The following is a 72,089-nucleotide window of genomic DNA, read 5'->3' as shown; positions in this document are numbered from 1 at the left end:
TGAAAATCAACTTATTTCAGGAGTGGAAGAATTCTTGGCTACTTCTTAATATAAAAATGTATGCCAGTTTGTCTTCTGAATATCTTCTACATTTAAAGAGGCAATCATACAAAATCTCCTGTTTTCCACACTGGATAAATTCTTTGTTTCAGCCAACCGTCAATGGCGGGCAACTAGCACACCACCATCTCCCCAGACAAAGAGCATCGGAATATTCCATTTTGTTGATTTGTATATCTGTTCATATGTTTCTTCATCAATTTCTACAGTTGTCACAGATTCGCTCATCCAGGCTGAGGCTGCGAAGATCCAGGGGCTGTACTATGGTGTTGGTGGTTTGTTGCTGGTCCACGTGGTCTGCCATGTTTCAAACCCGGTAAAGTATTTTAGAATGGGATGTAACTGCTTGGGAGAAGATATATTGGGTGGGCCAAAACGTTCATTCGGGTTTTTCCATAACATCTTACAAAAACCCGAACGAACTTTTTGGCCAATCCAATACATAGACAACACACACACACACACACACACACAAGACTGACACTTGTCTGATGATAAAGGACAGTCTCTTAACTGTTGAACATCTCTGGGTTCTGGCCTTGGTTTCTGCACGTTCTGAGCCTCCCTCCATTGATCTTCCCAAAAGTTCAGTCTGTATGGTTTCCCTGAGGCTCAGACCTTTGGACCCAACTGCCTCTTGACTATATTCACTGGTGTGTCCCACGGTCACTCAACTTTGGCTGGACCAACTAACTCATCATTTTGCTCCCAAACCAACACCTTCCACTCTATTTTCCATCTCAGTTTAAAGAGCACTCACGTCTGCCTAGACATTCTTTCCCCCTCACGCTCTAACCCAACTTCCTACCATTTCCAGAATCAATCTGTTCTTCCCTCCCATTGCCTTGGTTGGCTCTTGTCGTTACTTATCCGTTGCTGTGTAAGAAATGACCCCAGATGTTAGCAGTATAAAACAACAGATACTAATTACTCACCATTTGTGTCGCCAGGGATCCAGGCCCAGCTTAGCTGGCTCCGGGTCTCTCACAAGCTGCAGTCAAGATGGTGGCTGGGAGTATGGTTGGCTCAAGGCTCCAGTGGGGAAGGGTCTGCTTCCAAAGTCACTGCTACGGCCCTTGCTGGTATGCCTCAGAAGATCTGCTTCCCAGCTCACTCAAGTGGCCGCAAATGGGCCTCCGGTCCTAGCTGGCTTTTGACCAGAGACGTCAGTGATTTGCCATCTGGGCCCCTCCACAGGACAGTTCACAATATGGCAGCTGGCTTCAGAAGTCACAGTCTCTCTGTAACCTAATGTCGGAAGCAACATCCCGTCACCTTCGCTGTATCTGTTCTCAGGAATGAGACACTAGGGCCAGCCTGCACTCGAGGGGAGGGGATTACACAGGGCGTGAACATCAGGAGGTGTACATCACCATCCACCAGAGGGCCCTTGTCCTTTGGCTGTCACTTGTCCACTAGCATCCTAATTGGTCTCTAGGCCTCCAGAGTCTCCCCGCTCCAGATCATCCTCCATACTGAGACCTGAGTGATAGTCCTGCAGAAACCACGTGATTATGCAACGCCACTTCTAAAGAACCTCTGTTGGCAACAGCCATTCAAGGCCCTCCACAGCCTCATTGCCCACCACCACCCACATCCCGACAGCAGTACCAAACTTCCCATGGCTCCCAGGTTCCTGGAAACGAGCCAGGTTCTTTCTGAGCCTTTCACAATTTCAGGTGATTCAGAAGAGCGTGAGCTCTTCTCGCTGCCTGCTCTTGCTTTCTGCCTCTCATCCTTCACGGCCCAGCTTCAGAGGCACCTCTTCTGAGACACCAGTCCTGACTCCTCCTGCCTTCGTGTTCCCCAAGCTTTTTGGATGTAGTTTTATTCGAGGAACTTGCACAGTGGAGGCTTGTTGAGGCACATACGATGAGGTACTTGATGAAGGTTTGTCATTTTCTTCAATGCAGTCGAATAATGCTAGAGCTATAAGTAACCTTAAAAAAAAGAGAAAAGGCAAGAAAGGGCATAGATCACTGAAGTTCAAATGAGGAAGGACTTGCAGGGCCCGAGAAGGGAAAGGCGAGGGCATGTCCAAGGTCAAACAGAGCTGGAACAACTAACTCGCTTAGCCAAACCTGCTCACTCCAACTCAAGGGCTCTTTCTACTCCTACGAAGTACTTTCACTGCTTCAGCCTCCTTGCTAACACCTGAAATCTCTGATTCTCTGAAGATGTTTAATAATAACTGCAGGTAATGTTTCTCCATCCCTCTTTGGGTCCACATAAGTCCTAGGGCCATCTCCAGCTTGTGTGAACATGAACTTTCTCTATGGGAAGATAATTAGATTCACATTGTAATCTCGGGTAAAGAAATCGGAAGGAATCGCATGCACTTTTCGGTTTTTGTGGTAGGGCTGACTTGGTGGGAGTTTATGGGTTCCTAAGGACCACACCCGGGCCTCCCCCAGTGGTTGCACTCTTCTCCATTTTCTGTGCGTCCACCCAGCACTCTCCTTGCTGGGTATGTGGATTTCCATTTCCAGGCCTAGAAAAGCCAGGGTATGCACAAGGAGAAATACACATATGGGCCACAGAACGTTCTCCTTTCCTTCTTCCTTTCCTACTGAATAAAGCCTTAACATACCAGCAAGAGCGGTCCCAGAGATAACAGGGCCTTGCAGCATGTGCTGCTTGAGCAGCCACAGCAGCCAGGGCAACGCCAGTGACAGTCCAGTCCCCGAAATCAGCAAGAACGAGGCATCTGACAGGAGGTGCTGAGCAGGAATACACTGCAACAGCTCAAGAGGTGCTGATGGGGGGAGGGCCGGGGCAGAGCAGCTGGTTGTGTTTTAAAATCCTAAAGATATGGCTGGGTCCTTGCTAGAGACGGTGTACTTTCGGTGGGCAGAGACCTGAGGCTCAAACTACAAACCCAGCAAGTTAAGTCTTCCAGCGCTTGGGCATTCTAATCAGACAAACTTCAAAGCTCAGCTCCTCCCCAGGTCCACACATTAGCTGGCTTTCCTCTAACACGTTCTGCTAACCTCTCTGAGACTCAAGTGACTCGTTTATAAAATGGGGATAAAAGCAGTACTTACGTTATAGCATTAAGTTTAACTAGGATGATGCATGGAAAGGGCTAACCATTCAATACATGGAAAACTTGACCTTTATTATTACAGACCTAGGATCCAAAATGCCCACATTTCAAATGAACATTGGACTATGACCTCTAATATATCAACCCATGGAGCTTCCCGAGCCAGCTACTCTGCTGACTGGCTGTGTGGCCTTGGGCATGTTTCCTAACCTTTCTGAGCCTCCAATTTCCTTATCCGTAAAATGGGGATAATGATGGTACTGACTTTACAGAGTTGTCACAAGAGTCAATAAAAAACTTAGCACAGTGTCTGGTATATAGCGTGATGATAATGACGATGACGACGATTCTACACAGCCTTTCTACGGCTTCACAAAACCCAGGTTTAATTCTACTGCTACAGTGGAAAGAGCACAGGCTTTGCTACCAGGCAGATCTTAGTTTGAGATGTTTAGAGTGTAGATTCCAGAGCCCCAGGGCCTGGGTTTCAGTCCCAGCTCCATCACTTACTAGCTGTGTGACCTTGGGTAGGAACTTCAATTAGGAGTCAAAGATTCGTCGTAGAACCTTTGCTTACATTTCAATGGCACACACTAGCCATAGAACATTCTTAGGTAGGTCTGAGTGAAAATCGTAGCAGTGTATTTGTTTTCAGAAGTGGTTTCTGTAATTCTGTAAGCTTTTTCACAACCTCTGTGCATTACTTTGACCCCCCTATCCTTCAGTTTCCTCATCGGTAACATGCTCGTTATAACAACACATACCTCAGAGTTGTGCTGTGGTCATCCACCCCAAATTCGGTTCCAATGTCAAGACTGATGTTGCCAAACAAACACCAAGAGGGTGTGAAAAGGTTTATTAATTACATAACGGGGTTTTTCTGGGGAGAGCAGGGCAGGGTTCCCAAGATGGTCCAAAATGGCTTGGGAAAGCAAGGAAAGAAGACCCCCACCAGCGTTTTTATTGTGATTGGGGGGTGGGCAGAGGTGAAGTCTCCCACAGGTGGGCGGGGCCTTGTGTGGTTTGAATCTCCTGCCTGGGTGCTAAGGGGGGGGGGGGTGCCCAAGCTTTCTCATCAGCTTGCCCAGATGTGGGGAACAATGGCAACTGAGGGAGGCTGCAAAGCTGTCAGTAAAGTGAGGCGGTAGGACCCGATGTTCTCTAAGGCTCCCCATGGGTTTAACCATGTCTGAGAGCCGTGGTGGTTGGCCACTCATGAAATGGTACTGCTACCGAATGAAGAATCACTTGTTTTCTTTTTCAGCCCACTTTCTACCATGTTCCAGATGTTGTTACACCCCATGCTATCTGTGCCTTTAAGATAGATTTAAACCAGCAGAGTAAAGAAATAAACCAAAAACAGAAACTGAAAAGACTAACTCCAGCTTAAGTCCCAACAGATCAACTATTGTTTCCCAACTTTCCTGCAGTCGGAAACAAAGCTACGTATCACCCTTGTCTAAAAGAACCCAATTTAACCGTTTTTACAAAGCACTGTCTTTATTGTAAAGACATGTCCACTGAAAATATAATTCATTTGGAATGAAAAAGGATGGAAGAGATGGGAAAAGTCCTAGAGTAATAGAAAAATTTTAAAAGTCATCTCCAGAAATTAAAGATCATATGTCACCAGCATAAATGACTATTTCCATTCAAAGAATGTTTCCACTGGTGAGCAAGCTAGCACTACCATGTCTGGAGGGGGTGCCGGTTTGCAGGACAAGACACAGAACTACAGCAAGTCTTCGATGGACACTTCTCAGGGACAAATGAGGTTGAAAGATGATTACCCAGGGGATTGAAATTTGTTCACCCTAAGCAATCCCTGATGTCTAAACTCTCGGATGTCTCCCAACTCAGCCACGCAGAAGAACATTCTTGTCGACAGTGAGTTTCAATCTACTTTTGATCACTTTCTTCAAGCTTGTCAGCACATCAACTGCAGTTCATTTGGAGAGGATGGAAGGGCCTAGACTATGAAAGAGCACAGCTGACTAGGAGGTAAGCCACCCACAAGAGGGCATCGTCTGGGATTGCACTTGCTAAAGAAATGATGACCATGTCGACCTTAGTCAGGACCACTCTACCTTCTTTGGATCTGAGAATGTCACAGGATGTCTCTGTGTCCTTTGGAGTAGAAGATGTACACTGCACAAGTTTTCCACATTTTCTCCTGAATCTCTCATCTGGCATACACATCTATATATCAACGTATCTATGTATCTATAAAGCTGTATGTGAATGCCCTAAGCCGGATACTCTACTATTTCCACATGTTGAAGAGTGTCACGTGTCATGGGCCATGGATCTCAGGGTCACATCCATGTGACATTTGAATCTTCTCTTCAGCATCCCAGCCAAGTAGATGGCCAATTTGAGTACCTCCAGGGATGAACAGATCGCTACCACGTGGGGCAGCCTGTCCTCTCTTTGAAAAGCTCTTACTGTTCTGTACTGCACCTTCCATCCCCTCCTCCTAGTTGGGCCTTACAGAGGTCATTCCCCATGTGTTCTGGGGCAGGCCTGTGCACCAAGGTGGTTCACCTCCAGGCCAATCATTCTTCTCTCAACTTTTTCTCATTTGGATTGCTCTAGGTGTTCCTTAGCGCTCTTCTCAGAAAATTTTGCAATATGTATTTCTTCATCCAACAGCCCAGGGTAGCAGCTAGATCCCCCTGGGTGGGGTGTGACACGTGCAGAGCAATGCAGAACGCACTCACTTCCCCACTCAGGAGAGCAAGTTTCACCAGGCCGGAAGTCCATAGGCATGCACATTGCACTGTTGACTCACCTTCAATTTCATATTATTTAATTTAGCTACTCAGTCCAGCTTTCATTGTCAGGTCCTGATTCTGTCATCCAACATAGCATTCCCAGTTGTTATTCTGTGGAGGTAGCTTTGCCCAACCATATATATATATATATATATATATATATATATATATATATATATCTCAAATGTAGGGGATACGTATCATATACAGGGGATATATATTTATCATAACATGTATATGTTTATACATACATATATATACATACATACATATATTATACTGGGATTGCCACTTAGATTTAAAGAATTAAAGAAAGCTAATTCTGATCACTGGGTAAGTACCTATTTATATTTTGCTTTCCCCCATTTGGTCAATGGAGTGAAGGAGACAGTGATTTCTAGTCAGCCTCACCTTCCAATCCTGTGCACTTATATAAGCTACCCCTGAACTTACACCTATTCGATTCCTGGCATGTCATCAGGACGTCATTCTTCTCATGTCCATACCAAGCTCTCTACCTGCACTGAAGTAAAGTGGCCACCACGCTGGACTCAGGCCTCTTGCCCCAGGATGCGGGACTTCAGTTTGAACGCTCACCCAGAGCAATCGTGTCGCATCTACGGGGAAGTGACAATGGACGGTGAGGGTTGCGCACCACTGGGGCAGCCTCCTGAGAGAGGCGGGGGCTCCGTTTCCAAGAGGGTCTCTGCAGGCTCTCATGGAAGTTCTCTTCAGGAAGGATTCCAAAAGGAAGGAAAGAATCAAATTCTTTCATAGTTAGACCAAGACCCTAGAGAGCTACTAGAAAACAAGACAAGAATAAGAATGAGAATTCCACCAGCAGCGTTGCCTCTAAGCTGCAACCCCCATGGCCAGCTAGTTCAGAGCCACTGGCCTTTTTAATAACTCAGGGCCAGAATGAAATCACAACAGACATGGTTGCATGTCATAGATGATGATGATTTTAAAATCTGGCAAGTCCACGAAATCCTAGAATCTGATCTTCATAGGGGCTGTTAAATGCAACAATCTACAATATTTTTGGTCCCAAATGTTAACAACAGACTTCAGGCTTGAGTAAATAGGGAAACTACTTGCTAAAACCGTTGCTTCTCAGCACATCCTTTGAATCGACCAGTAGCCGCCAAATTCCAAGAGCCTCTACTCTTGTGATTCACTGACCATGTAATTGACCATGGAATTTATTCAGTCTTTTCTTTTACTTGTATCTAAACATATAGGAAAGAACATTTCTTCAGTTGTGCAGAGAGTAAATGTAACAGCTTGGGTTATATATCCTGAGCGATAAAGCATTTTTATTTCCCAAAGTAGATAAATAAAAAGACACACACACGCACACGCACACGCACACATGCACACACACAGTCATAGAATTCTATGGAAGGGCCAGAGATGTCATATTCTAGTTGAAACCCTTCCTCTTATATGGGAAATACAGTCCCAGCAAGGGGAAGGGATTTCATCAAGGTCACGCCAGGAGTTGGTGGTGGAGCGTGGATGAGGATTTAGGGCTTTTGACTGCCAGCTCAGAGTCCTTGCCTCCATACAGTGCTAAAAATTAATTAAAAAATAAATATATCACATACCCTTGTTGATGACTGAAGGGAACTCTGCTAGGGAATACCAATACTTCATCCAGAGTGAGAAGCACCACTTTCTTTTTCCTTGTTTTCTTTGGGAAAAACTAAACATTCTTCAGAATTTGTTTTGAGATATATTTATTCACTCATGAGAATGAACGTCTAGAGAAATTTTAAAATGTATTTTAAAATTCAAATATGTATGCATAGTGGTTGTTCAAGAAACACCACTATGTGTATAGAAATATAATAGCACATATAACTCTGGTCCTGAGTTCAAAGCTAAATGCTCACTATGCCTATAAGTACATTTGCATTTCACAGTGAGTTCTAATCTTTGCTTCAGAACTGTGGTCACCGTTTACATATCTTTATATTATGATTAATATAACGCATATAACAATATATAACAGGATAATGTTATCTAGTGGAAATCAAAAGAATTAAAACACTTGGCCCAGATTTTAGTCTTAGTAGAAGTGAGAACTGGTGTTAAATTCTCCAGTTTTGTCTTCAACTGCTTTCTCTGCATGCTTTTCCTCAATTAGGGATGTTTACTGACCCTAAAATGGCCCTGGACATCTACCCGTACGTTGGCAGAAACAAATACAAGTGACCAGGAACAGCCAGAGGTTCTTCTCATTAGGGAACTAAGGAAGCGTCTGGTTAAGAAAGCACTTTTCCCTCATGTTGCTTAGTTTCTTACCAGCAGCCACTGAGCACAGTTGAATTCTGACTCCATAACTGCCCATTTTTTAGTTGGACTTTTGTTGCTATTGTTATTACTATTATCGTTTTGCACTGTCTCTGCACTTGAATTGACAGGGGGTCATCCTCTTCTTCCTTTCTTGACTGTACACACCCTCCCCTAGGCAATGAGGAGCCACACCCTTCAGCGTTGGTCATCAAGGCACTGCTCCAGCCAATGGTAGCCCCGGGGGTGGCTGAGGCATCACAAAGCCCTGCTCCTGATACCTCCCTGGGAAGAAGAAATGGTGGGGACATCCTGGAGAGGCCAAGATGCTGTGGTTGGAGAAAGGGGTTTTCTTGAACATCTCATAAAGAGCCTTCCCCAACTGGCCTGCTGCCCCTCCTCTGCTCCCATGTGTTTCCTCCAAGTCCTTCTACAGTCACCTATCAGTGGCCATTCTGTTCACTCCCATCCTTCTCATTTCCTACGAGTTTGGATGTCTTACCTAAAATCCCTCCAAGGTAAATGTGGCCATATTTAAGTCTCTGTGGAGATGTAAGTCATCCCACTTGCCTCCAACAAGTTTCTCATATGTGCTTGGTTTTATATGGCCTTCAAGCTAAGCATGGTTTTTGCATTTTTAAATGGTTGAAAAAAAAGAAAAAGAAAACCATCTCATGACACATGACACTTAGATGAAATTCAGATTTTAGTGTCCATAAATAAAATTTTATTGGAACACATTTACGCTTCATGCAGGTATTATTTATGGCTGTTTTTGTGCTAAAAGAGCAGAGTTGAGTAGCTGGAACAGAGACTGTAAACCCTAAAATATTTACTATCTGGTCCTTTAAGAAAAAGTTTGCCAACTCCTTCTCTAATTCTGTTCTATTGAAATATTTGCCTGTTCTACTCGGTTTTAGCTTATTGTTCTTTTTTTTCTAGTTTCTTAAGGTAGAAGCTGAAGCCACTGATTTGAGACTTTTTTTTCCAATATAGGCATCTAGTGCTGTAAGTGTCCCCCAGGACTACTCCTTCAACAGCTTCCCACAAATTTTGATATGTTGTGTTTTCATTTGCATTCAATTCAAATTAATTCCTAATTTCACTTTTGAGGTTTTCTTAACCCATGACTCATTAAAAATATTATTTTGTGTTTAAATATTTAGGGAATTTCAGGAGATCTTTCCATCATTGATTTTTAATTTAATTCTCTGTGGTCAGAGACCAGACTTTGTATGACTTGAATCTTTCTAAATGTATTGAGACTTATTTTATGGTCCCAAATATGGTCTACTCTGGTTCATGTTTCATGTGTACCTGAAAAAATGTGTAGTCAATCGTTGTTGGGTGAAGCTCTATAAAGGTCAATAGGTCAAGCTCATTAATAGAAACATTCAAATGTAGTTTTTCTATTATTCTATCAAGATTGAAATCCTACCTATTCTTAAAGCTGAGCCAGAAAGATCACACATTTGAGGACTGTACAGCCTTAAGTTCAAATCATGGTGCTACCACTCATTGTTTGTGTGCCCTTACGTTAGTCACTTCACCTCTCTGGGCTTCAGTTTCTTCATCTGTACAATGGGCTTGATTACTGTGGGATTGTGTGAGAAAGTATCAGAGAGCTACCAATGTCTCTTGTGGAGTTTCAAGGGATAAGAATTGCTTCCCACAAATGTTCTTATTTGGAAACTTAGCAGGGTCCTGAAAGTCCTTGTCAGTTTTCAATTTGTTCTGCCCACCTTTATTTAAGATTGTTATTTATCTGGTGATGTAGTCACCAAAAATTTAACCAAAAGGGTTGTAGATTGGCTGTTAAATGTCTGTAGAGCAGTAGTTAAATATAATAAAAAATAATTTCAAATAAAGAATAGTTGGGGGCTTCCCTGGTGGCGCAGTGGTTGAGAGTCTGCCTGCCAATGCAGGGGACACGGGTTCGTGCCTCGGTCCGGGAAGATCCCACATGCCACGTAGCGGCTGGGCCCGTGAGCCGTGGCCGCTGAGCCTGCGCGTCCGGAGCCTGTGCTCCGCAACGGGAGAGGCCACAACAGTGAGAGGCCCACGTACCACAAAAAACCAAAAAAGAATAGTTGGCTGTTAATAGCTCTCCTCCATCTGTAGCCCCACCCAAAGAAAGATTCAGAAATAATGGGTTTAATAAAAAGCAATGCAGGCATCACAAAGAACTAGATGATTGTGCTGTTTTGCTATTGTTTACTTTTCAGTCTGGCTATTACAGAGATATACTGGCAGCAAGTTATCCATTGCAACTTAGGTCAGGGTGCATTTGAATGAAAAGAACCAACAAACAAGCAGAGACAGTTCAAGTGGGCTTTCAAAAACCAGACTAATAAGAAATTGCAGATAAAAGGTAGTCACTCTCTCTCTCTGCTGAAAAATAGCGTCTCAAACAGATTATCATTTTCTGGCATCCAGGGAAGTTCTGTTCAATGCAGCATAGTGAGGGTGCCTTTGAGCATGAACATTAAAATCATAAATAAATGGAACTGAATCCCATACTTTGCAGTTCACCATCGACGTGACCTCACTTAGGCAGATCTCATATATAAAAAATGGGGCTAGTGATACCCAGCTCCCTGTGTTGCATGAACTGATATTGTTTAGAGCCCAGCTCTCTGCCTGACCTGGGGAGAGTAGATGCTCATCTCATCTTTAGAAAGGAGCTCCTTTAGCTTTCTAACCCTTCTTTCTATCAACATCCATTACTAATGTAATGGTCTTGCTTGGGTTTTTTAGGTCTTCTGCTTCTAGGCAACATATATCCTTTCAACTTTTTTGTCGTTTCTATAAATAGTCTCTTCCAGAGAAATATCATACAATTGTGTAGAGTCATGAATTACAACATCATCTGGACACACAGTCTCAGCCTGAAATTCCCTTGCCTTTGGTCAACTTCCTATCCCGCTTAACTATTCAAAACCAGGGAGAAGCTTGAGTTGCGGCACTAGAAGTGAGAGTGGTTTGATGCATCTGATGCTGTCACTCCCCTCCTTAAGATGTTAGTTTCCCCAATACTCCGCAGCAGAACTCAATTTTATCCTATACTACTCTGTAAAACAGTTTTTGCCTAGCTGATCAGCTAGATAAATGCATGGGTAGGTGGCTAGGTAGGTGCAGGACCAAGATGGTCTCATGCCTGTACATTTCCCTGGTGAACTGTCCCTTCTGGAAGAAACTTCCCTTGTATTACACAATGTCTTTCCATTTTTCTTGAATGACCTCTAGGTCAGCAGTTTGCAAACCTGACTACACATGAGAATAACCAGAGGCACTTCTTTAAATGACAGATTCTTAGGCTCTTACCAGGAGAGTCTGTTGTTTGGGACCCCCTGTTTTAATAGTGACTGGGGGGGATTGAGATTGGGTAATTCATGTAAAGGAGGAGTTAACACTGGTTGATGTAAATAAGACAGGTCACTTACAAAGTCCAAATTGGTAGTCAGACATGGATGGAGGTAGGTGTCTGGTTGGACTTGTCCTTTACAGAACTCAATAGTTTTTTAGGCAGTTAATTTTTCAGTGCAAAAATGGCCTCAACCAACTCTCTGTACTCTGGATTTTGATACAAGGGCAACATCCAAATCTCCACGTTGTTTTTTTTTTTTGCCTGCGTTGGGTCTTCGTTGCTGCGTGTGGGCTTTCTCTCTGTAGTTGCGGCGAGCGGGGGCTACTCTTCATTGAGGTAGGCGGGCTTCTCATTGTGGTGGCTTCTCTTGTTGCGGAGCACGGGCTCTAGGCGTGTGGGCTTCGGTAGTTGTGGCACGTGGGCTCTAGAGCGCAGGCTCAGTAGTTGCGGCGCACGGGCTTAGTTGCTCTGCGGCATGTGGGATCTTCCCGGACCAGGGATCGAACCTGTGTCCCCTGCATTGGCAGGTGGATTATTAACCACTGCACCACCAGGGAAGTCCTTCCACATGTTCTTAACATGGAGAGATGGGAGTTGGGAATTAAAGGAATCTAGGACTTCAGATAGCTTGTCTGAGTCATCCACATTCTGGTTTGCCTGGCACTTGGCAGATGGAGCTGTCCTGGTTTGGTCTTGAAAGCTCAGGCCAAGAGTAAATGGGCATATTATTAAGTTATTCACACAGGTCAAAAAACATTGTCAATTATTCTAATTGCCCCAACCACATCTGAAAAGTCATTTTGTAGGTGTTCCCCTCATGGATTCAGCCAAGCTTCATGAATACCTGGGCCCCTCTGAATTGATAAAAGAGGGGAGAGAAGAGGGGGAAGAAGTAGCAGTCTCCTCCCATCTCAGTGCTAGTGCTGAAGCCAAGGGACCTCGGCAGAGCCTGAACCCCCAGACTGTCATCTTCATCTTCTTCTCCTCCTCCTCCTCCTCCCCTCTCCCTCCCCCTCCTCCTCCTCCTTCTTTCTTCTTCTTCTCCTTCTCCTTCTTTCTTCTTCTTCTCCTTCTCCTTCTTCCTCTTCCTCCCCCTCCTCCTTCTTTTAAATTGGTTTTGGGGAATTCCCTGGCGATCTAGTGGTTAGAACGTGGCACTTCCACTGTAGGGGGCACAGGTTCCATCCCTGGTCGGGGAACTAAGATCCCGCAAACCACGCGGTGCAGCCAAACCAAAAAAATACAGTGAAATAAAATAAATAAAAATAAAATAAAAATAAATTGGTTTTGGATCCCATTTTTTTTCAGATTTGTGATTCAGGAGAGTAGCATTTGCAGGTTGAATAATGAATACACTCTTCTTTCTGGGGCCTGGAATCAGACTGTGACCCCCGTAGGTCCTCCTTTTCTTGTAGGTAGTGGCATTTCCTGGCAGTAGGTTGGTTACGGTTCTCCCAGACAGGGCATACATACAAGTACCAACTGAGACTGGCCACAAGCTCAAGTGGAACAGCCAATGCAGCTCTATGAGTTCAACCAGTTCAAATCGGATCCTTCCTGAGTGGATTCTTAGAACTGTATGGCCTCTCCAACATAGGCTTAAGCCAACAGCTACAATTTGGAGACTGACTGATGGACAGACCTTTCCTCCAGGTGAAAGTGGCAATATCCTACTTTAACAAGGGCATTACCTATTCTCTCTATGCAACCAGGAATCCTGCATTATTCTCCTGGCAAACATTTTTAGGCCTGACTGAAAAATTTCCCAACATTTCAGAGTTGCCCAAAAAATCTCTTGGGAAGAATTGTAATGGCACGACAGGGGCAGAAGGGCCTGATAGGTTAGTTACTGCCAATTCCCTGAGTAAAATCCTACTGTAAGCAGATCATTTGGGCTGGGTACCAAAACACTCATTCCCAGTTGTTGTGTGCCCTCATTTTAGAAACTGTAAAAATTAAATACTAATTCTTCCAGCCTTCCCTGAAGTTAGGGTGGCCACATAACACAATTCTAGACAATGAGTTATAAGTTTCAATCTGCTGGGAGATCCTGGGGATATTTTTGCTTTCCTGAGAGCAGACAAGCTCTTCTCCCCTTCTAACTTCCTTGAACATGGATGTGATGCCTGGAGCCATGTGGCCACCTTGTGACTATGAGGCAATAAACATAGAGATGAAAGCCAACAAAATCAGGATGATGAATATAAAGATACATCTTGAGCTCCAAGAGCACCATTGACCTTCTGAACCAAAGCCAGCAACTGCCTACCTTAAGACTTCTTGTTACATTTGAGAAAAAATACATTATTAGCAGATTTTCTGCTACTTACAGTCAATGCATTCCTAACCAGTAATCCTTACATGGTTCCCTGTGCCCTCAGGAAAAGATCCACACTCCTTAACATGCTAAATAAGACCCCACATGATCTTGCCCCTGCCTGTGTCCATGCCTTGTCTTTCCCACATTTGCCTTTGCATTATAGGATCTGGTAATACAGAGCTACTTCTGTTGCCCTAGGCGTGCCTTGCTGTCCCATGCCTCCTAGCTCTATCTATGCTGACAGGATACAAGCAAGAACTGTCTTCCTCATCTGTGAATCCCCAAAGTGTAGCACAGTTACATATAATAAAGAACTGCACAAAAATGCTATTACCTGACTCTCTTTTGATAATCAAATAATTACTTAATGGCACTTGTACATTTTATGCTTCATTTATTTAATATTTCAGCATCTTTTCATGTATGCAACGGAGTGTGCCAGGCTGATGAACTGACATCAAAAGATCTTACAGCATAAAGTTAATAAAACAAACCTCAGAAGAATACACCTAGTATGAGCCATCAATGTAAAAAACAAAACCCAATGGAACTATGTTTATCAGTGTGTATGTGTATATAATATAGATATAGACTATCTATCTATCTATCTATATATATATAGTCCAAGCAAAGAATGAGCCTTGGAAATATAGATACCAAAATGTTAACAGTGGTACTTCTCAGGACGGCCAAAGCCAAGGGAATTATACTTTTTGACTGTTTAAAAATCTTTACGAAAAAAAAAAAAATCTTTACGGTTTGAATTTTTACAGCATGAATATATTCACATGTAACTTGTGAAGTTAACAACATAAAACTTAAAAGGTAGGAAGAGGCAGAAGAAAGAACATGGGAGATGGAATCTAACAGATTTAGACTCAAATCCCTGCTCTGCCACCAACTAGCTGTGTCGCCTTGAGTGATACACTTTACCTCTCTGAGCCTCAGTTTCTCATCTGTGAAATGGTCATTCATTCATTCACTCAACAAACATTTGTTGAGCACCTACTTAAGCGTCAAGCACTGTTCTGGGCACTGGGAACCAGTGATGAGCATATGAATCTCTGTCCTCAGGGAGTTACCATTTAGTGGGACAGGTAGACAGTAATCAAACAGGCAGACAAATCAGTGTAAAATTACGTGTGTGAAAGTGCTATAAAGGGAAAATCTGTGAGGTCGTGACAGCCTGTAACAGGAGAATTTGACCTAATCAAGAAGATCAGAGAAGGCTGGGCTCTGAAGGGGGTGGTAACTAGATGAGAGAGATCGGCTTAAGATAGGTGAAGAAGGGCATTCCAGGAAAGGGGAACAGCATGTAAAAAGGCCTTATCATGGCAAGAACATGACTTGCTTAAGATTCTGAAATAAAGCTAGTGTGACTGGTGTGTGTGTTGTGCGTGTGTGTGTGTTGAGGGGGGCAATACTGGTATGAAACAAGGCTGGAGAAGGAGGTTGGTGTCAGACCATACAGGTCATGAGTTTGGCCTCCATCCTACCAGTAAGAGCTTAAGAGCTATGTGATGACATGGTAAGCTTTAAGCAAGGTGATAACATTATCAGATTTGAGTTTGGAAAAGGTAACTCTGGGTGCTGTGAGGAGAACAAATTAGATGAGGTCCAGAGCGGAAGCAGGGAGACCAGTTAAGAGGCCATTGCATTGGTCCAGGTGAGAGATGATGTGGACCACAGTGGTGGGAATGGAGATGGGGAAGCACGCTGCTCTACTGGAAGCATTTAGGAGACAGAAGCAATAGAACTTGGTGACAGATGAGACCTGGTGACGAGGGTGTGGTGAAGGGAGAGGGAGAGTGTGGAGTCAGGGATGACTCCCATGTTTCTGACTTGACTAACTCAGTAGTTGGTGGGGTCATTTCTTGATCCTGAGATCACTGGAAAAGGATTCGACTTTCAGGGGGAAATCATGGGTTGGGCTTTGGACCTGCTGATCTGGAGGTGTTTTACAACCTCTGTCTCCTCCCCTACCTCCTTCACCTCCCTTATTCAAGCACCACATCAACAACAAGGCCTTCTCTCTCCACCCTACCTAAAAGTTCAGCACTCCTCTAATATTTGATATCTTCTCTGCTTTATTTTTTTACCTTAGCTCTTCTTACTATCTAGATATTTTTCCTTTCTTTCTTACCTATTGTGTTTTCCCCACCACAATGTAAGCTCCTTGAGAAAGGGATTCTTGTCTTTTTTTTTTTTTCTTTGCTATGCCACGTGGCATGTGGATCTTAGTTCCCTGACCAGGAATGAAACCCGTGCCCTGTGCAGTGGAAGCGCGGAGCCTTAACCACTGGACTGCCAGGGAAGTCCCTGTCTATTTTCTACAGTGTTACAATCCTTAGCATCTAGAACTGTGCTTGATACATAGTAGGTGCTCAGTAAACATTTGCCAAGTGAATGCATGAATAAATTCAAGTAAGAAGTCAAGTAGGCCATCAGAAATCCTAGCCTTGAATGCTCAGAGAAGTCTGGAGAGATGTTTGTCACCCGTGGGAATATAGGTACTAACTACAGCTGAGGGTGTGGATGAGATCACGTAGGGAGAGGGAAGGAAGTGAGGAAGGGGAACGAAACAGTACCTGCCTCAGAGGATTATTGTGAGGATGAAATGAAATAACGGAAGTCAAGGATTTAACGTGGCCCCCGGCACCTGGAAGGTGGGCAAAGCATGTTAGCTCTTATTATTGTTGTTATTACAGAACCACAGACTTGAAGAGCAGCAGACCGAGTGGAGGGCAGGATGCAACCTCTAACACCCGCACCAGCGAGCTCCCTCCCTTGCTGCTCCCTCCCTTGCTAAGTGGGAGTCAAATGAGCCCCATGTGGGACAGCATCCGGGTTCTGCTACCCGCTCTGCTGTATGACCCCATCAAGCTGCCTGAGCTTCGTGAGCCTCAGGTCCCTCACCTTTAGATGAGTCCTCACAGGACTGAGAGAAGGTGCTTGGCACCAGCACGCAGTCAGGGCTGAACAGCTCATCACTGGTGGAAAGTGCACTGGGCTTGGAGTCATGAGATACTTAAAAATGCTTCGATTTTGCCCAAACCACATATTCTCCAAAGAACATCACATCTGAGGATTGTTTTGAGCATCAACTGAGGTTTTGTATTTTTAAAAAGATTATTTATTTATACCATGCATCACTCCAAAAAAAGATCTGTGGTCCTCATAGAGATGTATCAAGTTCAACAGGAGAAGAAAAACGTAGATGAGAAAGCCGAGGTAGCGATAAAACAAGGGTGGGGAAGTAGGAAGGAATCAGAGCTAAGAACAGTATGTAAAGTCTATTCCAGGGGAGTCCAAGCCTACTAAAATCATGTGACTAGCCACGGCCCAGGGCAGTGGCTGTCCCTCTCCTGTTTGTCTCTCCCCACCCAATACAGACCCACAGAGACACTCGGGTGGTGTTTAAAATAAACCCACAGCAGCCCCGCCCCCTTTCTCTCCAAGATCCCTGAGGGTTCTCAGCACAAGGCTGGGGTTGCCCCTCCGTGTCTGCCCTCTTCCTAGTGGTTCCTTGGGCTGTTCCCAGCGGATCTCAGTGGCTCATTTCCTTTCCCACATCTTCTAGATGTCTGGAGTGTTCCCTTAACCTGCTCCTGGGCATGTCACATGACTGCTCTGGGGAACGACAGGGTTCTGATGATCTCATACCCCAACTGTTCCACTAGTTCCACTAGTTTAACTTCAAGTATTCCACTAGTGGCCTGAAAAAAAGCCCCTTTCAAACATATACCCACCACAGCTCAACCCTCGGGGGACCCCCATCTCAAGGGGCTGTTTGGTAAGAGTAGGCCTTGTATGGGTCTTATGCTATTAGGGTTATGCTACATCTTAGATCGGCAACCTGAACTCTGGAGCACCCAGAATTGCCCCAGGATCTTCAGAGTAGTGATTCAAGAAGGTCAGCTCAAACTTTATTGAGCACCTACTATGTGCTAGTCACTAAACTGAAGAGAGGCAATACAAAGATTAACCATAGTCCCTGGCCTCGAATAGCTCACAACTTAGGGTGTTAGAAAAATAGCTAAAATTTATTGAGTGCTTACTATGTGTCTGGCACTATGTTTTACATGTACTGTCTCATATCATCCTAAAAGTAACTCTAGTAAGCAGATACTATTATTGTTTCCGGTATACAGATGATGAAACTGAGGGCTCAAAGGGTTAGTAGATTTGCCTAAAGAACACACAGGTGTTCCTAAGTCTGGTCTCCTAACTCTCATAAAGTGTCCTGGGCATAAAGGGGAAGGAGAGATTGTGTCTATCTGGTGGCATGGAGGTAAAAGATGGTGGACATGCCCCGGGGGTCAGGTTTATTGGAGGAGAGGTTTGACCCTCACCGGTTGATTGGACTATGCCAAGGGCAGATGTGGAGAAGGGCACTCTGGGGGATGGGACTACACCTGGAAAGGCACCTGGAAAGGGGCAGGAAAATACAGGGCATGCTCAGTGAAGTGGGTTGAGAGTAGGATGGGAGCTAGAGGATGGGGCCAAATAATGGCAATGAGATTGGAAAGGGACACTGAGGCCAGATGTGGGAGAGGGTGTCAGTAGGACCTTTAATGCCCCAAGTTAAGAAGATTAACGCTAACTGCCCTAGGCCTCAAAGAGGACACTCACTTGACTGACAAGGTCCGTCCGGGCATCTAGACAGGACAAGGTTGCCATGGCCAAGTGGTTTCCTGCTGGCCCCCTATTTCGGGGCCTTTGCCCTGAGCAAATTCCTTGACTTCCTTCAGAAACCAGGTTGTGCCTCCAGTGGGAAGGAGAGCTGCTCACAGCCTGATAGGTACCACTGCTGTGCCTTTTGGGGCACCATCTGACCCCATGGCACTCTGACTGCCTGGTACATGCCCGGTGCCACCACTCACTGTTCTGCCAGGGCAGGGCCCGGGGTGCGCTCATCTCTGCATCCCTGGATCCCAGCACACTTGCGGGTTCGATACTTTGCTATGGAAGGAAGGAACGGTGCGGGAGATTATCCCTGTCGCCCTAATAACCTCTTCATCATGACTCAAAACATTTAGTACCACAAAGGGGGAACGTAGCCACAACAATAAAACCCACTTCAACTCGATGAGCAGTTCCAGGCTTCTATAGGGCTGGAGAAACGCCATCTGGAGGGTACACAGCACTCATCCCAGTAGGCTCTGGGGGCCAGATACACGCAAGGCTGTGCCAAACAGTAGGTCTCTTCGCTATCGCTCTCCTGCCTGCCACCCCCTGCTCAGCTGGCTCACGCCAGACATCTCAGCCTTGCCCTCACTCTCTGCTGGGCAGCCAAGTGCTCTGTGCTGCACAGAGACTGTTCGAGTGGCAGTGGGCAGGTGGGGTTGTGGCTCCCCTCCCACATTTGTTCCAGCGACACAAAGAGAATCGGAGATGACTCACTCCCTACCTTCCTTGACCCGCCTTCCCGGCTTTCCACTGCTCAGAAACAAGGCCCAGGAAAATGTAGCCAGAGTCAGAGAGGTGCCCCTCCCCTCTTCCCCCGTGACTCTCCACCCCGAGGCGGGGCGCAGGGGCTGAGTACAAAGTAGGATGCAAGACTCCCTGGATATCAGCCAGCCATTTGCCCCTTGAGTCCTCACAGTACATCTGCCAGGTCTAAAGCGTTCTGCCTATTTCAGAGATGAGGAAACAGCTTCAGGAAGTGTGAGGCCATCACTTAGTAATGAGGAAGTTAGGATCTGAACTCATCAGGTTACTGGCTTCAGCGCTGTGCTCCTAGACGCCGTTCACGCTACTGGCCGTAGGCACAGGCTCGTTGGACCGTCTCCACTCCGCTCCGAGGTCTGGTACCCATACTGATGAGGAAACGGAGGGTCAGTGCCCCACTTACCAACCCGCTCTAAGCAAGGAGAATGGTGTACAGAAGATGATGAGTTTACGTCTGCTCTAATTCCGTTCTCACAGTTATGGCCTTACCCACCTCACCCCAGCCCCGCCCACCCTCCCCTGTCAAGCCACTCATCAAGACGCTATCCCCACCAGCGTACCGCAGCCAATGGGCACCACGGTGCGGTGGGAAGGGCATGGTCTTATTTTCATTTTGGATTTTTCAAGGTTAAAATGCCGTATTCCCTCTGATGACTCAAGAAATGCACTTTGTTGTAAAAACAAACAAACAAAAAACTATAGAAGATTAAAGAAGAAAAAAAAAAGTCACTCCTAAGCCCACCAGACATGACCACTGTCAACATTTTGGGCTATGCTCTTGCAGACATTTTTCTTAACACAAACACATGTTTGCAAAAATGGGATTATACCATTCATAATATTTTATAGCCTGCCTTATAAAAAATTTCACAGTACACGTATTATCTCATTTATTCCTTACAACAGCCCTGTGTTGTGGGTATAACTATCCCCCTTATTAACTCAAAGGAACTTAAGGCCTGGAGAGGTCATGCAACCTGCTGGAGCTGGAAGTTGAACTAAGATCTGTCTGCTCCTAACACCCATGCTTTCCTATCACATTTTCTCGTTCATTAAAAAGTACTGTTAGCACACATTATGACACTGAAATGATTAAAACACTGTGGCACTGGTGCCAGAATCAACAGACAGACTCCTTCCACTCATTTGTATTCTAGGAATGGTTACTGGGCACCTCCTAGATGCCAGGCCGTATTCCAAACCCTGGAGAGAGAGCAGCAAACAAGTCAGGGCCCCTCGTCCCTGAGGGAGGCAGGGAAGAAACACTGAAGCAGATATGCCATGTGACATCAGGAAGTGGGGAGCGCTGTGCAGCCATATACGTTTAAGGGGACAAAGAGTGACGGGGGGGGGCTCTCTTGTCCCTTCAGAGAAGGAAGGCCTGTTTGAGGAGGTGATATTGGAGCAGTGACCAGCCTGAATGAAGCGAGCTCTGAAGACATCTGGGAAAAGAGTGTTCCAGGAAGATGGAACAGCCAATGCAAAGACCCTGAAGCGGGAGCGTGGTTGGCCTGTCTGAGGACCTGCAAGGAGAGCAGTGTGTCTGGAAGGCTGCTTGCAAGGGGCAGAGCAGGAAGAGACAGACGATGGTGGGGACGCAGGCAGAGAATTAGGTCAGGCAGGGCCCTGCAGGCTATGGTCAGCCTTGTGATTTTGTTCCAAGTCTAGACCAGTGCAGGGTTTTGAGCAGAGGAGTGACATGACCTGAATTCCCCTACGAGAAGGCCACTCTAGCTGCAGACTGGAGGCGGTAAGACAGTGGAGAAACGCGGAGGCAACTGACGAGGTGTCTGGTGTGGGAAGACATGAGCCTAGATTGAACAAGCGACTGGATCGGATAAGGCTGAGCTGCGAAGACCGATACAGCAATCCTGCTACCCCTGCAGAGCTCAGCGTGGATGAGACGGGACCGGCCATCCCACGTGAGCCAGCTGAGCCCCACTTCTATCCCATGAGCTCTGGAAACTTCAGGAGAGAATGTTTCCTTTTGCCTGGGGTCCGGGGTGAGGGAAGGCTTCACAAAAGAGGCTTGATTTGGGTAGAATCCTGAAGGCCCAACAGGAGGTGGGCGGGTAAGAAGAGAGGAGGCGGAATGGGCAGGTGGATCCAGGCAGAGGGATCGGATCAGCAAAGGCTCAGAGGGACACACTCTCAGGCTGCCCTTTCAGGTTTATGCCTGATCTGCTCAGTTGACTATAAGCAAACAAGTCAAGGCAGCAAATATAGGCCGGTTAATTTTACACTCCTGCCCAGGGACTTTAAACACGTTAGAACATTTTAAATTGCAAACTGCCAGCTAGTTCGAGGCTTGGCAAAGTTCTCCTGTAAAGGGCTAGATAATAAATATTTGAGGCTTTGTGGGCCATATGGTCTCTTTTGCAACTACTCGACTCTGTCATTGTAGTATGAAAGCGGTCACGGGAACTACGTAATGAATGGGCATGGCTGTGTTCCAGTAAAACTTCAATTACAAAACCAGGCGGTGGGCCAGCTTTGGCCCATGGGCTGTAGTCTGGCAACCCCTTAGCTAGCGCCTCGGTCCCCCAGTGCTGTTCTCAATGCCGCCAGCCCTTACCCCACAGGTGCCTGTTGAAGGGGCGGGTGGCCTGACCTACAGTCATTCATTCTGGGGAGCAGATACTTATCAATCCCTTCTGGAGGTTACTGATACCACTAAATCAGTTTTAAAGTAAAAGGTACAAATGGGGGCATTTTATGCCAAAGAGAATGTTAATGCTTATAAGAGGAGACCAGGCTGAGGTGCTGGCCCTAAGAACCATGGCTGAAATAAAGTAACAATTATTATCAAGTAGATAATCAGGAGATAAAAGGCATATACTTCTGCTTTGACGTTTAATCCGGAATCCACGTACAGCCCTGACAATGTCTCTCTGTCTCTCTGTCCCTCTTTTAAAGTTTCAGTGAAATTTCAAATAAATTTCTTATACTACAATACTGAAATAGGATCACTCCAATAACAATTGCATATCTATCTATCTATCTATCATTCATTTATTTGCTAACTATTAAGGAACACAAAAGAAGGAAATATTTATAGTACAGTGCTGATTTCAGGGCACTGATCCTTGCAATTCCCAACACAATCACAACAAAACCCAATTCCGCCCATAAGAAGGCGGGCTCTACAAAAGCCAGATCTTGCTCTTGAAATGGACCGTTAGCTTGCATACTGGGCCACGTATTGATTAGTTGCCACAGTTTATTTGTCATTTTCCTTTTAATTTTATCCTAGAGCATCACCCTTGGCTAAATGTCTTGAATGGCATCACTTGATCAGACATGCTGTCAGTTTCAACATTTCCAAGGACTTGATGCCCAGAACAACGGATTTGTCTTTTCTCACATTGGTCATGTTGATGACCAATGGCTTTGCACTGGAGACATTTTCTTCACGGTCTTTCCACAATGCCTCTCTGAGGAAAGGACAGCTATTTTTCGAGGAAATCGGAAAGAATTCATTTGGGGCAGAATGAGAACTTTCAAACAAGGACAAGTCTCCAAGCTGACATCATCATCTTCATCATCACTCTCGCTTACAGGTGTTTACTCTGCGCCAGGCACGGCTCTATGCATCTTCGTATCTTTTCATTCATTAAAGCCTCAAAACAACCCATAAGGTATTATCCTCATTCTGCTGAGACATGAAGAGGTTATGTGATTTGCCCACACTCTGACAGCTCAAAAGTGGTCGATTCAGGGTCTGAACCCAAGTAGTCAGGCACAAGTCCATGCACTTCGCTGCTAAACCAACCAACATTGCCTTTGGTTGAGTTTTAGAGAGGATAAATCTTAGTTTTGATTTATTAGCCGAGCTTGCATTAAAAGTAATATCATTAAGTTCCTCGTTATGTCTTGAAGTTTTTCATAAAGTTAATAAACTCAGGCAAAAAGCATGTTTCCTTTTTTTCTCTGAGGGAGATGTATACCACCTCTATAAAATAAACCCATTTCAAGACATGTGAAATCTCCCCTAGATTTCTAGGTCTTATTTCTCACAAATTCTACTAAGAATTTCATGTAAGTTCTTTCAATCGATGCAGACAACATGTAGATGAGGTAACTGATGCCCAGAGCAATTAAATAACTTGACCATAATCGTAAGTCAGTAAGTGACAAGGCCACACTTTTCCTTCTACCTGACTGTCTCCTTCCTGGGGCACAAGTTGACTTAGAATGTGCCAGAAGTCTCCTGTTCAAGTGATTGGACTTGATTGATTTTACTACATTTGTGAAAATTACATTGCTAGGATCTCTAGAAAGGATTATAGTTTTTTTGTTTTTTTTTTTTTTTGTTTGTTTTTTTTAGCAGTACGTGGGCCTCTCACTGTTGTGGCCTCTCCTGTTGCGGAGCACAGGCTCCGGACACGCAGGCTCAGCGGCCGTGGCTCACGGGCCTAGCCGCTCCACGGCATGTGGGATCTTTCCGGACCGGGGCACGAACCCGTGTCCCCTGCATCGGCAGGCGGACTCCCAACCACCGCGCCACCAGGGAAGCCCCTTTGTATTTTTTTTTTTTTTTTTTTTTTGCTGTATGCGGGCCTCTCACTGTTGTGGCCTCTCCTGTTGCGGAGCACAGGCTCCGGACGCGCAGGCCCAGCAGCCATGGCTCACGGGCCCAGCCGCTCTGCGGCATGTGGGATCTTCCCGGACCGGGGCACGAACCCGTGTCCCCTGCATCGGCAGGCGGACTCTCAACCACTGCACCACCAGGGAAGCCCAGGATTATAGTTTTAAATGTGCAAAATTATTCCAAATTATTTTGGAATTCAATTATTATTTATGCTTCAGTGCATAAAGGGGATCATGCAGGTTGGAACTTGGTCATCTGTGAGATCACATTTTGTGTTTTCCAGTAACCATGAAAACCCATGTAGCCTATGTGCTTTCTCCATTATTTTTTTTATTAAACATTTTATTATGGAAAATTTCAAACAAAGCTATAGAAAATAGTATAACTGAATCCCTATAACCACCCAGTATAATAATTGTCAAAATTTTTTCCATCATGTTTTATCTACGTGTCCCCTTCACTTGTTTATTTGCTGGTGAGTATTTATTTTTTATTGAAGTATAGTTGACATACAATATGATGTTATCTTCTCCATTATTCTCTTTTTAAAAATTTATTTATTTATTTGGTTGCACCTGGTCTTAGTTGCAGCAGGTGGGCTCCTTAGTTGCAGCTCGCCGGCTCCTTAGTTGTAGCATGCATGTGGGATCTAGTTCCCTGACCAGGGATCAAACCTGGGCCCCCTGCATTGGGATCATGGAGTCTTAACCACTGCACCACCAGGTAAGTCCCCATTATTCTCTTTTAAAATTTTTATTTATTTACTTTTAATTTTTTTTAATTAAGATGATTAACATACATTATATTAGTTTCAGTTATACTACATAATGATTCAATATTTGTATATATTGTGAAATGATCACCACAGTAAGTCTAGTTAACATCCATCACCACATATAGTAGTTGGAAAATGTTTTCTTGTGATGGGAACTTTTAAGATCTACTCTCTTAGCAAGTTTCAAATACGTAGTACAGTATTATTAACTATGGTCACCATGCTGTACATTACATCCCCATGACTTATTTATTTTATAAATGGAAGTTTGTACATGTTGACCCCCTTCACCCATTTTGCCCACCCTCCACCCCCTGCCTCTGGCAACCACCAATCTCTTCTCCGTATCTGTGAGTTCGGTTTGGTTTTTTTTGTTTGTTTTAAGATTCCTCACATAAGTGAGATCATATGGCATTTGTCTTTCTCTGTCTGACTTGTTGCACTTAGCATAATGCCCTCAAGGTCCGTCCATATTGTCACAAATGGCAAGGTTTCCTTCTTTTTTGCGGTTAATAATATTCCGTTGGATACATATACCACACATCTTCTTTATCCATTCATTCATCGATGGACACTTAGGCTGTCTCCATGTCTTGGCTATCATGAATAATGCTGCAATGAACATGGGAATGCAGATATCTTTTCAAGCTAGTGTTTTTGTTTCCTTTGGATAAATACCCAGAAGTGAAATTGTTGGATCATATGGTAATTCCATTCTTAATTTTTTGAGGAAGCTCCACAGTTTTTCATAGTGGCTACATCAACAGTGCACAAGGGTTCCCTTTTCCCCATATCCTCCCCAGTACTTGTTATTTCTTGTCTTTTTTTTAAACATAAATTTATTTTATTCATTTGTTTTTGGCTGCATTGGGTCTTTGCTGCTGCCCACGGGCTTTCTCTAGTTGCGGCGAGCAGGGGCTGCTCTTCGTTGTGATGCGCGGGCTTCTCGTTGCGGTGGCTTCTCTTGTTGTGGAGCACGGGCTCTAGGCACGCAGGCTTCAGTAGTTGTGGCGTGCAGGCTCAGTAGTTGTGGCTCGCGGGCTCTAGAGCGCAGGTTCAGTAGTTGTGGCGCACGGGCTCAGTTGCTCCGCGGCATGTGGGATCTTCCCGGACCAGGGCTCGAACCCGTGTCCCCTGCATTGGCAGGCGGATTCTTAACCACTGCGCCACCAAGGAAGCCCCCCTCTTGTCCTTTTGATGATGGCCATTCTAAGAGGTTTGAGATGGTATCTCACTGTGGTTTTGATTTGCATTTCCCTGATGATTAAGGGTGTTGAGCACTTTTTCATGCACATGCTAGCCATCTGTGTATCTTCTTTGGGAAAATGTCTATTCCGATCCTCTGTCCTTTTTTTAATCAGATTATTTGATATTGTGCTATTGAGTCGTATGAGTTCTTTGTATATTTTGGAGAGAATGCTAGGGCCCTGATCACCCTCACCTGCTACCAGCTTGTAGGGCAGAGCTTCCACACTGGGAAACGGAAACTGAGAAGACCACGGGCTCCCATCCTCATCCAATGCTCAAAGCAATGGCTCAGGGAGCGTGGGTCCAAAAGAACAGATCGCTCTGAAGTGCTACCCAAAAGAACTGACTTAATTCGAAAGAATATGTGGAAATTTAAGCTTAAGGGTCTTCTAGAAAACGTTGGAGACTTTGATGGTGAGCAAGTAAGAGGAAGCTGGTAGCTCTATGAGAACAAGAAGCTAAACCATAGGCTATATTGTTTACTGAGATAATCCAGCCAAGAAGAGTGAAACAAACTTCTGGCATGAAAACAAACTTCAAAGACTTGCATCCTGAAGCTGACTCTGCCTAAACTGAATTGAATCAAACTATGACGTAATTTATGCCCCAAGAATTGCCGAAAACAGTAGAGAAATCAGCCAGAAATTAGTGCAGGCGAACAGAAGGAGGTGGACAGCTTAACAGAGATATCAGAGGGAAGAGACAAAGAGAGCCACGCTCAAACCGCTCTTATCCCAGGGTGGCGGGGCGCATGCTCAAAGCTGCACCATCTCAGGAGGGACATCAGAGGCTTTGGTTGTGTGCCATGTAAATTATATCTCAGTAAAGTTCTTAGCTAAAAAGTGACACAAATAAGAGCAAAAATCACTTCTATTTCATTCCTGTCAAAAGTCATTTTAGAAGAACGTAGGCCTGCAATTCTTCTCTTGTGTGTGTTCATTCTTTGTTCATTTACCACAGAAGCCACAATGTATGTCAAAAGAAAAATAGGGACTTCCCTGGAGGTCCAGTGGTTAGGACTCCATGCTTTCACTGCCGAGGGCCCAAGTTCAATCCCTGGTTGGGGAACTAAGATCCGGCAAGCCGCGCTGCCAAAAATATTGATTTCATAAGATATTACAGAAAAACCCGAATGAACTTTTTGGCCAATCCAATAAATAAAATAAAATGGACCGAATCAATGTGTTTTTTTAAAAAAGGACTTCCCTGGTGGTGCAGTGGTTAATAATCCACCTGCCAATGCGGGGACGTGGATTCAAGCCCTGGTCCGGGAAGATCCCACATGCCGCGTAGCAACTAAGCCCGTGTGCCACAACTACTGAGCCTGCGCTCTAGAGCCCGTGAGCCACAACTGCTGGGCCTACATGCCACAACTACTGAAGCCGCGTGCCTAGAGCCCGTGCTCCACAACGAGAAGCCATCACAGTGAGAAGCCCGTGCACCACAACAGAGTAGCCTCTGCTCACCACCACTAGAGAAAGCCCACACACAGCAACAAAGACCCAACACAGCCAATAAATAAATAAATTTATTTTTAAAAAAGAGAAGAAAAATAGATGTTGTGACAATTTTGCCAGTGTACTCTCCCTCCCAATGTATTCTGAGGAGGTCCATTTTTTCACTCCATACCAGGTAGAGTTCTTGATGCTTGGTTTCAGGCCTGCTTCGATGAGTCTTCTGTGTCTCTTTAAGATCACCACATTGGACACATCCCAAACTTAGATCAGCAAAGGAGTGCAATTAGCAAGCATTGTCTCTTTTGCAAAATCTCTTTCTTCGGAAGTTACTGGAGGACACGGAGAGACCTCAAATTTGATGTGTCCAAATTTGAGCTCATCGGCCTCCTCCCACCTCCACCACCCCTGCTCCTTCTATATCCTCAATACCAGCTGGACACAAACCAGAAAACTGAGTCATTGTAGATTCCTCCATCTCTCTCAGCCACACATCCCATCAGCCACTCATCAGCCTACCCCCCTAACGAGCCCACATCTTTCTGCTCTCTTTTAGTTCTCTTACTGGCCTAGCTCAGGCCCTCATCAACTCTCCCTAGGATCTTTATATCCCAGTACTCTCCTAGCTTATACCACCGCCTTTAGTCTTATCCCCATCTGACTTGTTTTCACACGGGATCAAGTCCAAGTTGCCCAGTTCCTTAGCATGGCATATATGGTCCTTCATTATCTGGCCCCACTTTACCATCCAAGCTTCACCGCTCAACACTCTATGCTCAGGCCCATCTCCACACTCTTGACACTGCTCCTCCCTCTGTCTAGACTGACCTGGCCCATATTTTTCAACCATCTAAAACCTATTCATCCCTTCAGAATCAGCTCAGGAGTCATCTCCTCTGGTAGCCCTCCCTGATCCCCAGACTACATTAATGGTCCCTCCTCTGTTTTCCTACAGATCTTTGTGCACAGCCCTATCTCCGCACTATACTGAAAGTCTCACCTTACTTGGAAGTTTTCCCCATTAGACTGTGAGCTCCTTAAAATCATGGACTGCATCTTATTTTTCCTTGTATCACCAGCTCCTAGCACAGGGCTTGACCTGGAAAGGATGCTTAATGTATGTGCTGCAAGAGCGAGCCCCAATTTGTTGCTCAGTCAATGTTTATTGGATTCAAACTTCTTGACTTTTGACTCTTGACAATACAGTGGATAGTTGGATAGCTGCACCTCCTCTGTGCTCACGGAGTGTTCCCCTTCCACCAGGATTATCACACTCTATTTTTTTTTTTTTTTTTTTTTTTTGCGGTACGCGGGCCTCTCACTGTTGTGGCCTCTCCCGTTGCGGAGCACAGGCTCCGGACGCGCAGGCTCGGCAGCCATGGCTCACGGGCCCAGCCGCTCCGCGGCACGTGGGATCTTCCCGGACCGGGGCACGAACCCGCGTCCCCTGCATTGGCAGGCGGACTCTCAAGCACTGCGCCACCAGGGAAGCCCCACACTCTATTTGTATGGCATTTTCTTGTTTATTTACTTGTCTGGCTCTTCACTAAATGGTACTGGCTCGTGAGGAGAAGGGCCTAAGTCTTGTCTTGCTCACTGCTGAATCCTTGGTGCAGAGCTTACCCAGTAAGCATGGCAGAAGTGACCCTCTGGGCAGGTGAGCAGATGTGAAAGGAGAGACTGCACTGGGCATGCCTAGTTCTTCTGCCCCATGGCACCAACCACATGGAGTGCAGAAACACTGGCAGTGTCGCTCTAGCAGAAGTCCCCCCAATACAAACACAAGCCCCAAGAGATGGAGGGGCCCACCAGCAGTGATCACCAGCTAAGCTAGATTAAAATTGTAGTACTCAACCTTCAGTATTGTCCAGTTGTTGCCACAGAACGCTTTTGGGAGGGATTTTCTTCCCTGGCAATGAATGAAGAATTAGGAGTCAAGATAAAATCTAGAGAGAGAAAGTATCAGTAAAACTGTTTCAGAAGGCTGTGCTGGGAACTGTACTAGTCATTGCAGGACGGCCATCAATTGTAACCAAGTTAACGTCAAACACAGAATCTTAAAGGAGCATCTCTGTGGTCAAGTGGAGATTAATCCACCGAATCCTGATAGAGCGCCAGCATCCAGGTATCGATCAAGTGTAAAATGCCTCCTCTCCCGCACTACCTCTTTCATGCACGCCTTTCTCCTTCTCTATTAAGGCCCCAGTTTTCAGCACACGAGCACCAGCAGAATTACAGGTGTCCCTCTAAAAACCAAGAAAAAAAGTTGACCACTTTTGGTCAACTGCTAGTGTGAAAATACAAAGACTGAATATTCATAGGTACCTGGATTAGGTGGGTCCGCCCACACACAGGTAAGCGAACTTGGTCATTCCTCGCCAATGAGCCAGTGGCCAAGCGAAATGTTACTTATTTGAGCAGGCCCATGTCACCATCACTACGAACAAAAGATGCCGTCTGATGTCTTAGTGTAGACCCTTACTGAAAAAAGCTTTGCCAGAGAAGAAACTCCTTTGTAGTTTGAACTCTCGGATGCCAGAGTTTATTATGCACCCATCCTTTCATCAACCTCCTAGATGTTCTAACTCTAATATTAACTTCTAAAGTGAAGCTTGAATAAAGCTATTTTTAAATAAATTTATTTATTTTATTTATTTATTTTTGGCTGTGTTGGGTCTTTGTTGCTGCACGCGGGCTTTCTCTAGTTGCGGCGAGCAGGGGCTACTCTTTCTTGCAGTGCTTGGGCTTCTCATTGTGGTGACTTCTCTTGTTGTGGAGCGCGGGCTTCAGTAGTTGCAGCACGCGGGCTCAGTAATTGTGGCTTGCGGGCTCTAGAGCGCAGGCTCAGCAGTCGTGGTGCACAGGCTTAGTCGCTCCGCCGCATGTGGGATCTTCCCGGACCAGGGCTCGAACCCATGCCCCCTGCATTGGCAAGCGGATTCTTAACCACTGTGTCATCAGGGAAGCCCTAAAAGTACTTTTGTTTGGGAACTTTCTTGAGATTTCCTGTGATGACCACTGACACTGTAAAGTAGGGTCGAGCACTAAATCTGGGTTTTGCTCCCCTAGAAGAAGGGAAAGTGTGCTAATGTTTGTTGAATGTCCCCTCTGAATCAGAAACTAAGCTATGCACTTTATATGTGCTCTTTCCGTCAACCCTTGAAATAACCCTGTTTTCCAAATAAAGCTACCGAGGCTCAAGAAGAGTCACAAGGTCACCAGGTCATCACTGATAAAACTAGGATGCAGCTCCGGCTCTGGTTCACCTCAAAGTGCATGTCCTTGCTCACTACCCCACCACACTGTTCTCTTTAGCGACTAGACGCTTGAGAGAAACAAATCTAGCCAAAGGTGATCTGCGTGTGGCTTCTCTGGCTCAATATTCTGGAAAGTCATCGATTCAGGTAGCAATTGTTTTAGCACGGCTTTTCCATTTGTAATGCTTGTAACTGGACTTCCCACTAACCAGAAAAGAGTGGCATGTTATATGCACTACTTTAATTATCACAGTGCTTGAAATAAATACTACATAATTTCAACACCTTCCCTCATATCTCAAAACAGAGAGACAGTGATGCACTAATGGAATAGATTACACTGAAGGCCCACTTAGGCTTTTACCGAATTCGTTGAATTATAAGTCAAACACTGAATGGAAGGACTTATCAGGTAAACACAGTTAAAATGCAGAGCTTTCCTGACAGGCGGATGGTCATAAACACATATACAGGTGCTATTAATTCTTAATTTATCATATGTAGAGTTTGTACCTCCAGATAACATTTTTGGGGTCTCTAACTGGGAAGTGTTCCAGGATGATTATTAGGGGTGGGACGGATATTCCAAACCCATACCTGTTCAGATAAATGGAGATGTCATTAGCAACAAGAAGTAAGTGATCATGGCTTCTCTCGTTTTTTATAAATTATACTAAATAACCATAATGCTGCAATTTAGTGGTCCAAAGTTCATTCTATTCAGCAGGCTATCCATAGTCAACAGTTTAAAGAAAAGAGACCTGCTGAGAAAATAGTGGCCTAATCAGATGCCATAAAATCGAGCTGATGAGATGAGTCCCATTTCTTTTTCTGTAAGGGGATTCTAATGAAGCAATGCTTGAAGGGGATTCATAACTTTGGGTCCCCTGTTTCATTATTCAGGTCAGCTGCACCCAGTTCCAAACGAAGCTAGGGAACCTTAATCCTACAGGCTATCTGTAGATATGCTGGCTCATGCAGGCGACTTATTAAATCCCAAATTCCTGGCTGCCAAATTGTATACATTGTCTTGGTTCCTACAAGGATTATGAGAAAGCTTTGGGGAAAAGGGCAAGTATTGACGTATTGAAGGATGGTGCCTCGAACACTAATTCATAGATGTTGAAAGTGGGAGACAAGAGGACCACATGTGTACAGGACCATAACAGCTCTCACAGGCTCAGGTGGGTAAACACAGGCAGGTTTAAGAGGGAAGTTTCCATGACACATCTAGTAGTACACCTTCCTCTCCGGAAACAGCCTGAGGAGGGAGGGTAAGGCAGGGTGACCATCTACCTAGCATCTGCCAGTCAGGCCCGTGGGCCTTGAGAAATCATCCCCCTGCCAATATACAAGTATCTCCTTCCAGAGAGGTGAAAACAACCCAACTGGTAGTTCCCAAATTTATTCTACTAATATTTTCCCATTGGAGTATTATTTCTCACAGGAATTATATTTAAAGCAACTCCAACATGGTAAGTAGAAAATGGATATATTTCCTTTTGGCAGCACTGAATAGTTTGGGGATGTATTTTTTTTTTTTTTTTTTTTTTTTTTATGCGTTACGCGGGCCTCTCACTGCTGCGGCCTCTCCCGTCGCGGAGGACAGGCTCCGGACGCGCAGGCTCAGCGGCCATGGCTCACGGGCCCAGCCGCTCCGCGGCACGTGGGATCCTCCCAGACCGGGGCACGAACCCGCGTCCCCTGCATCGGCAGGCGGACTCCCAACCACTGCGCCACCAGGGAAGCCCTGGGGATGTATTTTTAATGCCCACCTTCAGTGCTGGAAGCCTGACAACAGAATCGGTCAGCAGATCCTGGGGAGCAGGAAGCCCTCCTGCTGCAGCTCTTGGCTACTGCCTCTCAGATCCCTGCCCCCAACACTGGGCTGTGTCTCACTTTCTTCCAGGAGAAACTAAGGCCCTGGAGAGAAAGGAGCTCAAGCCGCTGTTGAGATTAAAGGAGGCAATGCATGCAAAGCTTTTAGCAAGGTGCTTGGTATATAATAAGCACTCAATAAATGACAGCTAATATTATTATTACTATTACTATTACCATCATTATCACAGGAGGAGGTAGATCACATTTTTGTATTCTTTTTAATATTTATTTTGATTTTATTGTGGAAAGAACATGTAACGTGAGATCTACCTTTTAACAAATTTTAAGTGTACAATATATTATTGGTGACTCCAGGTACAATGTTGCACAGCAGACCTCTAGAATTTATTCATTTTTCTTGAATGAAACTCTATGCCCATTGATTAGTAAGTCCCCATTCCCCCTGCCCCCAGCCCCTGGAAAGTACCATTTCCCTCTTTGAGTCTATGAATTTGACTATTTTAGATACCTCATATAAGTGCCATCATTGCAGTATTTGTCTTTCTGTGACTGGCTCATTTCATTTAGTATAATGTCCTCAAAGTTCACCCATGCTGTCGAATACTGCAGAATTTCCTTTTTAAAAGATGAATAGTCTTCCATTTTATGTATATACCACAGTTTATTTATCCATTTATCTGTCAGTGGACATTTAGGTTGTTTCCACATCTTGCTTATTGTGAATAGTGCTGCTATGAACACAGGAGTGCTAAAATCTCTTCAAGCTACTGATTTCAGTTCTTTTGGATAAATATCCAGAGGTGGGATTGCTGGGTCATTTGGTAGTTCTATTTTAAAAAGAATATTTATTTATTTGGTTGCACTGGGTCTTAGTTGTGGCAGGCGGGCTCCTTAGTTGTGGCTTGCCAGCTCCTTAGTTGCAGCACGCGGGCCCCTTAGCTGTGGCATGCAAACTCTTAGTTGCGGCATGCATGTGGGACCTAGCTCCCTGACCAGGGATCAAACCCGGACCCCTTGCATTGGGAGCACGGAGTCTTGTCCACTGCACCACCAGGGAAGTCCCTGGTAGTTCTATTTTTAATTTTTTGAGAAAACTCCGTACTGTAGTGGCTGCATCATTTTGCATTCCCACCAATAGTGTACAAGGGCTCCAATTTCTCCACATTCTTCTGGGTTTTTTGGATAAGAGCCATCCTGACAGGTGCTATCTCATTGGGGTTTTGCTTTGTATTCCCCTGATGATTAGTGACATTCAGCATCTTTCATATACCTGTTGGCCATTTGTATTGTCTTCTTTAAAGAAATATTTATTCAAGTCCTTAGCCCATTTTTAAATTGGGTTACTAGGGTTCTGGGGTTTTGTTTTGTTTTACTATTGATTTGTAGGGCTTCCTTGTATGTTTTGAAGGTTAACTCTGTGTCAGATATATGGTTTGGAATTATTTTTCCCCATTCCATAGGTTGCCTTTTCACTCTGACGACTGTTTCTTTTGCTGTGCCGAATATTTTTAGTTTGATGAAACCCCACTTGTTTATTTATTATTTTGTTGCCTGTGCTGTTGGTATCATATCTGTGAAATCATTAGCAAGACCAACATCATGAAGCTTTTCCACTAGGTTTTCTTCAAGGAGCTTTACAGATCTGAGTATTACATTTAAGTTTTTAATCCATTTTGAGTTGATTTTTATGTTTGGTGTAAGATAAGGGTCCAATTAGAATTCTTTTGAATGTGGACATCTAGTTTTCCCAGCACCATCTGTCGAAGAGGCTATCCTTTCCCATTTATTGCTAGCACTCTTGCCAAAGATCACTTGATGGTACATGTATGTAATTATTTCTGGGCTTTCTATTCTTTTCCATTGATCTATATGTCTGTCTTTATGTCAGCACCTTACTGTTTTGATTACTGGGGCTTTGTAATATATGTTGAAATCAGCAAGTGTGATACCTCCAGTTTCATTCCTCTTTCTCAAGATTGATATGGCTCTTCATGGTCTTTTCTAGTTCCATATGAATTTTGGAACTGTTTTTCTATTTCTGTAAAGAATGCCTTTGGGATTTTGATAGAAATTGAATTGAAACTGTAGGTCACTTAGGGTAGTACGGACATTTAACAGTAATAATTCTTCCAATCCATGAACATGAGACTTCTTTCCATTTGCTTGTGTCTTGCTAAATTTCTTTTATCAACATTTTGTACTTATCAGTACACAAGTCTTTCACCTCCTTAGTTAAGTTTCTTCCCAAGTATTTTATTCTTTTTGGTGGTATTGTAAATGGGACTGTTTGCCTAATTTCCTTTTCAGATAGTTCACTGTTAGTACATAGAAATGCAACTGCTTTTTATGTTACTTTGTATCCTACATAACAGTTTCTTTTAATGGAGTCTTTAGGATTTTCTATATATAAAATCATGTCATCTGCAAATACAGACAGGTTAACTTCTTCCTTTCTGATTTGTATGCCTTTTACTTCTTTTTCTAGCCTAATTGCTCTGGCTAGGACTTCCAGTACTATGCTGAATAGGAGTAGCAAGAGTTGGCATCCCTGCCTTGTTTCTGATTTTAGAGGTAAAGATTTTAAGTTTTCACCATTGAGTATGATATTAGCTGTGGGCTTGTCATATATGGTTTTATTATGTTGAGGTACATTCCTTCTGTAGGTAGTTTGTAGAGAGGTTTTATCATGAAAGGTGTTGAATTTTGTCAAATGTTTTTTCTGCATATATTGAGATGATCATGTGATTTTTATCCTTTATTCTGTTACTGTGGTAAATCACATTAATTGATTTCCATGTATTCTTGTGTTTCAAGGATAAATCTCACTTGTTCATGGCATGTGATCCTTCTGATATGCTGTTGGATTTGGTTTGCTAGTACTTTGATGAGGATTTTTGCATCTATATTTATCAGGGATATTGGTCTGTAATTTTCTTTTCTTGTGATGTTTTTGTCTGGCTTTGATATCAGGGTAATGCTGGCCTCACAAAATGAGTTTGAAAGTGTTCCCTCCTCTTTAATTTTTTGGAAGAGCTTGAGAAGGATTGGCATTAATTCTTTTTAAAACATTTGGCAGAATGCACCTGTGAAGGTATTTGGGGTTTTTGTTTGTTGGAAGGTTTTTAATTATTGATTCAATTTCCATACTAGTCATAGGTGTGTTCAGAGTTGCTAGTTTTTCATGATTTAATCTCGGTAGATTGTATTTTTCTAGGAATTTACCCATTTCTCCTAGGTTGTCCAATTTGTTAGCCTATAATTATTTATAGTAGTCTTTTACGATCCTTTTTATTTCTGTAGCATTAGTTGTAATTTCTCCTTTCATTTCTGATTTTACTTGTGTCCTCTTTTTTTTTCTTAGCCAATCTAACTAAGGACTTGTTGATTTGTTCATCTTTTCAGAAAACCGACTCTAAATTTCATTGGTTTTTAAAATTGTTTTCTATTTCTTATTTCATTTATTTCTGCTCTAATCTTTTCTGGTTCTATATGATAACTTTGTGATAACTTCTGATAACTCTGTGCTGTCGTCTTTTTCTAGCTCCTTGAGGTGTAAAGTTAGGTTACTTTGAGATCTTTCTTCTTTTTCAATATAGGTATCTATTAGTATGAATTTCCCTCTTGGTATTATTGCTTTTGCCACATCCCGTAAGTTTTGGTATGCTGTGTTTTCATTTTCATTTGTCTCAAGGCATATTCTAATTCCCTTTTTGGTTCGTTCTTTGACGCAATGGTTGTTTAAGATATATATCACTTTTAATATGTTGAAAATTATACTGGATTTTTGTTTTCTAAGATCCCAGTATGTGGCCACATAACTGTATGTGGCCAGAATGGGCTCACCAAAATGAGATCAACTTGTCTTGCCAGTGAAATCCTTTCAGTAAAGCTTGATCCTTCTTAACAATAAGGCAAGTGACCAGTGACCCAGAGTGCAAATAAAGCAGAAGATTTCTTTTCTGGGTATTATATGGCTTAGAAACCAGGAATCAGGGTTATCCCATCTCTGGCCTCATTCATTAATTCGACAAACATTAGTTGAACACCCATGAGGTGCTAGGCCCACGATGGATGTTGGGAATAGACTGATGAGCAAAACAGGCAAAATCCCTGCCTTCATGTAACTTACAGTCTCCTGCATGCGGAAGGGGAGAGGAGGGGAGGTAACGAGATAGACATTGAACTTATCCTACTGGAAGGTTGTGTGCCTGAAACAATGTGCATGACACCAAAATGGTTATATCAAAGGGAAACTTCCCAGAAGAAATAATAGGAAAGGCTTTCAGTCATTTGTAGAGCACTAGCGCTTGATGTCAATTACTTGCTTATCAGATGTAGTCAAAACAAATCACTGAAGCTGCTCTTAGGTCTGACTTCTTCACCCAGAGGAAGAGGCAAAGCACGGAAAGAAATTCTGTGAAACTACTTCCACCATTATACTGCCCCCTGTGAAGGTGAAGTTAAACATGTCACATGTGATCCCTAAGACCATGGAAGTGAAAAGGGGATACTCTATATTGCCTTCACTGGTGACTTGCTATGACCAGTCATCATTCCAGCACATATTTATTGAGCTCCTTAATATTCCAGGGGATACACAGTGGTCCCTGGTCCCATGGAGCTTACATTCTAGTGACCGGCCTTGCATCACCACCCAGTGGTGGTGATCTCATATTTTGTAGGCTATGCTGTGCACAGTGGTAAGAGATAGTTAAATAAAGATGGAGGTAGACTGGAAGCGTATGCCAGGCGTAAAGAACAACAAATGCAAAGGCCTGGAGACAACAACAAGCTTGGAGTGTATGAGGGACAGAGAAAAGGCCAGTGGGATAGGAGCCTAGTGAGTGAAGGAGAGATTTGTGGCAGAGAAGGCTGGAAAGTTTTCTGGCTTGTTCCCCTGGATACATGGTGGCGTCATTCACTGGGATAGGGACCACGGAAGGAAGAGGTCATTATAGATTGCAACAGCTCCCTGCTCACTGTACAATGTCGCCACATGACCATCCTAGGCTTGAGGTCACTAAGGTCATTCCCAGCTTACTAACAGGCAAGCTTCGAACTCTACTGGTGAAGCAACTGCTTAAAACCCAGAGTTTGTTGTCCCATAAGGTTATGGTTTATGTAGCCAGCAGACGGACTGTTATTTTGGAAATTTCATTTTCTTGGACCCAAGTGTGTGGCTGGAGTAAACCCGGACTAAATGCTATCCATGGAGGGGCTCCGTCAATGTCAAGGCGCTGGAGCAGCCACTGACATCATCTCAATGCTGCCTGTAGTTAGTGCTCATCAAATATTGATGCGCTCCCCACATTTCCCAGCCCCCCTTCCAGTTGGGCAGCCAAATGGCAGACAAAGAGGCCACATGTTCTGGGTGGTGTAGCCACAAGATGGAAGACGTCTGTCAGTCTAGGTTTCTGAGTGACTATGTGGTACAAAGCCACACTGACTCACGTAAGGCATGTAAGCATGTGAGTAGAGCACAAGTGTGTGTCCACCTTAAGCCACTGAAATGGCGGGTAGTTACAACACTGTAAAGTAGCCTCCCTTGACTGATATAGTGGTTGTCTGCCCCTTGGCCTTCTAAATACACTGGACCCTACCATGTACCACGCCCCTTCTGGAGGAGGGGTCAATTTGACCATGAATAATCCACCTGTTTCAGACATCTAGCTAGGCTTGTCCTCCTACTCACTTTCTCAAAATGCAAATGTTTACTCTCATTTCCTCCACTTCCTGGCCACACAGCCTGGCTTTCAATAACTGCTCCCCACTGCCTACTCAGCTTCATGACGTATCTGCATGCCCTTCTCTGGCTTATTGACTTTGAGTTCCCACTTGCTTCTCCTCTCTGCCCACTCTCTTGGTTTGGGCATCTTTTCAGCTATATCCAGGATACTCTCACCAACAACCCTAGCACTGCCCCCAAGCCTCACTGAGCCCCATCCCCCCAAGCTAAGAAAATTTAGACAATAATAAACAAAGTAACAAACGGTTTTTGCTGGAGAAGCAATACTGAACATGAGGTATGTAGGGCAAAAGTGAGACTGACAATGAGATATGAGGTCAGAAACCAGGAGCACTGGGAACCAGTACAGAGTGTGAAATGGCTCAGGACCAAACCTCTGAATGGTGCCTGGCTGACTGAGATGAACTCCCCAAACCCACTTCTTTATGTGATACCAGCTATGTGGTGTAAGGACATGCCCCACAGCTAAAAGAAACCAGAAAAGGTAGGATCTGACATCTGTAAAACTCAAGACTCGAGATAACATTATTTCTGTGAGAAAAGTTTTCCAGAGCTGTAGCCTGGCCTGACAAGAGTACAGCTCTGCCCTGCTGCCCTGGCAGATGCAGTGGGGATATTTCCACTCCGACAAGCAGAGGAAGCAGGAACCACTGGTGAAGGCTTCTACAGCTGAAGGCAGTTTCCATTGGTGGGACCTGGATTGAAGTCGTAGAACTTTTTTTCCCATGAAGGGGATCTGTTTAGTCTTACACTGGCAGCTGCCTACAGTCCTCTGTGTTTGCGTCTAAGCCAATTTGGGGTCAGACCATATACATCAAAGTTGTGGGCCCTCTCATGTACAATGTCTTGATGACTTTTGCATAGGGAGCTTTTATTCCTGGTCGAAGGCAGATACTAAGCAAGACAGTAAAAAAAAGGAAATGGATAGTGTGGGGGCTAGAAACAAAGGACACCAAAAGATACTAGCTCCAGACACCCTACTTCCATAGCTGGCTGGAAGGTTAAACATCTCTAGGTCTAAGCTGTCATCTCATTCCCTAACACAACCACTATCCCTGTCATAGATGTATGACCTAACTTTTTTGCAGGAGGAGCAAAAGCCACTGGATCGTTTTTCCTTTCGCTCTATCTCACCATAGCACTTTGCATGTAGTAGTTGCTGAATAATATTCGTTGCCCTGAGATTTTTTCTGTCTGAAAAGCAACCATCCCAGTACATTTCCTTCTCCATTCGAATGAACTCCAAACCATCTTTGTTTTCCTTTCTTTCCATCAGCCCTAGAAATTCCAGAACACTGTCTGTACAATGGAAGTACTAAGATCTCAGAATGAATATACGCTTGCTTCCATTCTTCCTTGGAGACTCATCAGGACCATGGGGGAGAGTCAGTCAACTAACAAGCATCTACTGTACGCCTACCGTGTGCCAAGCAGGCAGCAGCTGCAGGGTAATTACAGCTCCTTGGAGAAAGCTCCAGATCCCGAATGATATTGTCATTAATAGTTTCCACTGTCATTTGCTTTCCCCACATATTAAAGTGTTACTGGTTCTAATTACTCAGTATGTCATCCTTGCTGTCAGCTTTGCGTTTCTCTATGTCTTCACAGACAACGCAAGTCTAGACATTATAGCAGGTAACAGGCTAATAAAATTCAGTTTATTCTGATTACCTATCATTTGTAGACCAATTTCTAGTTTTTATCAAGGATATGCACAGCACTTCCCAGTAGGGCCCTGTACCAAGTACTTGACAATACATTGACATGTTTTAAGCGTAACTCAGCATTCCTCAAGGAACAATGTTTTAATGCCGGGTCCAGCAAACTAAGGCCCATGGGCCAAATCCTGCCTGCTGGCCACTTGTTTTTGTAAATAAAGTTTTATTAGAATACAGCCAGGCCCACTTTTTTTTGTTTTGCATATTGTCTGTGGCTGTTTTTATGCAGTACAGCTACGGATGGGGGAAAACAACTGAAATAGCTCCCTTGTCTCAAGTGCCCGATGTTTGCCACAGCTGTCACATTCATTATTTCACACAGTCCCTATGGCCCCTCTGACGTAATACTAGCTGGCATTTATTGTGCTAATCAGACTCATGTTTTTAATCTGATGCCCCTAAATTTAGTTGGGAAAAGATTACAATTTAATTTCCATTTCACCTCTAACTGAAAGCAAGCACTCCTTCCGTTATGAATGTCGATAAATCCAAGTCCTATTAGCAATACCTGTGCCTTTACCACCAGCAGCAAGATCACAGGTACTTCCCCAGTACACTGCCGTCACTGCAGTTCTCACAATACCATTTCCATTCATTATTACTTTGAAATAGTGGTAGATATTTGACAGACTCTAAATCTGTTATTTATTTAATGTGCTATCAGGGAAGCACATATACCACAAGTCTGTTTTTAAAAATATGCTGATAACTTTATTTCATTATAACTCGTTTCTGCCTTGTAATCTAAAGTACTGTATTTATGCATTTAAGAGTATTACTCTGAGGAGGAGTCCAGAGGCTTCAGCAGACTGCCAAAGGAAGCCATGCGCAAGGTTAGGCAGCTCTATGTCAAGTGCATTAATTCTCTGAGTACTCACAACCAACCTGGGTGACGGGTACTATCACCTCTGCCCACCTCTCTTTACACAGGAGTACAATGGGGGGAAAGGAGAATGAGTAAATTGCCCAAGGTCACACAGCTAGTAGTGGGGCTGCGATTTGAATCCAGACAGTCTGAGCCCAGAGCCCATGCTCTTCTTAGTCAATATCCTATACTATACTACCTTCGTTGTGTCATTATTCCCACTTTACAGGTGAGGAAACCAGTCCTTTTTCTAAAGGCTGAAGGTGATGGATGTTGTGAGTAGTAAAAAGGAATAAGCATTTATTGAGCACCTACTGTGCCAGGCTCTTTCCAAACATCTCTCATTTCATCCTCTCAATAGCCCTCAGGGTTTTGACTGATGAGTGAACACAGACCTGGGGAGGATAAGCAACTCACTCACCATCAATGCTGCTGGCAGACCGTGGTGCCCATGTCTGCTCACATCCAGAGTGCCTCTGCCTCTGTCTCTGTCTCTCTTTCTCAATTACACTGTGCTAATTAACTAGTATGTAAATTATCTCAGGCAATCCTGAGGTCTTATTTCATTCATGGGTTTTTCAGTGAGAGAAAAATATTGCAAGGAAATACTCATGCCCTCTTTCCTACTAAAGCCAAAATTATTTTCATCAAAACAGATGGGCTAAATCAGTATGGATCTGCACAGTGGATTTTTAAGAAAAATATTTCAAGTGAGGTTTAAGAATTCACAAAACCACATGTAAGAACTAAATTTAAAAATAAAGTGGTAGATTGATATTCATTACTAGGATGGATGTTTCAAGTGAAAATATAATACTGGCAAAGGTTACTTCCAAGCAAGAAAATTGACATCATCATAAAGACTTTTTTTAAAAAAGGAATTGCAAGAAATTATGGCACAAACCTGTTTTAAGGGTTTCATGTGCAATGGTTTAAACAATACTGAGTTAACATCAAAAAGTATATTCTTGCTCAATTACTTGTCCTGATTCCCTCAGTAAACTTCAAATCAAGGCAAAGTGTCAAGTATTTTGTACCAGTTACAATTTACAAGTCAGGGAAAGCAGCTATGGATGGGAAACTCTTTTTCTGGCTAAGAACCGCTTTGCTTAGATCTGAACTGCTTATACTCACAAATCACAGTGTCGTGCAGACATGGCCTAAGCTTTTCCTTGGCAATAATGCTAAAGTCGGCCCTAAGAGAATGCAGAAACCCCGCCCCCAGAAAGCCGTTTCATTAGCGGCCTGCCTCTTCCTGCTAGGAGAGCTGCGTTTCCGAAGGCTCTCAGTGGTCACAAACCACGTTTCTAATGCAACTAAAAGATTCCTCTTCATGGACACTTAATGATGCCGAGTGTGCCATTATGACAAAAACAAACAAAACCTTGTGTCTTCAGAAAGGAATCCTAGGCCCTCATAGTCCAGAAATGAACACAGAGGAGTGAAATGAAATAGCCCGTGTTTGAAGAAGCCCTTCAGGATTCTATGGGGCATAGGAGAAGGAGGCCCTGAATTTGCATTTGGCAGATTTCAGTCCTGGCTGCGCAACGTTTAGCCCCTCTGAACCAGCTACTTCATTTGCTCAGTGGCATCGGATTCCACCAGAGCCAGATCCAGCCATTTATTTATTCAACACCGTGCGCCAGGTCCTGTGTTAAGTACGGGGTGGTCGCGGTCGGTAAACGACGCGTGGGACCCAGGTATGTGAGAATACTCGGCTACTGGTAATGTCTAAGATATTCTTATCATTATTACACTGTCACCATCTCACCGTCTCTGAAACCTCTCTCTTTAGTCTGTTCAGTCTGTTTCTATTTTGAACAATGTTTGTTATTTTCTCTAATAACATAAATGATTTGTGACCATGTTCAATGATCTAGAAAACACGAAAAAGTACAAAGAGAAAATAAAACACCCATAGTCATGTTCCAATGAGACAATGCCACCCAGTCAAAAAGATTCATTAGACAAGAACTAAGGGAGCAGAAACCCATCTGGCTGAACCACGCATCTCTGCACTCGTCCTTCCCACCGTCCATCCAATCAACAGTGTCAGCCCCTGCGTAGTTGCTGGGTGTGAGGGGCGCGGCGGGGCGTAGGACCCCAGGCATCCCGCATCCCCTGCCCCACGGGGTGCAGGGGGTGCTGGAGGTGGGGGACAGGGAACTCGCGGCCTCCCCCGTCCATCTTTTCCAGGAGAGGAAGCGAGAACATCTTTGTCGCGGTCGGCCCCGCGGCGTGCCCGCTCCCCGCGGAAACCGGGGAGACATTCCTACCCCGGCCCCTCGGGTTCCAGGGCACGCTCCATCTGGAGGGCCGTCGCTCGCTCGGGCCGGGAGATTCCTTCATTTCTAAGAAAAGCGCCTCATCTGCGGCAGGCGGCCCCCGCCGACGCCCGCGCCCCCTCCCTCCCCGGCCTCCTCCCCTCGGCAGCCTCCCGCTCGTCCGCTCGGTATTGGATCAATGCGGCGGAGCGCTAGGTGCCGGGCCTCCGTGCCCTGGGATCGCCCAGCCCGGGGCCTCGGGGGCCGAGCGTATCAATTCAGGCCCACTGAACTGTATTTCCCCGGCCCGGGCCCGCCCCCGGCCTTTGTGCCGCGCCCGGCCCGCCCCCTTTGCTCACTCTCCCTTCATGCTTTGTTTGGCAAACACAAAACGCCCGGCCCGGCGGCGGGCCCTTTTCAAGCTTCGCAGGCAGCACTTGAAAACGCCGCGAGGCTTGGGTACCTGGGAACACCTCCAGGGGCCGGGCCGGGTGGACTCCGAAGGGGCCGGGCCCCCGCCGCGCGCGCGCGCCCCCTGAGGCTGCCGGGCTGGGGCTGGGGCCGCGTGGCGCGGGCTTCCCCAGCGCGCCACCCCAGATGCCCCGGGCACCAAGACTTCTTGCAGGCGCCGGCGTTCCCTTTGAAAATCCGGGTCACTTCTGGGGCCCCCTCGCCTCGCCTTTGTGTTTTAAATGGCCCAGAAGTTCACTTGACACAGAATTTAGAAGCCTGAGAACCGGTTTGGATGATGCAGCCGGAGCTCTAACCTCGGCAGCCTGCACAGGCCACCGAGGGTTGCAGAGGCTCTGGCTCAAGAATAGTAAGAATAAAAGCAGCAACTTAGGTTGAAGAAACAGCAGCTACCGTTTCTTAAGCGCTTACTATGCGCCAGGCGCCATGCTAAGTGCTTCACAAGCATGATGACAGTCAGACTTCATTTACAACCTGGTGATGTGGAGATTAGGGCCTCTGGTACTGACAAGGAAGCTACGATCAGAGGGGCTAAGAAGCTGGCTCCTAACCCCTACCGTATACTTCCTCAGTCTGGTAGTTCCCTTTACTTAAATAGTGGAATCTCTTGACATCTTTTGGCTCCTAACAAGAAATGATTTTTTTTTCTTCCTTTCCTGAACATGCCATGCTCTGCTGTGTTTTTGCCAGTTGTCTTCATAGCCTGAGTTGAAGAAAGTTCTTAGGTGTTGTCACAGAATCATTACTAGAGTAGCCATACTTTGTTGAAGATTTCTGGTGTGCCAGGTACTTAAGCGATTAAATACCTCCTGTCACTGGATCCTCACAACCCTCCTCTGGGGTGGGTTCTGCTAGTTTCTGCACTTTACAGCAGGGAAACTCAGCAAGGTGAAGTGCCAATGACTTACCCAAGGTCACGTAGCCAGTGAGGACCTGGCAGAACCAAGGCTTGTCTGAAGCTAATGCTTGTTCTCTAAATCATTACATGATATTGTCTTCTACTATTACTAGTTATGTTTTAGTTTCTACAATTCTTCGAAGGATGGCCTTTTGTTTTCCAAAAATTGCCTTCCCAGTTAATCAACTGGCAGTCACTTGCTTCGTGTTATTTTACATTCGTTTGGAATTATTTTTTCCTCAAAAAGACTAAAATAACTTCAAACTGTAATAACACTGGAAGGAAGAAAGGAGACTGGGGCGGCTTGGGTTAAGTGCACCCATCAACAGGTGTCTGCCGGAGGCACAGAAAGTGACCCATGCTAAACTAAAAAGTGTTAGAACTTTCCATCTCGTGTTTAGAGCTGGCCCACACAGCCTCAAGGAGAAAATGGTGGAGCTAGCTACCTGCCAGTCTGAGAATTATCTAGCACTGGAAGAAACTTCAGAGATCAGCTGGTCCAACTCTTTCATTGTACAGATGGGGGAAACGGGGGCTCAGAGAGGAGTGGGACTTTCTCCAGCTTAATCAAAGAGCCCCACTGGAACTCAGACATACTGACTCCTTGATATATTAGTTCCTGCATGGATTTACCAGATATTAATCAGGTGCTCAGAACGTGCCAGGCACTGAGCTAAGGGAAAGAGTGGTCAACAAGACAAGATTCCTGCCTTCACAGAGCTTCCATTCTAGTGAAAGAAACAAACGATAAATAAATAAAATAAAGCAGTAGCAAATCACAGTTCTCAGTGTGGAGAACTTTCTGGGAAGCGTTGTAAATCCTGGGAAACAACTAGTAAACTATTGTAGTTGTCCAAGCAAGAGATAACGGAGGCTTGGTCTAAAGATGGCCAGGCCATCTTGACAGTGGTTTTCTACCAACTGGTTGTTTGACCAGGGGCTGCTCATGTAACTTCTAGGGTCCTCAGTCTGTTCATCATCTGCATACTGTCCCCAACGTCATCAGTCTACCTCACAGAGGTGTTATGAGGGTCAATCAAGAAAGCACTATCCAAACACAAGGCATTCATTTGCATCAACAATAATCCAGGCTTAGTGATTTTCGATCTTAATTAAATAATATCCAGCACGTTCCATCATCACGTGATGACAAGGCAGAGCTGTGTCTTTTTTTTCTGGCTAAGTGTTAAATCTGTAAGAAACACCTGAAAAGTTCCCCCTGAAAAGACTCAAAATATTGTAATAAGGCTAAAGTCTCCCTTGACTCCTTTCCCACATTCTGGTCCCTTCTGTCTCTCCTCACAGGAATGTTTAAAGTGCTTCAAATTTGAACTTCAGAAACACAGAATGATCATGCAGACCAGCCATTTGTAGCTGAATGCATCTAGAAGCATAATATTGGGGTCACCTGGCAACACCTAAAAGAAGGTGTGTCTCTGTTGGGGGCACCAACTTTGTAATGGACACCTGTGTTCACAATTCCCTATATCCCACTGTGGTCAAAGGTCAGTTGAATCTCTGCAGGGTTGAATGTCCCCAACTTGTACTTTAAAACAAGAAATGACTTTTTTTTCTGTATGTGTCATAGATCACTAAAAAAGATGGTTGTTGTTTTCATGTACAGATATTCTGTGTCTTGAACCTGATAATAAAGTGACCATGCGTGTGAAACCAACACCCAGTTCAACTTCAAGACACATTACCAGCAGCCCAGAAACCCTACTTGGGACCCCTCTCTGTCACTACTCCTCCCCCAAGGAAACCACTGTCCTGACTTCTACCAGCATAGATTAGTGTTGCCTGTTTTCGAACTTTATATACATGAAATAATACAAGATGACCCTTTTGTGTCTGGTTTCTTTTGCTCAACTTTAGGCTTGGGAGATTGATCCATGTTTTTTGCACATGTCAGTAATTCATTTGTCATCAATGTCATATAGTGTTTCACTGTGCATATATACCACGCAATGTATTTACCCATTCCATTGTTGATGAACATTTGGGTTGTTTCCAATTTGGGGCCACTTGGCTCCCATACACATATATATATATATATATTTTTTTTTAAATTACACCCAAGCAGGGTTTTTCAGCTTTAAATTTATATTGACATGAGAATGGCACAGCCACAAAACAAAGCTGATCATTTCCTGGGATTTGGATGCTTTCTTCTATACCTGGAAAAAGTGTGCTGTTTCTTTAAGATTCAGCTCCAGTGTCACCTCTCTGTGAAGCCTTTGCTCACACTTGTAGGTAGAATCGAGTGGCACCTTTCTCTGGGTTCCCCCCTACAACTGGTTCACCATATTGATTTTGTTCTAATTTAGCAAACACATAGTATTTAGTGCCTGCCAGCCACTGTTCTAAGCACTAAAAATACTAACTCATTGAATCCTCAAACCCCTATGAGATAGGTACTATCAAAACAGTACTCTTGCCCTATGAGGAAACTGAGACAGAGAGGGTTAAAAATGACTTTTCTCCCTTTCGGGAGGTGGCCGTAGATGTAGAGAGTGCCAGAGCCTAGATCCAGCCCCGGACAGTCCAGCCCCAGAACCCACACTCTCTCCCACCCTGTCACCCTGCAACGCTCACTGAGGTGTCACTGCCCACCCCGGGCTGGGACAGATCAGCTGATTGACATAGCAGCCTCCCCCACTAGACTGTGTCCGCCTCCATGTCCTGAGAGCCGTCTGAGAGTGCTCAGTAAAGACATGATATGGTCGGTTTCAAGAAGGGGAGCGATTCAAAAGAAACCGGATATTGCTAGGTGTGAAATGCGAACAGGTTTACTAAGCAATTAACTCAAGAACACGTTAACCCAGGTATGTATAAGGGTCATAAGGCTTACGTAAGATAATGGGTGTAAAGCAATTAGCATAGTGCCTGGAACATGGCAAGTGCACGTAAATGTTACTTCGCACCACACTAAGAGTAACAGCTCACCTTTAACAAGCAATTACCACGTGCCAGATGCTGCTCTAAGCGGTTGATTTAGCTAATATTAATCCTCATGATAACATTATAAACTAACTTCTGTTGTCCCCATTGCATCAGTCAGGGTCTAAGCCGTAAAACAGAAACTACTTCAGGTGTAAACAACAGTGGGAATTTAATGGAAGGAATTGGTGACACAGGTGAGGGACGAGCTGAGGAACCGCAAGGACGAAGAGGCAGGCTGGGCATCAGGAAGGCCAAGGGGGCAAGGAAGCCAAAGGGCCCGAGGGAGGGAACATGGCTACAAAGCCAGGGTCACCCAGTAGAAGCTGGGACCACAGTGGCCGTCTCTGGGACAGGGGAGGGACGGGCCCTCCAACAGGAGCTGGAGCCACAGAAGAGAGAAACTGCTTGAAGCAGAGATAGAGGGACTAACCGTCTTGGATTTCCCAGAACTGCAGGGTTTCCTGAGATGCGGGACTTTCAGCGCTGAAACCAGGAGAGACCTGGACAAACTGGGACCAGTTGGTCACCCTCGGACACGGAGAAAGAGGCAGAAGAAATTTCCTGGCTTCTCCCTTCCTCTTTCTTCTCTCTCTCCAGCCAGTACCTCCCACGGGCTGGACCGAGTAGGAAGTCATTTTGGAAAATATCTTGCAGGGGTCAGACCCCCTGCCAGACAGAGCAAAGCAGACAGCCAAAAAGCTAGGAACGGACTTGAGGGTCACCAGGCCCAGGACTGGTACAGCCACGTAACAGGGAGAAACTTCGGGAAACAAGGGCAACAAACCATTGCAGTTTGGTCCTTTGAGCAGCCCTGATCTACAGGGTTGGGCTTGGGCAGACAAGAACTAGTTTGGGCTGCATAAGGCCATTTTCACCCGCGAAGGGCTCTGATTATTCCATGACCATGTTACCTGCGACTCCAGCCTCTATTGCAACACATTCCTCTTGCCCAGGAGGCGAGGCACAGTCCTGCAACAGGTCCAGTCTTGCGCCGAACAGCCATGAGCACCAGGGTTGCTGGGCACAGGCATGGCATTGAATTAGAGACTTTGTGCCAGTGTAAATCGACGGCGTCACTAAGCGTGCTGTTTAGTTCAGCTGATACTTTACTTCATAGCAAGACTGTTTTGATGAAGCAGCAGTACATTGACTTACATCCTGGCACTAGCTCCTTATCTTGTCATGGACCAGTGACAAAGAGTTCTAGGGCCACCGCCAGTCCTTGGGCCACACTTTTGTTGGTGTCATCTTTGGAGAAGCAACGTAGTATAAAAGTAGAGAAGAAAAAGCATCAGACTGGGGCTTGATATCTACTGCTGTCACTAACTGTGTGGGAAGATCACTTACCTGCTCTCTTAGGTCAATTTCCTCCTCTGTGGAATGTACCAACCCAAGCTGCCCTCTCTTGACCACACCAAGATATTGTGAGGCACTCGGGCAGGCAAAGCATCCTACGTGTCTGAAGGTTGTTTCTTTTACTGTAGGGATGAATCCATGATTGGTTGGGAGAGGGGCTACTGTATCCTAAATCTGCCATGATATTTAGAGTGGGGAGGCACAGAAGTATAGGGGCACAGCTAGACTCAGCAACGGAGGGCATTGAGGAACAGAAATAGCTCCCAGAGAGATGACGCAAAATAACCCAGCTGCACTGGTCTTGTGACAAACTATGTGAGTGTGTGTGTATGCAAGTACATGTGTGTGGGTGTGTGTATTGGGACACGGGTGGTAGGGTGGAGTGCAGGGCGGAGAAGAGAGGACTGGAGAGAGGTGAGAGGGAGGTACACCTGAGAGAGCTGTCCAAGGGAAGGAACGAGCAGATGAAGTGAGTACAAGGGGAAGGCTTAAAGATCCTTGAGGAGAATTGCCTCTGTGGGTGGGCGTACCAACAGGTGGATGCCATGTGTAAGCTGCACTGGATCATGCCAGGGGTTCAATGGAAGTGGTGAAGGTGGCCGGGGCTCACATCCTAGCAGGAAGACAAGGTCAGGAGCCAGACTGGCATGCCCTCCAGAAGTGTGGGCAGGGCCGCCTTGGCCAGGAGTGCGGGGGGTGAGGGTCAGAGTCACCCATGTACACTTGTGTATTCACTCACAACAGCTGGGCCACCCCTTTAAGGGCGGCCCTGTATTCCTCTGATCAGAGGCCAATCTGCCAGCTGCTCAGGCCATTAGTTAGGACAGAAGGAGACAAAGGGGACCCTCTTGTGTCTCCAAACCCTGCAGCTCCCTAGCTGTTCCGAGGGGCACAGATGTCTGCAGGCTCTGCAAACCTTGTCTGGTAGCCAAGGAGGGCAGTGGACCAGGTCAGGGAACCAGGACTGTGGCCAGCACTGTCTGCTCTGGACTATTGCCCAGTTCAGGTCCTTCCTGCCAGAATCCACACCAAGGGAATGTCCAGTGGCAGATTCAAGGATCTCAAGCTCTCCAGGCCCGTGAAGTCTTCATAGAAAAAACACTATGCCTATTTTAAGAGGGCCCAGTAATACTGTACGAAGGCCACATGTTAGAGGCTGGCATCTGGAAACTGCAGCTAGAGAAGAGTGTGCTTGGGGAGCCCACAGCCTATCTGGGGACAAAGAAGATGCTTAAAGCCCTGGGGAGCTCTGCGGACAGCTCCAGGCCATCCTGTTGCTCTGACAGATCTGCTCCATTTGGAGTTCAGACCTCAAGCAGACCTTGCAAGCCCTCTCTCCACTTCCCTTCATCTCTTCTGGTTTGACATTGGCCCCTCATTTAACCTCTCTTCTCTTCTGCCTCTTCCAGCCCTTCCTATTTCATAGCTCATGCTCAGCCATTATGGAGGCTCGCTCCCACCTACACTAGTTCCCTACACTTGTCTCATCCCTGCTGGCACTGCACTTGTTTCAAAATGCCGTCCCAGAAAATGCCCTCATTGGCTTGGGTCCGACATTAGGCCCTTCCGGGGTGGGGAGGAGGGCCCTTTCTGGGCAGCCTGCTGAGACAGACACAGCTCAGCTTCTCGCGCTTCCTGCCTTTGCAGGGGCACCCAAGGATAACAGCAAGGGCAGCAGCAACAGCTCTATTTACTCGACAGGGTCACAGACAAGATGCTGGCTCAGCCATGTCATATGCTGGGACATGGCCAGCAGGGACTAGTTGACTGCAATGGAACAAGAAGACCTGGGAGGGACCAGGGCATGAACTACTCCTATTCTCTCGGGGGCACAAGTGCTAAGGGAGCAGGTTCAACTCTAGGTAAAAGGGCATGCCAATGGGCAGAGGTGGGGCATCAGGTGGGCTGCCAGCAAGCAGCAGGGCTCCAGCCTCTGGGCTCGGATGCAAGGTCAAACCCTAGGAGGCATGTCCCCAGGCCTCAAAGGCCAAGAGCCCTAGGCTAGGGCAGTGTGGTGCAAGGAGCATTGGCTTTGCTTAGAGCATGACAGGCTTGTGTTCAAGTCACCACAATGTTGTTTGGGACCTGTGTAAAATTGGGCAAGTAACAGAGCCACTCTGAGTCTGTTTCCTCATCTGGCAAATGGAGACACTTCTATGTAATCTCACAGGGTTGATTTATGGGACTAAATGGGCAAGGTCTGTGAAAGTACTTAGGACAGTGACTGACATTACCACTAAAGCTTGAGTCTAATGTAGGAGTGCAGAAGCCCAGCTATTAGCACGGGCTGCGTAGGGATGGAGTTTCCGGAAGAGAACGTGCAAACCAATCCCAGAGACCTGGCCTGGGGCTACTTAGAGGGCAGACTTGACCTTGGAGACAAAAGAAAATTTTTCAGCAGAGAAGTTACCAGATCAGATTTATGGGGGGAGAACAAAGGTTGTGGTGCTAGGTCGACTTGGGTTTGAATCCCTAGCTCTAGCACTTGTAGCTGTGTGACACTGGACAAGTTGTTTAACTTTCTTGGGCATCTGTAAAATGGGGATGATGATGTCTATGTTAACGGGTTGAATTGTATCTCCCCAAATTCATATGTTAAAGTCCTAACACCCAGCACCTGTGAATGTGACTTTACTTGGAAATAGGGTCTTTGCAGATAATCAAGTTAAGATGAGGTCATTAGGGTGGGCCCTAATCAATATGATTGGTATCCTTATAATAAGGAGAAATTGGGAGACAGAGACACACAGAGGCAGAGACTGGGAGAATGCATCTACAAGCCAAGGAATATCAAAGACTCTCAGCAGACCATGAGAAGCTAGGGGAGAGGCCTGCCACAGATTCTCCCTCACAGCCCCCAGAAGGAAGGAACCCTACCAACACCCTGATCTTCGACTTCTAGCCTTCAAAACAGTGAGACAATAAATTTCTGTTGTTTAAGCCCCCCAGTTGTGGTACTTTGTTACAGCAGTCCTTGAAAACTAGTAACCTGCCTTAAAGGAGGATTAGAGGTAATCTAGGCACTCAATAGACGGTGATTATTACTGTTGTTTTTTCTTTCAGATGCTTAACCGAATGTGACTGGGCAGCTCCCAGGAAAGACGGTGAGGTGTGAGGAGCACAGACTCTGGGGTCGCACAGAAGCCTGCGTATGCCACTTACTACCTTGGGCAGGTCACTCACACTATCAATACGTAATCCTCAGGTTCTTCAGCTGTTATACGGAGATAGGAGTAGTACCCATCTCATAGGATTGTTGTGAGAAATGCATGAGAAGAAGCAGGTAAAATGCTTACTTAGCACAGTGCCTGGAACATTAAAAGCACTCAGTAAGTGATAGCTATGATTACCATTATTGCTGTGGTTGTATTATTAGATGTAGTATAGCTCTACAGGCTTACATTAAGTTTTGCCTGCTGCTTGAAGCTTTGCTTGAATGCCCTAATTGAATGATTTTTCTTTCCTCTTGACTCCTGCAGCCCAATCCCTGACAATTACATATTATCTCCTGAATTGTTTCAGGTATGTGTCACTTTTTTTCAAGGTGACTGAAAGTTCTATGAAAACATGGATTATGTCATGATTTTGTTGTAACTCGCAGAGAACCTAAACACAATACTAGGCCCTTTGTAGGTGCTCAGTTATTGCTTACTAATTGATTGATGGATCAGCACGGATTCAGGGGTGGGGGGGTAGGGCTCATCTGTAAGAGGGCCCAGCCTTTGAGTTACCTCAACTTAAGGGACAGATTTTTAAAGATCTATCTACATGCTTGGTTTGGTATTGCCTTTCCAAAGCAATAGTGTTCCACCGAGTATTGTTAAAATCATCTAACTACCATCCCTTGTACACACGCTGCAGTAAATAAATTTCTATCTCAAAAGGTTAGATTAGATCATATTTAAGTGTTAAACTCTGATTTTGTAGATTAAAACATGCCCTGAGTGGGTGGGTAGAAGAAATGGACTGAAAGGTGCGTTTAGAACCAGATTGTGAAGGACACTGTGGTCAGTTCATGCTGAGTTGAGACTATGTCTCATAGGCCTGGGGACCTACAAATGGAAGCCAGAAGATTCTGCTTCTTCTGCAGCCTCTCCAGTGAGCTCACTTTCCCAGCCTCTTTAGTAGAGGGCCTGGAGGCAGGATCTTTTTTTTTTTCTAGCTGTTAATTGCTATTTCCAAACCATTACTCTCTACCCTGCCATTTTACTCTCATCAATCAACCTCTTGGTCACTCCCCCGACATTCATGGAAGATTGTGAGCCCCGATTCTGCGCCTTCCCTTCTACCCCATACTTTATCATTACGATGGGGGATTTCAATGCCCATAGTGACAACCCACTCACAGTCCTAGCTTCTCATTCTCCTAACCTCATCTACAGTGGCCTTTCCTCCGCTCCACCCAAGCCATGCACCCATGGCCACAGCCACGGGCTTAGTTTGTTCTCCTTGTCCTAGTTCCTTGAGATGTAAAATTAGGTTGCCTGAGACCTTTCTTTTTTCTTAATATGGGCATTTATCACTATAAACTTCCCTCTTAGAACTGCTTTTGCTGCATCCCATAAGTTTTGGTATGTTATATTTCCATTTTGGGTTGTCTCAAGATATTTTTTATTTCCCTTTTGATTTATTATTTGATCCATTGGTTGTTCAGGAGTGTGTTGTTTAATTTCTAAAAACTTCTGTGAATTTTCCAATTTTCCTCCTCTTATTGATTTCTAGTTTCATACTGGTGTGGTCAGAAAAGATACTTGATATATTTTCTATATTCTTGAAATTATTGACACCTGTTTTGCAGCCCAATATATGATCTCTCCTGGAGAATGTCCCATTACACTTGAGAAGAATGTGTAGATTCTGCTGCTGTTGGACAGAATGTTCTGTATATGTCTGTTAGGTCTAGTTGGTGTAAAGTATATTTCAAGTCCAGTGTTTCCTTATTGATTCTCTGTCTGGATGATCTGTCCATTGTTGAAAGGAGGGTATTGAACTCCCCTTTTATTATTGTGATTTTGTCTATTTCTCCCTTCAAATCTGTTAGTATTTCCTTACTATATTTAGGTGCTTTGATGTTAGATGCATATATATTAACAATTGTTATATCCTCTTGATGAATTGACTCTTTTATCATTAAATAATGACCTTCTTTGTCTTTTGTTAGATTTTGACTTAAAATCTATTTTGTCTGATATAAGTATAGCTACCCCTGCTCTCTTTTGGTTTCCATTTGCATGCAATATCTTTTCATCCCTTCAGTATCAGCCTATATGTCCTTAAAGCTGAAGTGAGTCTCTTGTAAGTCATGTAGCTGGGTCTTGTTTTCTTGTGTTTTTTTTTTTTTTAAATCCATTCAGCCACTGTATGTCTTTTGATTGGAGAATTTAATCCACTTACATTTAAAGTAAGTATCAATAATAGGTAAGAACTTACCAATGCCATCTTATTGTTTTATAACTTGTTAATATTTTCTTTGTTCCTTTCTTCCTCTCTTGCTGTCTTCCATTGTGAATTGATGATTTTGCAGAGTGGTATGCCTTGATTCCCTTCTCTTTAGCATATCTACTGTAGGTTTTTGCTTTGTGGTTACCATGAGGCTTACATAAAATATCTTACAGTTGTAACACTCTATTTTAAGTAGATAACAACATAACTTCAATCTCATACAAAAACTCTACATTTTTACTTCCTCCTGCCACACATTTTATGCTACTGAGGTCACACTTTACATCTTTTTATATTGTGCATCCATTGACAAATTATTGTAGCTATAGCTATTTTTAATACTTTTGTCTTTTATTTTTTATTTTTTTTGCGGTACGCGGGCCTCTCTCACTGTCGTGGCCTCTCCCATTGTGGAGCAACAGGCTCCGGACGCGCAGGCTCAGAGGCCATGGCTCACGGGCCCAGCTGCTCCGCAGCATGTGGGATCTTCCCGTACCGGGGCACGAACCCGTATCCACTGCTGGGACCACTGTTGGGACCACTGCTGGTCCACTGCTGGGACCAAGGTCTACAGGACCACCTTTGGTGACATGGATGGACATGTCTCCTGTTGGGGTTTTTGGGCAGGCAGGACGGCTCCCGGAGTTTCAGCAGAGCAGGGCTACAGCTGGGTCACAGAGCTGCTTCAGGATCTGCAAACTGAGGTCAGCAAGCCTGCTTCCATTGGAACTGACAGACATGTCTTCTGGTAGGTCCCTGGGTGGACAAGACTGCTCCTAGACCATTTCTGGGAGGGGCCGGAGGCAGGTGCAGGGCTTCTTCAAGATCTGCAGTCAGATTGAGATCAGCAGGCCTGCTTTGGGGGCACAGGTGTGTGTGTCTCCTGCTCAGACCCTGGGCGGGCAAGACTGCACCTGGACTGCAGCTGGGAGGGGCTAGAGCTGAATAACAAGGTCTTTTTAGGAACTTCAATGGGACAGAAGTTGGCAGGCATACCTCCAGGGGCTCAGATGGACATGACTCCTAGTGGGTTCCTGGGAGGGCAAGACTACTCTCAGTCTGTGGCTGAATCCCTCAGAGCTCTCACAAAGGCACTTTTGTCCATGTAAGCTGCCAAATTATTGTCATTGTTCAGGAAGATGAGCAGGGGACCTCCTATTTTGCTATCGTGCTGACTTCCTCTCAGGATTTCCTTTAAGACTACTATCCTATTACTTCCACCCTCATTTTCCCTCACCCTCAGTCTTTCTAACTTAGAAAGAAAATTGGAGCACTCAGGTAGAACTTCCTCAACCCTATTCCCCTCTTCCCCACCACACACAGTATTTATGTTCAGCCACACCGTTCCTTTCTATCTCATGGAAAAAGTATGTCTTATTACTCCTGAAGGCTAATTTCTTCCCTTGTACCCTGAATCCTTTCTCTGTTCCATGACATTGTTCCCTCTCTTTCCTATTATCTTCAACATCTCCGTGAATAACATGTAAATGTATTTAAGTATTTAACATATTAAAACAATAATCCCAAATCCCTCTCAAGAATACCAATTTCTCTCTCTCTCTCTCTCTCTCTCCTCTCTTCCTGATAATGGATTTTGTTGAGTTTTGTAAGGTTTTATATCTATCTATGTATCCAGCCTATCCATCCTGCCCAAGAATGGATGATGTATATATGGAGATATATATATATATACTGCACATTGCACACACACTCACATATGTGTGTATGTTTTCCTTTCCTAGTCACAAAGACCATCCTGGGTACACAACTGTCTAGTTCCTTTACTATATTGAGTTCCAGAGTGACATGGTAGCAATACTCAAAGGTTTCTGCCATATTTTAATTTCCAGTTAACTTTTCCTTGGTTAGAATTAAGTCCTTCTACTCAAGAAAAATTCTACTCTACTCAAGAGATAATTTTACCAAATGTTTTCTTATTTGTCAAATACTATTCCTGTCAGAATCTTGCCATCAACAGTTCAGTTAAAGAAACATTTACTGAATGCCTAGTACATTTGTAGGCACTATTTGTAGGTTCTCCCTTGCATCTATGTTGGCTTTGTGATCTGTACTAGGTAAACACTTTTCATGGCCTCTATCTGGCCAATCTGTAGTTCAGACCCACAAGGATAATAATAACTTTAACAGATGACCCTCATGTCTTGCAGCAGCATATCTATTTGTCTAACTTGGAAATGTAGGAGAGTTAGTACTCCTGCAGGATGGGACAGGGTATATAAACGCCCCATCCTCCCTGTGCTCTGATGGGACACTTCAGAGGCATGTCACATTAGCCTTCTCAAAGGGGGTTCCCCAAGAGGATTCAGCTCCACTTGTCCACAGTGGTAACCTGCTCATTAATGCACATGTTACTGGGGTTTTTTCCCTTCCTGCCTCACTATTCACAATTCATCGCCTATGTTACCTCCCAAATAAACCACCTGAAACCTAGTAGTCCTTGTTTTAGGGTCTGTTTTAAGCAGAGCCCAAACTAAAAGAGTGACTAACACTAAATAAGTGCTTACTATGGGCCAGGCATTGTAATATTCCCTTCATATTCCTTAGGATAGTGGTTGGGAGTGAGATTAAATTAGTTAATATATAAAATGCTTATAACAGGACCTAGCATTTAGTAGGTACTCAGTAAACATTAGGTATATAGTATATCAATCAGAGGGTCCAGTCAGAGACAGAGACCATACCAGTTTTACAAACACAGAATTTAGTATAAAGAATTGATAACTAGGCACAATAAAGTTGTTTCTAAGGTAATTGGAAAGGTAAAAAGAGAACTCTGAAGTATCAAAGAGATAGCAACTGCAGGAAGCAGAAACTATCCCTGGGAAAACAAAGAGAAGACGTTGGAATTATTAAAACTTAGAAGCTTGGAGGAGCGGCCCCGTGAAGCTAGGACCCAGACCTCCGAGGAGGCTAGAGTTGGTATCTCTGAGAGGAGTGTGACAAGGCTGGTTCTACAAGTGCTAGAAAAATGGGAAAAACTGGATTCAGGTACTGCTTCTGGTAGGAACTGTAGCTGCTGAAGAAGTGGTGTTTGAGTAATAAATGCTGGAGAGGGTGTGGAGAAAAGGGAACCCTCTTACACTGTTGGTGGGAATGTAAGCTGGTGCAGCCACTGTGGAAAACAGTATGGAGGCTCCCCAAAAAACTAAAAATAGAATTACCATATGATCCAGCAATCCCACTCCTGGGCATATATCCAGACAAAACTCTAATTCGAAAAGATACATGCGCCCCTATGTTCACAGCAGCACTATTCACCATAGCCAAGACATGGAGACAACCTCAATGTCCATCAACAGATAAATAGATAAAGATGATGTGATATATATATATATATATACAATGCAATATTACTCAGCCATAAAAAAGCATAAAATAATGCCATTTGCAGCAACATGGGTGGACCTAGAGATTATCATACTAAGCGAAGTAAGTCAGAAAGAGAAAGACAAATATCATAAGATATCACTTATATGTGGAATCTAAAATACTACACAAATGAACATATCTACAAATCAGAAACAGAATCACAGACATAGAGAACAGACTTGTGGTTGCCAAGGGGGATGGGGTTGGGGGAGGGAAGGACAGGGAGTGTGGGATTAGCAGACGCAAATTATTATACATAGGGTGGATAAACAACAAGGTCCTACTGTATAGCACAGGGAACTATATTCAGTGTCCTGCGATAAAACATAATGGAAAAGAATAGGAAAAAGAATATATACATGTATAACTGAGTCACTGTGCTGTACAGCAGAAATTAACACAGCATTGGAAATCAACTATACTTCAAAAAAATTTTTTTAAAAAAAGAAATGTTGTTGGGGTGATACACACACACACACGAAACCTATAGGAAGCACACAGGTAGGAGCAAGTCCCTTCTTCCTCCTCCAGCCTTGCAGTCAGTCTTCCTCTAGTGTCTCCACTGGCAGAGCCTAACAGGAAGCCAGCTGGCAGAAAAGAAATATGGTTTGTGGGGTCCCTGTTCCAGCATCACAAAACAGACTACAGATGGATGGGCTTCAAGCTGACAGACAATAGCCTAATAACTGACACATGTGGTCTCCACAACGATCCTTTGAAGCTCTCCTTGGGTTTAGCTCTTAATAGATTTTATTTTTTAGAGCAAATCTGCATGGAGAGTTATTATCCCTGAGTTTTGATGAGGAAACTTAGACTAATAACTCCCCACCTAAACAAATTTTTGTTTTCTTTCTCCTTTCATCCAACCTCACGTGCTCTTCAATGTCACTGAAGTATTCTAGAACTCGAACCTTTCATTCACTTGATTAGGACAACCCTCTTTTTCCTCCCCTTCTTTTTCTAAGTTAGTGGCTGTTTTCTACACTCTGGGATCAGAGCAAATGAGGTGTTGATCAGGACAGTACTCAGAACAACAAGTAGTTTTGGTGGCCTTAGTGTTCCGTTGGTTCCACTGATAAGCATGACAAGCTGGCGATACTGTTTAAAAACTTGTTTGTACCCAGCTGGCATTTTCCCTAAGTAGTAGGCAGAAGATGGAATTAGTGATCGTGAAGTGATGCTTGCAACATTTGATAAGGAGGAGCAATCCAGGCATATCTAGTTTCCACTCCTGAGATACCAGATGATTTTCCTTCTTGGACCAAGCTCCCTCATGACAATCAGCTTGTTCTCTGTTGACATTACCTCCATCTAGATCCAATTTCCCTTTCTCATCATTCCTAGCCATTATGCTAGGTCAGAAACACTGGGATTGACTTTGAAGGGTAGGTGTGGGGTCACCAGAAGGTCACTAATACCTCTCAGCAAGTTGGGGAGTTTTGAGACAAGTGATTGTCCAATTGTGAAGCCAACACCTGATAGCCTTCATGCTAGAGGGTAGAGATCTCTACAAGGAAAACCGCAGCTGGAATCCTTCTCAGGGGCTACCCTTCAACAGGAAGTCTGGTTTCACTCAGCACAGCAATGTTGACTCTGGGTCGGGACAACTCACATGTGACCACATTTTAGAGACAAAAGTTATCATCATTGTCTAAAGTTGTGATATTTCATGGTGCAGGAGTTCTTCCTTCCTTCCTAACAGGTTGGAAGCCTTCTACTTGCCCAAGTCCCCAAAGACAAAATTTCTAACGTCACAGCGTGGACAATCTTGAGCTTGGCATGAGACAGACTTCGCTCTGAGATACTCAGTGATACGTGACGGACGTTCTGAGCTTCCTAACTGGGACGAGGATTTGATGAAATTTATGACGAGGACAACGTTTTCCCATCACGGTAATCAGCAACATGGGCCATCCAGGCCTTCTCAAGCTGTGGCCATTAGTCAACTACTGACATTTCATGGCAATAGCTCCCATCTTTAGCAGCCCACTATTACTGCAATGTAGTTATGAAGGCTGATGATTCATGAGCAAGGGAAGTGAACGAGAAACCCACGCACCTGTGATCACCTAATCTATGACAAAGGAGACAAGAATATACAATGGAGAAAAGAAAGTTTCTTCAATAAGTGGTGCTGGGAAAACTTGACAGCTACATGTAAAAGAATGAAATTAGAACACTCCCTAACACCACACACAAAAATAAACTCACAATGGATTAAAGACCTAAATGTAAGACTGGACACTATAAAACTCTTAGAGGAAAATATAGGCAGAACACTCTTTGAATAAATCACAGCAAAATCTTTTTTGATCCACCTCCTAGAGTAATGAAAATAAAACAAAAAATAAACAAATGGGACCCAATAAAACTTAAAAGTTTTTGCACAGCAAAGGAAACCACAGGAGAAAATATTTCCAAACGAAGCAACCGAGAAGGGATGAATCTCCAAAATATACAAACAGCTCAGGCAGCGCAATATCAAAAAACAAACAGCCCAATCAGAAATGGGCGGAACACCTAAATAGACATTTCTCCAAAGAAGACATACAGATGGCCAAGAAGCCCATGGAAAGCTGCTCAACATCACTAATTATTAGAGAAATGCAAATCAAAACTACAATGAGGTATCTCCTCACACCAGTTACAATGGGCATCATCAGAAAATCTACCAACAACAAATGCTGGAGAGGGTGTGGAGAAAAGGGAACCCTCTTGCGCTGTTGGTGGGAATGTAAACTGGTACAGCCACTATGGAGAACAGCATGGAGGTTCCTTAAAAAACTAAAAATAGAACTACTATATGACCCAGCAATCCCACTACTGGGCATATACTCAGAGAAAACCATAATTCAAAAAGACACATGCACCCCAATGCTCATTGCAGCACTATTTACAACAGCCAGGTCATGGAAGCAACCTAAATGCCCATCGACAGATGAATGGATGAAGAAGATGTGGTACATATATACAATGGAATATTACTCAGCCATAAAAAGGAGCAAAATTGGGTCATTTGCAGAGATGTGGATGGACCTAGAGACTGTCGTACAGAGTGAAGTAAGTCAGAAAGAGAAAAACAAATATCATATATTAACGTATACGTGTGGAACCTAAAAAAATGGTACAGATGAACTGGTTTGCAGGGCAGAAAGAGACACAGATGTAGAGAACAAACGTATGGAGAGCAAGGGGGGAAAGCGGTGGGGGGTGGGGGGTGTGTGATGAATTGGGCGATTGGGATTGACATGGATACACTGATGTGTATAAAATGGATGACTAATAAGAACCTGCAGTATAAAAAAACAAAGAAATAGAACGACTAACACTAAACTTTCTTTGGGTTATTTGTATGGAAATATGTTAATATAAATGTTTCAGACATTACATGAAATTTCTAAAAATCTTATATGTGCCGGTATAATATCATAAGTCATAATTCTAGTTATTACTTTAAAATGTATATCTCAGAAATAACTAAATTTCCTTGCCAATTGCATTACTATGAACTTTCATCAAATCTTTAACCGTGGTCATTTTTAAGTCTTGTGTCATTTACAGACAGTTCTGGGTGTACTCTGATGCTTTTGCAAATATGTTCCTATAGAAGGGTTTCATCTTCAAGGAATTCATGGAAAAGACTCTGACAAGTACAGGTTTCTGGTAACTGACTATACTGCTGAACTGAATGAATAAGCATTTTCAGAACTCTAATGGAAAAGTGATGAACTCATAAAAGTGCTAACAGAAGATCAAAATGAAAAAAAATTACATGGGACTGAGTGAACTGATGAGGATGATTATAATTTTTGTGACTTTGTTTGAATTAAAAAAAATCCCACAAGGACTCAGAGACAAAAAATATACAAATCAATTTTCACTGCAAAGTAAAGGAGCTGTTATAGTGGAGGATTACTGGACTGAATGTCAATATTATGACATAGTATGAGTGTGTTTCGTGTTTGGTAATTGCAATCATTGTTGCTTTTGTTGTGGTCATCCGTTTACAATGCTTGGTGTCAGTCTATTTATCTCTTGTAAAAATAAAATACAGGGCTTCCCTGGTGGCGCAGTGGTTGAGAATCTGCCTGCCGATGCAGGGGACACGGGTTCGAGCCCTGGTCCGGGAAGATCCCACATGCCGCGGAGCAACTGGGCCCGTGAGCCACAACTACTGAGCCTGCGCGTCTGGAGCTTGTGCTCCACAACAAGAGAGGCTGCGATAGTGAGAGGCCCGCGCACCGCGATGAAGAGTGGCCCCCGCTCGCCACAACTAGAGAAAGCCCGCGAAAAGAAACGAAGACCCAACACAGCCAAAAATAAATAAATAAAAATTTAAAAAAAAATAAATAAATAAAATAAAATAAAATAAAATACAGAGTGTGTGTGTGTGAAAAAAAATAAAAATAGAAATAAAGCTCTTTACCCCTGGAAAATAAATAAATAAATAAATTTAAAAAAACATTTGGTGTTGTCAGTCTTTTCCATTTTATTCATTCTGGTGGATATGAAGTATTATCTCATTGTGGTTTAATTTGCACTTCCTTCATGGTTAATGATACTGAGTACCTTTTCAAGTGCTTATTTTTGATTCCTGTATCTTCTTTTAGAAATTGTCTGTTCATGTCTTTTGTCAGTTTGGGGGGTTTGCTAATCTATTTGTTATTGATTTTAAGGAGCTCTTTATATATGCTGTATACAACTCTCTGCATATATATATGTATATATATATTTTTTTACATTATATGTTACAAATATTTTCTCTCTGTCCTTGGCTTGCCTATTCAGTGTCTTAGCTGGGTCTTTTGATAAGCAGATGTGTTTAATTTGATGAATTCTACTTTATCAATTTTGTTACAGCTAATGCTTTTTGTGACATAAGAAATTTTGTCTACCCCAAGGTAATAAAGATATTGTAAAATTTCTTCTAGAAGTTTTATGATGTTAGCCTCTAAGTCTTCAATCAATTTCAAATTAATTTTTGTGTGGTATAAGTTAGAGATTAGGTGTACTTTTCCACACAGATAGCCAGTTTTTCTCCCACAGTTTGTTGAAATCCAAGAGTGTGAATCATCGAATTTATTTTTTCAAGATCAAGTTTGTTTTAACTATTCTAAAACTTATACAGAAATGTAAACACTGTTCTTTTTCATATTTGTTTTGGCTATTCTACAACTCCAGCTCTGATTTTGAGTGGGATAGTGTTGAATTCATAGATCAATTTGGGGAAAATCAATATTTTAACAATATTAGGTTTTCCAATTCATGAATATAGAATATATCTCTCCATTTACTTAGGTCTTCTTAAATTTCTCTCAGTAATGTTTCATGGTTCTCACTACAGTGGTTTTATACATTTTTTGTTAAACTTATTCCTAACTATTTTATATTTTGTGATGCTATTGTAAATGACATTTTAAAATTTTCATTTTCCAATTCTTTGCTGCTAGCATGTTAGAAATGCAATTGACATTGTGTGGTGAACTGATTCTTAAGAGGACCCCCATGATCCCCACACCTGGCCTTAATGCCATTGTGTGACTTCCTCCCCTTGGATATGGGCATTACCTACTACTTGCTTATAACCAATAGACTATGACAAAGGTGACAGGATACCCATTATTATCTTCATGTGATTATGTTACGTAAGATTGTAGCATCAATCTTGCTCTAGTCTCTCTACCTTGCTGCACTGAGGAAGCAAGCAGCCATGCTGGGGAACCGCATGTGGCAAGAATTGTGGGTGGCCTCTAGGAGTTGAAGGCAGCCTGCTGCTGGTTGATAGCCAACAAAGAACCTGAAGCTCTCAAAAATCACGAGTACAGGGAAGTGGGTCCTTCCTTAGTTGAGACTTCTAGGTAGACCCCCAGCCCTAGCCAATTTCTTGATTGCCCCCCTGTGAGACCCTAAGCAAAGGACCCAGATAAGCTGTGCCCAGACTTCTGACCCACAGAAACTGTGAGATAATAAATATGTATTGTATTTTAGCTGCTGAGCTTGTGGTAATATTGTCGTGCAGTAATAGAAAACTAACACACCTTGTATCTAGTATTCTCCATAAATTTACTTATTACTTCTAATGGTTTTTTGTTTTAAATTCCTTTAGATGTTCTATGTACATAATATTTTCTAAGTTAGGGCTGGTTCACCTCCTCCTTTTCAAACGTTTGGTTCTGTTAGTTTTCTGTATTGTTTGCTTTCTTTTACATAAATTTCCACTATTATCTTTATTATTTTTCTTCTATTTGGGATTAATTTTCTCTTTTTTAAGCTTTTTAAGGCAGAAATTAGACAATTCATTTTAGACCTCTGTCCTTTTCTGGCATTTAAAGCTATAAATTTCCCTCTAACCCCTTCTTTGGCTGCATTCCATAAATTTTGAAAAACTGTCATAATCATTCAGTTCAAAATACTTCCCAATTTCCTTTGTGGCTTCTTTCTTTGACTTTTCAGTTATTTAAAGTATATTGTTAATTTTCAACTATTTTAGGATTTAAAAATGTTTAGTATCCTTTTGTTATTGATTTATAATTTAATTCTGTTATGGTCCAAGAACATGTCTGGGTAGCAGGAATGAGGAGGAATCCTGCAGATGCTGTTGGGTGAACAGCATTCCCTACTGAGACAATATTGAAATTTGTGTTCCTAGGCTAAGATATATTTCCCCTGGCAAGTAAGAACCCTGTGGTTGTTACACACGAAGTAGCAGAGGTGATAGCAAAGCCAAAAGCAAAAGGAATGGATGCTGCCACCTGGTTTGCCACAAAAAAAAAAAAGAAAAAGAAGACCACCCATTGTAATGAAGGTATGCCGAGGAACCCCAATGCAAGGCTGTCTTGAGATAACTCAACCTCCGTATTTTGAGGATTATACAAGAAGTTGCATAGGTTTTTTTTTTTTTTTTTTTTTTTTTTTTTTTTTGCGGTACGTGGGCCTCTCACTGCCGTGGCCTCTCCCGTTGCGGAGCACAGGCTCCGGACGCGCAGGCCCAGCGGCCATGGCTCACGGGCCCAGCCGCTTCGCGGCGTGTGGGATCCTCCCGGACCGGGGCACGAACCCGTGTCCCCTGCATCGGCAGGCGGACTCTCCACCACTGCGCCACCAGGGAAGCCCTGGTTGCATAGGTTTTGATGCTCCTTGACTCAAGCATAGGTACCAGCCCCTTCCCCATGACATACAGACCTGGTCAAATCTGGAACTCTGTACTAAGACAGCCCTGAGGGAATGGTCGGGTAAAGAGAACTTTAGCATTTGCAACTGGCCTCCAGGACTCCAGGATTAAGCCCCAAGTCTATGCCCTCCTCCACCAACTTCTGAAGACAGTGCTCTGAGTAAGGCGAGCATTTACCCTGAAGCAGGAAAGAGCCAAAGGCTGTGAGCTTTGGCTGGGACACAGTGGCTGACTGTTGGCACAGTAAGACATCAGGTGGTGTCACTGAAATGCCCCCAAGCCAGCCCTTGGCAACTTGTCCCAAATTCCTCAACAGAAGCCTCGTCAACTAAAGGAGCCACAACACCCTTTAGGAAGCTAATAAAGAGCCGCAAACATTGGCAGAGAGAGAGAACTCACCCACACGCTGGCAACAGCAACAGCGGTGACCAGGAAAGGCCTGTAGAGGCTAAAGAGCAGGAGTACAGACGTGGCAGCTGCTAGTCACGGCCGGCCAGAGGCTGACAGAAGAGTGGCTTTGGTGCTGGCTGCAGAAGAATGCAATAATGCCCGCCATGGCAAGGAGAGGGGACGGCTGGGGAGCCAACGGCAAGGAACACCCAGTGGGAGAGGCAGGTGGGAGTGGGCAACCCGGCACGGAGGGCTGTTTCGTCACTGACTTTCTCTAGAATGGCTAGCACATGATGAGCACGAAAAGCGGACCGCCTTTTCGTCAGTTTCATTATTGCTTTTGAATTTGCCACAGGCAATGTGCCCCTTCTCCCCCTTATTGCCTGCACCTGGGGTGGACCTCTCCCACCAGCCCTCCCCCCTGGGTACACCATTGCCCCAGTCACTGGGGCCTGAGCAATGAGGATGAAATTAGCCTCCTACTCTTGACAAACTGCAAAATGACTCTGACTCACCCGGAGAGAAGACGCATGTAGTTCCTCCCACGTTAGGTTCCAGGAGGGGAGTGCGCAGAGGCAGAACATGCTAGGTCAAGCCCTGGCTGGAACGAGGGCAGCCAGCATCCCACAGACAGGGAGAACTCCTTTCTGCCCTCCCCTCGCAGCTCACTTCAAACACAAAGGGCATCAATCCACGTGGGCTGCAGAAAACACTTACATACGGGTACAATACCAGATGCTTGGTTCTTCCAGTGCTTAAACTGAATGGAAAAACGCCGAGCAGACTTTTCATGACGTCCCATTCTGATTATCTCGCTATTTTGGGGGCTCCCAAATTCAGCCTTCTTTGCACCCTAATAAAGATGTCGTGTAGAAGTTTCTTCTAACGTGGGGGAGAAATTCCTGCCTACCGTCTTTGCATTTAGTTTTCTTCTCTCAAGCTGTTTTTCCTATTTCCTCCTGTTTTTACACAGCTTTTCTCCTCTAGCCTCACCTTGGAAACACAAGTTTCCATTGGGGAGTCTATTTAAATGGATGCTGTGTCTCTTTAACTCATACACCAGAAACTTAGAAATCTGTCTTTTTCATTCCAGGAGGATATTTTTCGGGGGGCGGGGGGGGGCGGGGAGGAGGAAGCTCATTCGCTTGTCAGTCAAATGTGTATTTGCAAACACTTGGTTCGCATCAAACAATACAGACTTGGATGGGAAACAAACGTATTGTGTTCGTTAAATTATTTTTTTTTCACAAAAAGACATATGCATTCATGTGTAGCTACTTTTATTTTTATGATATGATTTATTCTTTTGAAAAAATCCTTTACCTTCAAACTTATAAAAATAATAAATTATTTCTTTCCATGTCCAAGTTGATTCCCTAGTGTTTGATTACTGTTAGACCAAAAGGAAAATAAATATAATGTGTGTCATTAAAGTAATTCAGTGCAAATTGGGCATAAGAGAAAATTACATTATTAACAGCTGTTAAATAACTATAAAATGTAATTAGACACACTCAATTCGCTACTCATGGACTGGACCTGACTTCTAAAATATCAATTTAGAACTTTGATTATTCACGACAAAGGAGAACATCTTTAGATTCTAGGTTTAAATGGTAATGGTAATGGATGTATCCCCCTACAACCGTTACTGGGATTCCAAATAGGAGGAGGAGGAGGAAAGAGTTTTTAAGTGCAGAAGGAGGGGGATAGTGAGTCATCATAGGGGTGCCAGACGGGTTCCCACTGAATCCCTGCCAGCTGCAGTGAGGCATGAGTTCCTTGGTTAAATTTTAACTCTCTGCTTACAAAGAAGCAACAAAGCCCAGCACAGATACTTCTACTATAGATGTTTATGACCATTGCTCTTCTCTGCTTCCTCGCTTTCTTGGCTGCCTTTTCAACCCATTCTGTCAATCTGCTTGATAAAAATAATCATAAAACAAAATAAAAATAAAGTAAAAGAAAAGAAAGCCAGCAAAAATACATGGAGATGTTCCTATCTGCTCGTTGCTCCTCTAAGGCAGAATGAAAACAGGGGGACAGGATGTCCAATAAGTGCTTTGGGACCTGCAAGGGGAACATAATTGGTTCTCATTCAAAACTCTGTACTCTAGTCATCCTGGCCCCTCGTATTCTGTCCTGGACTTATCCTCCCAGGCTAATTTCCAGCTTCTCCCCTCCTCGGCCAGGGCTGCCTGCTATTTACCCAAATGTTTCTGGGCTAGATGGCTCTCCCCTTTCCACAGTTCACTCTTCCCTTCAAGGTACGGTTCCACCTGTATCCACCCTGCCTCCCTGGAGCTTTGACTAAATCCCCACCAGGAGGTCTGCTTTTCCTCCTCAAATTCCTTGTAGCCCTCAGTCTGGGCTTCTTTTTATTTATTTATTTATTTATTTATTTATTTTGATTGGAGTATATTTGCTTTACAATGTTGTGTTAGTTTCTACTGTACAGCAAAGTGAATCAGCTATACGTATACATATATCCCGTCTTTTTTGGATTTCCTTCCCATTTAGGTCACCACAGAGCACTGAGTAGAGTTCCCTGTGCTATACAGTAGGTTCTCGTTAGTTATCTGTTTTATACATAGTAGTATATGCATGTCAGTCCCAATGTCCCAGTTCGTCCCACCCGCCCCCGCCCCCTTCCTGGGCTTCTTTTATGATCTACACTGTGTTTTCGGATGAGAGGGTGGCATGGCTCAGTGGTTAAGGGCATGGACTCTGGAGCCAGACAAAACTGGCATTCAACCCTGGCGCTTCCAGTTCCTGGTGGTGTAATTATGGGAAAGCTGCATCCCTTCTCTGAGCCTCAATCTCAGCATTTATAAAATGGACTCCATCATGGTATATTTTCCTTATCCACAAATCCTGAGGCCATGAGAGTTTTGGAATTCAGAAGTTTGGGGATTTTTAAAAGTAGAGTGCACGTTTTGTGTCCTACAAAACACCCCCCGCCATGGGTTCTGGGATGGGCTTAAAAGCAAACATCTTAGCATTTCAACAGTGAAACAAATGAATAATTACACAAAGTGGGATAAAATGACAAATAGCCTCATGTAAGTTCATGAAAAAGTTCAGGTCTGCTTTTAATGCCAAATTAGTTGTGAAAAAAGTCATACGAATCAACTACGGGTTTTTAAAGCTTTGTATTTTAGATTTGAGGATAAAGGATTGTGGACCACGAGGATTAAATGAAATACGTATAACGCCTAACGTGGCGACGGCACGTATGAAATGCTTAAAGAAAGTTAACTATCGTTATCACGGTCATTCATGTACTTGGCTTTAACCCCTTACTGGCAGCGAAGTCTTGGAGAGGCAGAGGTTGTGTCTCAGATGTCCAAGGCCTCACACTGCATTGCAGTTTGTAGGAGCTTAATAAATGACGTCTGACTGAACGAAAGACATCATCTCATTGCTTGAATACATTTCCAGTCACAGAAATGTATAACCTTATACATGGCTGAATAATTTAAAGACTAGACCCGAATTCCTCCAAATCAAGTTTACAGTCTGGGTCACCAAGAGGCAAAAGACATCACAATGAAGCCACATGGATTTTCTACAGGAAAGGTTGGATTGTGTCATTTGTCATGACCACCAAAAAACATGACCAGCTTTCAGACAGAGTTGGAATAGAATGCCGTTGGGATGAAGAACACGATCCACAACCTGGCAGGAGTGCAAGCCAGGGCAGGAGAGAGGCATTTGACCCAGGGGTCATGTGAAGCTGGGGTGGCAACTGAGGGAAAGCAGCTGACTCCTGGGTGGGATAAGCACTTTGGTGGCACAAGTTGGTGGTCTGAGGGCAGTCACCCTCCAAATGCGGCCGGCACAACCCAGACTAATTGGTCTTTGTCGGAAGCCTCAATGCAGGCTCCCATCTGAATAGGCCTCCTTCTCTCAGGCTGACACCCCTAAGAGGATTCAGCACTTGTGAGTAATTTGACCAAGCTTAATTTGAAGCAATAAAACCTTTAGAGCCCTTGAAGATCTTCTTTCTACAAGGAAGAAAGTTCCTGCAGGCCGGTTAGAGGAGCTTGCCTTCCCTCTGCAGGGGGAAAAGCCTCAGTGGACCACATGTGAGATATTCATACAGATGAAGGAAGAAGAGCTCTCTACGGAGAAAAATGAGCTGTCTTCTGTATCGGCTGAGATATGGCTTATTGAATGGCAGGTCACTTCGCTTGGATGATCAGCCATTTGTCATATGTGACGAGAGGCCCCTGGGAATCAGGGACTGGGAATGTGAAAGGAATCAATGGGAGTTCTGGCCCAAGGGAAACCTTTTCCAGCGTGAATTCATTCATTAACTCCTCGAAAGTCTGCTTTTGTCTTCTAACCTCAAGGCCACTCCTGAGTTCAAGATGGCCTCAAAGTGTGAACTAGTCCAATTAACAGGACACAGCGTCTACCAAGAGCTAGGCAGTATAGGGTCTTTGCTCCTGTAATACTCCCCACAAAGGTAGTCGTATTTGAAGAGACTCTATAAGTGCATGAAGAGGTTGGAGTCATACTGAAATGATGGTCTTGTATCTAGAGCTGTGCCTGGAAGGTCATGAGCCTGGACGCTGCTGTTGTAGTTTCAGCAAATGTATATGAATTTAGCCAACCCGTGGGGTTCCAGACACTTAGCTCAGTGAGGTTGCCACTGCCAAAAACAGTTTTTTTTTTTTTTTTTTTGTAGTACGCGGGCCTCTCACTGCTGCGGCCCCTCCCGTTGCGGAGCACAGGCTCCCGACGCGCAGGCCCAGCGGCCATGGCCCACGGGCCCAGCCGCTCCGCGGCATGTGGGATCCTCCCGGACCGGGGCACGAACCCGCGTCCCCCGCATCTGAAGGCGGACTCTCAACCACTGCGCCACCAGGGAAGCCCTCAAAAACAGTTTTGAAACCCCGTCTGGGGGACTATCTCCAGAGTTTGCACCATATTCTTAAGAATCTCTACAATGGTGACAATCCTGCATATTTGGAATCTGATTTTTGGATAGAAGCCATATGTTACCCAAAGACAAAAGTCAAGTAGGTAGCCCAGGAAATTCCATTTAAAATAGAATAATGAAGAAGAAATGTCTTTCTTTACTGGCTAACCCTAACAGGAAAAGAATGGACGTTTATTGAGCTCCCATCACGTGCCACGTATCTTTATATGGCCTTAATTTCATTTCATTTTTAAAATAACCACCTTGAGGCAGGTATCATTACTTTCATGTGGAAATTGAGACTCCGAGAACTCAAGTAACTTCTGCAAGGTCACACATAGCTCATCAGTGAGAAGGCTGAGATTGATGGCCATCTCTTCTATTTATCTGTAAACTAGTGGGTGCTCTTTCTGTTGTAGCACACTGCTTTCTTTGTAAGTCGTTAAAATAGGGAAAAAAGGAGTAGCCCTTTCGACTTCGATACATTCACAAAATGTCTTTATCATTTTCACACCCTGAGAATTCTTTGATAAATGTGACAATTCTAATGGAAATGACTTATTTTCCTAAATTAATCTGTATTTTAACTTCCAAGCACAACTCACAGTGGTAGTGGTCCCCAGAGAGTTTATATTCTAGTTGGGAAGACAGACCAATTCCCGCCCCCCCCCAACACACACACACCAAAATCAAGTGAACAGATGAAAAGCAAGTAAACAGGTATTGTCAATTGTGATGAGATCTATGAAGAAAACAGGTAAGAGGCTGAGATAGAAAATAAGGGCGCCTACTTTAGGCTTCTCTAAGGCTGAACAGGCTGACAGGACAGACACATGAAGTGTGAAAACAAAGAGCATTTCAGACAAAGGAAACAGCGTGTGCAAAGGCCCTGAGGCAGGAAAGAGCTTGGTATGTTCAAGGGACAGAAAAAAGGCCATGCTGTGGGAATATGGTAAATAAAGGGAAGCAGTGGCACGAGATGAGGTGGAAGCGAAGGTTAGAAGCTGATTATGTAGAGTTTTCTAAAGTGTCGTAAAGACTTTGAATTCTATCCCAGATGAAATAGGGAGCCACTGGAGGGTTTTGGACAGAGGGATGGATGACATGAGATGACATTCACTGAAAATAGATCACTGGCTGAAGTTGTGGAGATTGAATTGCAGGGAAGCAAAAGCGGAAGTGGGAAGCCCTTCATTTGTAGGTGTAAAGGAAAGTGATGATTGTGACTAGGACTAGGGTGATCACAGTAGATACAGAGAAAGGAGGATGGATTTGGGGATATATCTAGAAATAGATGCAATGGACTTCCTAATGAAACGGATGTGTGGCCTAAGGGAAAGAGGCTTGAATCACTTGGTGAATGGTTGTCATCCACTGAGCCAATGAAGATTGGAAAAGCAACAAGAGTATGTTTGGGGAAAATCAACAGTTCAGTCTTAGACTTGCTGTGTTTGAAAAGCGTTTTAAATATCTACATGGAAATGCCAGTTATGCAGTTGGAGATGTGAATCGAGCCTAAAAATACAAATTTGCGAATCATCAGCATATGTTGTTGTCTATAATCATGGGACTTGATGAAATTACCTAGAGAGAATGTGTATACAGTAAAAAGAAGATGGAAACAGACCAAACCCGGAGGTTTTCCGACATTAAGAGGAGAGGGAGTCAGCAAAGGAGACTGGGGTCACGCAGAAGGAAGAGGAGAGAGCATTCATTTCTGACCTCCCAAACTGCACGACTCCCAGGGCTCTAGGATAAGAGGGATTGGGGCTATTACCCACCATTACAGCAGATGGGCTTTGGTGGTTCTTGTAAAGTCACAGTGCCCGGTTTTTGTGCTTGATAATCAGTTCTGGGCCCCGGCCTCAGACTACCATTCCTTGGGGTCAGCTCTTCACCTGAGAAGCTCTCTGGACCATTAGTGTACTTTCCTGGCGCCCTGAGCGCTGGAAAGCCAGGACAGGAAGTCGCCTTTGCCGCCCACGGGCAACACTGATAACTGGCCAGAGCCACAGCTTTGGGACTTAC

The sequence above is a fragment of the Phocoena sinus genome, chromosome X (assembly GCF_008692025.1).
Source record: "Phocoena sinus isolate mPhoSin1 chromosome X, mPhoSin1.pri, whole genome shotgun sequence".
Classification (NCBI taxonomy): domain Eukaryota; kingdom Metazoa; phylum Chordata; class Mammalia; order Artiodactyla; family Phocoenidae; genus Phocoena; species Phocoena sinus.
This window is presented reverse-complemented; position numbering follows the sequence as displayed.